Below are 64207 nucleotides of genomic sequence, written 5' to 3'. Positions count from 1 at the left end.
GAACAGCGGACGGGAGACAGCTGACCATCGAGTTGCGACTCCAGCCAGCCTATCTACCTTCGCTCGAGCGGTGGAGACCGGCTCCAGGACGAAGCTACTTAGCTTCGTCCTGGAGCCTATTACTATTACTCTTGAAAGATAGCTGTCCGCTAGCTCCAGCTAGCCGCTTGTGTAGGGCCGCTACTTAGCCGTCCCCCTCGTGGTGTCTGGAATAGCTTCGGCTTACGCTAGCTACTAGTTAGCTTAGCTTCAGAGCGGACCCCGCTAGCCACTACTTGGCTAGCTATTCTAAGCGGGGCCATGTTGGCTTGCTAGTCCTCGGCATACTACCTCGCCCCGCTCTTGGCTGTTACACTGGGCTGGGCTGCTTAGCATCCCGCCTTGGCTTGTATTGCCGAGTTGGATTACTCCGCTAGCTCCTGCTAGCTTACCGTCTTAGGAGCTCCGGATGGTAACCGACTACGGTCTGTGGATGGTGGAGTGCGTGGCTCAGGACGCCCAGGCCTTCTCCGTTGTCACCCATCCCCACCTGTGGCTTAACTTGATGCAGCTGACTTAGTCAGAAAAGAAGGGACTGCTGAATGCACCAGTCTCCCCTTCTGGCATCTTCGGACCATCTGTGGAGAACATGGCCCACCGGTTCGAGAGGCAGTGAGTGGCCCACCGCCCGGCGCCCGCTCCAGAACGGGCTTGGAGCCACACACACCCCCGTCCACCCCCCCCCCCCCCCCACACACACTTTGGCTAGCTCCTCTCGCTCTCCGTGAGGAGGCGGGGCCAACGCCTCTTAGGCCATGCAGCGTGCCAGCATCGCCTCACATCTTTTGCCCCCCATCCCCTTCCCCCCCCCCCCCCCCCCCACACACACACACACACACACACACTGAGCGATGCCCCGGTAAACTTTGCCCACTCATGCACCACTGCCCTCAGGGGCCTGCTCTGTCACGCAAACGCAGCCGGTGCATCCCGATAGTAAGGTGCATCGCATGTAGTAGAACAATAGCTCCCGCTACTTAGCTTAGCACAATGAATGGTAGTCAATGGTACTGGCTAGAGTAGACTACCCACATTGCCATGTGCTCCAAGAAATATTGCGGTAGCCTGCTACAGTGAAGATCTAAGCTAAAACAGGGTGTAAATGATGTCTTCTCAAGTCAACTTGGCATCTCAGGACTTGTGGAGACTTTGATTACGCCAGCTGAGCAGGGTGTCCACCCGCTATGCCAACCACCCGCAATGCCGACCTTAGGTTTAGGCGTGGGGGTGGGAGAGGTTAGGTTTTGGGTTAGGGTCTGGGGGAGGTTAGGTTTAGGCATGGGGGGAGGTTAGGTTTGGCGTGGGGGCTGGGAGAGGTTAGCTCCACCGACACGCTGCACGCCGCCTCGCTCAGCTGGTTCTGCTTGTGGGCTATCGGCATTGCGACCTGTCGGCACTGCGGCCTGTCGGCACATAGACGCGGCACCCTGAGCAGTATGGAAGCATTTTCTGTTTTTACGGTTTGCTGTGTGTTAACGGGGGTAGGCTAGCCAGTAGCCTACCATGGACTACCATTCATTGTGCTAAGCTAACTAGCTATTTTTCTACTTTTGTCACCTTACTATCGGGAATATGGCAAATAGGTGAATCTCCTAAAATGTTGCCGTGTTCCTTTAAGCCTTCTTTCTGATCTAACCTTGAGTTTTGCCTCCTGACACACTTGAACACTCAGAACACCAGGGATCATTTCTTCAAGCTTTGTCTTCTACAGTTTGCCTCACTCCAAAGCATGTGGCTGCAGAGTCTCAAGAGTGATCCTTACTGCATCCTTAGTCTACTTCTACACTAGATGCATTATGCATATTCACTACTGATATCGCTGTGCAACAAATGTATAGAAAGGACAGTTTTGTTGATCTTACGAGGGTAAGATCAACATCATTCACTCTACTTTATATTCTTCTATCAGTGTTATTATTCACTGATGAGCATAATAGCTTGATCCTTTGTCACTTTGTCCTGATCTTGTAGCCTGCTAAAACCATCCGGATCACATGACCTCACATTCTGTCTCATTCTGCCCATCACTCTGGCCACCAGCCATTTCCAGAAATTACAATTGTATGGACCAATCAGGGACCTGCCCTGTAGTTGACAATGTAACCGGCCAATCAGAGACGCTGCTTGCAAAACAGTATGGCCAGCTCCCGAAGCAACGTGCGGTACGTTTTTTTTTTATATATATGTTTTTATTGGAGATCGGAGTTGTACAAAATCAACTACAAGATATACAAGTATCAGTGTCATTTCCTCTCTTAATTTGTGGAGTGTTCGAACAGAGAACTACCACTACCACCCACCTACCACAACCCCCCCCCCCCAAAAAAACAACAACAACAACAAATAAATAAAATAAAATATGTGATGTAATGTAATGTTAATGTAAGCACAGCCAAAAGTGCAAATTTATTGCAGAAATAGACTCAATAACTAGCCTGGTATCCAGCCCCATATGAATGGTGGTTGTCAGCACTCTGCATATGGGTCTGGATGCAAGACGCCCATTGGCAGTTATTTCAGACAGATGCTGTTCAAGATGCCTGATTGGTTGGTCGATGTAGGTGATCTACCGATGACGCATTACAGAGCACAGCAACAACACACCTGTATGTTAAATAGCTAGCTAGCTGTTAGCTATGTTTGCTAAGCCCACTATCTACTCCTGTAACCACTTCACCGGGCTCAAAATGCGAATGACCAAAGTTTTCACTTGTTAACCAGTTGCTCTTTCCAGTAAGTCCATCAGCTTTGAAATCTGTTGGATGGTTGTTGAGCTGCTTGCGGCTTGCAGCGAAGCTTTTATGGTGGTTGCCGGGCTGTAGTTTAACAACAGCGCTCCTGCCATGATGTTGTTATCAATATCAATAGTTCTTTGGCGCAGAATCATCGAAGTCGTCCTGCTTTGCTGCTGTGATGATGATTGACAACAGACAGCAACCAATCAGTTGGGGCTGAAAAATATGTCACCAAATCAGTGGCGGAAGGATTCATTCCAATTCTGTGAACAATTGTCTACAATAAACTGAAATACTTCAATGATCTCTTTGTATAAGTAGAACTACAAATCCCCAAAAAGCAGAAAAGGAAGAAACCACACAGCCACCACGCTATGACTTGAATTTTACTTCACAAACCTTCTCTTAATCACTGTATCACATTTATTACAACCATTTTTTATGATGATTTTGTGATCACATTTTCTGTATCATACATTTTTTAAGCAATTTTTCAATTGTATTTAATGGAGTGCAAGGCAGGGCCCTGCCTGTTAAGTGCTGTACTGCTTTCATTATCATGTGTTGTTTTTTTGTTTTTCAAATTAAACTCTCTCAGAACTGACGTGCATTTTGGTTTTGGTGAAGTTATTTATTGAATCCTTCAAGAGACACAGCCAGATTAGTGAGGTGAAAGAGAGAGAACGAGGGAGAACTTCCAATATAACTTGCAACTACTGTTTTGGTTCACGAGATTTCAGTTCATGGCTGTACAGTTACTATGTGAGAAAACAAAGTACTGCCTTTAATAGGGGCGGTTGTGGCGCCACCGCAGGAGGTAGAGCTGGTTGTCCACTAATCGCTTTGGATAAAAGAGGTCGGCGGTTCCATCCCTGCCTGCAACTAACGATTATTTTAATTGTTGATTAATCTGTTTGTTATTTTCTTGATTAGTTAATTAGTTGTTTGGTTGGATTTGGCTTTCGGCCTGTTTGGTCTATAAAATGTCAGAAAATGGTGAAAAGTCAGGTTTGGTCAGTCAGTGTTTCACAAAGCCCAAGATGACGTTCTCAAATGTCTTGTTTTGGTCACAACCCAAATCAGTCTACTGTCATAGAGGAGCACAGTAAAGAAACCAATCAGTCTACTGTCATAGAGGAGCACAGTAAAGAAACCAATCAGATAATTTTGTAAAAAAAAAAAAAAAAAAAAATCAATCCGATTAATCGATTATCAAAATAGTTGCCGATTAATTTAATAGTTGACAACTACCGGTAATCGATTGCTTGATGCAGCTCTATTACTACTAACTTATGCAAGGTTTGACCAGAAATGGGAAAAGTACATTCTTTACTTAAGTAGTACTACAGTACTTGTGGGGAAAAAAGACTGGTAAAAGTAGAAGTACTGATTCAACTTGTTTACTCAAGTAAAAGTAAAAAAAAAAGAAAAGTACAGTCTCTGAAATGTACTCAAGTATAAAAGTAAAAGGTATTTCTACCGCCTGTTTCTGTGCAAAACTAGCTGAAATATAAATTTAATTCAAATAGTATTAAACTTAAAAGATCCTGTCCAGAACATGTCTTAACACATTCACTGCCAACAGTTTTTTTTTTTTACTGTAGGTAGCTTCTGCCAAGGTTTTTTTTTGAGGATTCTGGCTCATCTTTCAAGAGCCGAGGATTATTTTCTGTTAGGATTTTGTGAACACAAAATATCTCAAAAGAACTACTGGTAATAGAATGTGTGCTTTCTCTGTCTAAAAGAGTTAGTTTGTAGAGTTAGTAGTTATGTAGGCATTAGCAGTTGAATACAGCATGGTTTCAGCATCTGAAAATTTAAGCTGAGATAAATGGCTTTTTGTGAAATTCGATAGAACAGTCACTTTAACCATTTATTTTTGGCATCAGTAAAGGTCCTTGCACACAGAGTCCGAATTGTTCGCTACGTTTTTTTAATCCGTCATCCGGGAAAAAAACGTCACGCACAGATACCTTGCCCACTGAGTCCGATGCGTTAATTATCCAATATTCGTTGCGAAGATTCGCAACGAAAAGAAAACTACCGCGATCCTATTGATCCACAACTGGCAGTGTGTCTGTGTGGCTCTCTGTCTCTCTCCTCCCCCCCCCCTTCCCCATACACACACACACACACCGCGTCCTGCATTCCAAGCTGGTCTGCAATCACCCGGCACATTCTGTCTTTTAATTCCGAATCTCTGTATTCCTGCTTTGCCATAAAATGCTTTGTGCTGGGAGACGAACTGAATTAACTTCTCAGACGCCATTTTTCATTGTGAATAGCAACACTACGGCGGCTCTGGGTGGTCAAACACCTGTCAAAACGATTTCATGGATGCGGAAAAACGCAGAAAATCGAACCTCGTCCGAAAACTTAAATGACGGACGTAATTGTCGGACTCGGTGTGTCAATGATGATTGACACAAATGAGGTCGTATTTTTATTTTTTTCGTGCGTCAATTTCGGACGAAAAAACGGACTCTATGTGCAAGGACCTTAAGATGTCAGACATCTAAACAATAGTTTTGAACAGTAATTTCCTCCATAACAGCAGGAAACCCCCCTCTCCTTCAAACTCCTCCCTCCGTGTGTGTTCTCCTCCTCCCTCCTTGGCTCTGCAGCGGGTGTGTCACAAGCGAGTTTCTGCTGCCTGTCTGCTGCCTGGCTGCCCCTCGTCGGGCGAGTCTGGATGGGCTCACTCGTTTCTTGGGGTTTCGGTTGAGAGATTTGATGAAGCTTTTGCGATTCTGGGCTTATTTATGCTGCGTGTTTCAAAGTGTGTTGGACCCAGTCTATTTTTGGAACCCCCCACCGTTGTGCGCCACCGTTGTGCGCCAGCGCGAAAGCGTTTTCGCCAAACCATTCTACAGTATGAGAATGGTTTCCTCGCGCTTTCCCCTGCAGTTTTGGCTCGGCTTTTTCTAGTCTGGAGAGCACTGTCGCCACTTAGTGGGTCGGTGGAATGGGTTGTACACGTTCGGTGGCTCCCATATTTTTATAGGAGATGTAAAAGGGTTAGATCCACGTCCCACCAAAAAAAATTTTTTTGACGAGATATCTCGTCCACGGCAGTCAACCGCTGGTTTCTGCTTGACGAGATATCTCGTCCACGGCAGTGAACGTGTTAAGATGCTAGTATAAAAAAAAGTACATTATAGTCTAAAGACGATACTTGGATTAATAATTTGTGTGATATGGTTTTTCCACAAAAAAGGTGCACATAATGCGTGAAAGCTGGGAGAGCGCGAGGCGAGAGAGACAGACAAACAATGTGGGTTTGAGTCCGTTTTGAACAGTGACAGCCAGAGGAAACAGTGAAAAGCCTGAGAAAAACCTGTCGTAAGAAGAGTGACCCAGTGGCTCAGAGAGTTTGATAGCTGCCCCAGTTTGGAGCTCGTTGGTTCGAGCCTCAGTCAGTTTGGAGCTCGTTGGTTCGAGCCTCAGTGAAAGCTCGGATTTTGAAGACTGAAAAGCTCTGACAGAAACGACGTGACCTTGTAAGACTCATGGCTTACAGGGTTTGACATGGAACTTTCCACTCGAGGTTGTGGGTCCCAGTCACTCATAAGAGTTTTGAAGGTCGACACCAGACGAAAAACAGAGAAAACCTCTCTTAAGTTTGACGTGGTGGCTCAGCGAGTTGGTTTACTGGAGATTTAGGTTTAGGCGTCGGGGGTGGGAGAGGTTAGGGTTAGGGGTAAGGTCTCCAGGGGTAACATATTATTGAATATACAATTCAATAATAATAAATGTATGAAAAAAAGCATCTATTTTGAATACGTGTATGAAAGGACAGTATGTACAGTATATATGAATGGAAATATACATAAATAAACTAGCTACGTATAAATAAGCTGTATACATGTATAAACAATCTGGTATCAGGTATTGCAGTTATTTACCCTTCAATGTGAACGAGGCTTTGTCAGATATTGCTCATATTACTCGGTGAAACGTATTTCAAATTGTGTGTGTGTGTGTGTGTATAACGTTATATACACAGGGGTAGGTGCTGCTACAGGTTATTGCACATTGGGTGTTCAAGTTCGCAAGGTGTTCAAAGTGATCAGTGTGAAGTGATTCAGTGTTTGCAAAAGTGTTCAAGTGAAGGATTTTACGTGTTGATCAGAGTGATGGCCTGTGGGTAGAAACTGTGTTTATGTCAGTTAGTTTTGGCGTACAGAGCTTGAGTCTGTAGCACGTACCAGAGGGGAGGAGTCTGTAGCACCTAACAGTCTGTAGCACCTACCAGAGGGGAGGAGTCTGTAGCACCTAACAGAGGGGAGGAGTCTGTAGCACCTACCAGAGGGGAGGAGTTGGAACAGATCATGTCACTGAGGAGAGTGAGGCGCGGCCCAGCACGTAACTGCAGGACCTATATACCCAGCGCTGCCTCAAGAGGGCCCGGAAAAGAATCAAAGACCCAACCCACCCACTCAACAACCTGTTCTCTTTGCTACCATCAGGGAGGAGATACAGAACCCCCAAAACTCAGACAAGCAGGCTGAGAAACAGTTTCATCCCCCAGGCCACCAGACTCCTAAATAATAAATAAAACACACGCAGTAATGACTCCAACCCCTGGGCAATATGCAATATAATATATATATGGGCAACAGCAATACTATGTACGACAACAGATTTGTTGTAATATCGATGAGGATGTTCTGATGTTGATGTACCAATAAGACTCATAACAAGAATGACTGGCTCTTACTGATGCTGACATAGATGATGATGATGAGGCGATGATGTTTGGGAATGGGGATGATGTTGCAGATTTGAAGCAGGAGGGGACAGTCCGGATGGAGAGGGACTAGATGAAAATGTCGGTGAATACCCCCACCAGCTGGTGGGCGCAGACCCTTCACAAATGTGAATAACTTTGATGACTTGAAGTGTTTTATAAAAATTGCGTTTAAAAGAACGCATTTACGTTCCAAAAGTCAAAAGTTATTCAGGTTTGTGAAGATTAACCTGCTGAACCCAAATTCGCGTTCTCATAAACTTTTGTTAACCACAGACCTGTGGGCGCTGTGGTTGTGTTCCCCCCCATATCTTCAGTGCCTACTGCCCAGGTGGGGTATCTCGTCGTAAGGGCCTTTCTCTCTGTGTGGAGTTTGCATGTTCTCCCCGTGCTCCCCCAGGGGGTTCCTCCGTATATAACCCCCCCACTAAAAACATGCAAAAGATCAGATCGTCATCGTCATCCGACCAGTGACGACAACATCCAAAGTTGGTCCCCGGGCGCTGTACGAGAAAGCGACCACTGCTCCTGGCCTGCCCCCCAGAGGGAAGGACATGCCTGGATGGGTTAAATGCAGAGGACACTTTTCACCGGCCACCGTCAGCATGAGTGTGTTGTGGCCGCATGCATGTGTTGTGGTGTTCGTGTGACAATAAAAAGACGGGGCTTGTCCCGTTACGAGTTTTTTTACGAGAGAGACCTTATTTTATGCATTGAAGTGAAACCCCCATGTTAAATCCCATAGACTTTTCCTCTCACGAACCCGGAAGTATACTTCCGGACTCATTCCTGTGGCTCTCTATTAGCAGAAGGAATTATATAAATTTTAAGGTAGCAAACTGGGCACTGTTTGTTTCAATTTTTGTCACAATGATGATGCCATAATGTCTATGACATCATCAGTGATTTCATCAGTGCCATCATTATTGACCAAAATCATCTTATGACATGACTGATGAGTCACTCATAGGCATTATGACATCATCAGTGATGTCAGTCGAGCAATTGTGATTTTTGCTTACACTCAAGCAATTGTCACATCACTGATGATGTCATAGACATTGTGACCATCATTGTGATGTCATCAGTTAGTGATGTCATCATGATGCAAAGTTGCGCAATTGTGCGCTACGCATGCCAATAGGGTAGGCGAGGCCATGCCATGCTATGCAATAGGGCGGGCGAGCGAGCCTGCACCGTGTGTGAGCCTAGGAATCGATGCCTAGTATATTGAAAATAGCAATTGATTTTTGTGTAAATTAATTACCGATAATCAACCCACTTTCTATCATTAATAATATTGGTAATATAAGCACATGGGCAGTCAGTGTTTACCTCTCTGTTTGGCTCACAAAGATCTCCCATTTTACAACCTGGCTGCGGAAGTTCTGCTCGAGAGGCAGAATCTGCTCCATTATTGTTTATTTTTTAAGGATGCTGACATCGCATCAGAGCTTAATGACTTGCAGCTGGTGGGGGCGGAGTTTCGGTAGGAGGATTTTTCTCCATGAGGTAAACAGAGAGAGAAGGTAAACACTGCCCATGTGCTTATATTACCAAGATTATGATACAAAGAAACTCATCCTTTAATTAATTAAATGTACCTCGATCAACTCACTGTCCTTGTTTGTTTTAGCTTGTATGCATAACGTATTCCCCCCCGTCCTGTGTAAATACATTGAGAGCGATGTAAACCGGAGTCAATTTCCAGGTATGTCTATGTACTTGGCCAATAGAGCTGATTCTGATTTCACTCAGCCCTCCCTGCTGTCTGTAAGACAGATGCAATGTGTCCCTATAGTCCGTGAAGGCCGGATCACCCAACCCTCTCTGCTGTCTATAACGATGTGTCCCATAGGCCATGAAGGCAGCATGAGCCTGGGGGCGCTCAGGCATCCCTGCTGTCTTCATCAATGTTTCCCCGAGGCCTTGAAGGCAGCATCACTCAGCCCTCCCTGCTGCCTGTACGATGTTTCCCATAGGCAATGAAGGCAGCATCACTCAGCCCTCCCTGCTGCCAGCCTGTACGATGTTTCCCATAGGCCATGAAGGCAGCATCACTCAGCCCTCCCTTCTGTCTGTATCGATGAAGTTGTTTCAAAGATGGCGGACTTCCTGCCGTCCCGCTCGTTGTTATCTGTCTGTTTTCCAAACTGTGTGCTCAGCAACGGCGAGGTGGAGCAGCAGCGTAAGTCTAAAGAGATAGACAAGTGTCTGCACCGGGACAAGACGTACGTCAAGCGGCTGGTGAAGATCCTGCTGCTGGGAGCAGGCGAGAGCGGCAAGTCCACTTTCCTCAAGCAGATGCGCATCATCCACGGAGAAGCCTTCGATCAAAGGGCCAAGGAAGAGTTCAGAGGCACGATCTTTAGTAATGTCATCAAAGGTAAGACTACACACAACAATCTGTCTTTATATGTGCTGTTGGTGGCTTTCCACCACAGTGGTTCACTTATGCTGGTGTGTGGAGGAGTGAGTGGGAAGCTGGACACAGGCGACTGGACGGCCACTTTCTCTGTCTCACTAAGCTAGCTTGGCTAGCTAGCTAAGCTACCAAGAAACGCCCATGTTATTTGTGTTTGTCCACACACACACACGGACACACAAACCATTCAATTCAACTTTTATTCCAGACCAGGTCCATATAGTAAAAAAAAAGAGGATAAAATACAAAACGAGGACAAAGACAGCACATAGATACATACAAGAGCATGGCAGTTCATGAGCCGCATACATTAAAGACATGTATAGACATTTGTTCCAGTGTTTCCAAAAACAAGATGAGTTCACTCTGGTCACTTTGTATAGTCACAGTTAAAGCCATTATAATTAATTTTTTTGAATCAGTTAGCTGACATACATTTATTATGGGTGGGGGGGAAATCGATACAGCAGTCATATCCTATTGAATGCCAAGTATGATATTTTATTATACAAAATGTCAAGTGCATCATGCAACATTTACGGCAGGTTTTTATGACAGTGTTGGTCAGTCTGTCTGCTTGACAATCCCATTTTGCTGCAATAAAAATGATTAAAGTGAGATGAACAGACTGGAAACTTTATTTCACTAGGCATCTCGCACACTACGCACGCTTAATGCCTAGGGTCGCCTGGAGCTCACTTGCTCTTATGACATCACTGATTACCACTGCATGTGCTCTATGACATCATAATTAGGGCAATCACCTAATTAAGAAGCCATCGTCTCCGTCTGGTTCGTCCCGATTCTACCTGCTTATACTGCCATCACTTATATAGCCTCACACTGATGACATCACTGATGACATCATCACTGATGGGGCGGCATTAGCTCAGGAGGTAGAGCTGTCGCTTGGGTATCAGAAGGCTCCCGGTTCGAGGCTGGCTCCTCCCGGCAGTGTGCCGAAGTGTCCTTGAGCAAGACACTGAACCCCTAACTGCTCCCGACGAGCAGTTAGCGCCCTGCATGGCTGCAGACGCTGTCTGTGAGTGAATGGGTGAATGTGAGGTATTCATGTAAAAGCGCTTTGGGTAGTCGATAGACTATATAAAATGCGCTCTATAAATACAGTCCATTTACTGATGACCTCATCACTGAACTCACATTATGATATCACTGATGACTAGGGATGGGTATCGTTTCATATTTTTCGATACCGGTGCTAAAATGATACTTCTAAAACGGTACTGGTGCCTGAAACGGTACTTTAAAAAAAAGTTGAAGCATATTTAAACATATTTTTTATTTAAAGAGGCTGTAAAGAGGATTTCAAACTAGGGATGCACTGATCCACATTTTTTCAGTTCTGATCCGATCCCATATCTGAATTTGGATCTCTGCCGATATCGATATTATTCCGATATCATCGCTATTTTAAAGAAAAATACAACTTCCAAAAACTAAATGATGAAAAATATACAAGGCAAATGAGGATACTTATAAATCAAATCAGCACTATTTAGGCATTGCTGCTTTAAATAAGGGTCCTCTGCCTGTAGCTGCCTCCTACTAAGAGACATTACTTATTATTAGTGTTTTGTAATCAATTCTTTCAGAACATTAGCTGTTAGGTACCTGGTTCATAATATCCCACAATAACAATTGGGTCATTAAATGTTTCCAAAACAATTTGAATTGATTTGTGAAAAGTAATAAATAAATACTATATACTTTATTTGCCAAGATAATATGTCTTGTGTCTTTATTTTTATTGAAATGTTCTGTGCAAATGAGTACAACCACGACTGTGTCGATATGTATGGCAGGCTACCATTAACGTTACAATACTGCTATGATCTGATGCTGACATCAGAGAGGGCGAGAGAGAGAGAGAGAGAGAGAGAGAGAGAGCAAACGCAAACAGCCACAACACAGACAACTTCACAGTAATCCCTTTAGCCTTCATGTTGTCTGCTGGAAGTTTGTTCTACTTCTGCTTCTGGAATGTTTCTCCAAACACCAAAAAGCAAGACAGCAACATATGTTTGCAAAGCTGCTGTTCTGAGGGGTGGAGCTCCGTTGCGTTGTCTGAAAGACAGCAGCCAAAGAGACAGACAACACAAGCCGTAAGGAGACACTCGAGGAGTGACTCCAAGATGCAGAGTAAACTTCCAGCAGTCAACACGAAGGCTAAATGGATTAGTGAGAAGTTGTCCGTGTATCTACTAGGGGTGTCAAAAATAATCGATTATAAGATGGATCGCGATGCGGACGTGCACGATTCTGCATCGATTCACAAATGTCAAAAATCGATTATTAATATTTATATATATATTATATTAAAATATAATGGAAGTACATGCAGTTGTTTATTTTAATTATGGATCATAATACAATGCAATTCCAAATGCACTTTTATTTTAGAAGTAGCCACACAGTGAGAAAAAAGAAAGTGAGAAAAAATAAATAATGTATTGCGGAAAAAAGCGATGCATCGATTTGAGATGCATCGATAATCGTAATCGAATCGTAGCCCTCTGAATCGTAATCGAATCGTGAGGCCAGTGAAGATTCACAGCCCTAGTATCTACTATTTCATATCTCCACGCCACGGATTACTTTAGCCGAGTCTGCTCAGCTGAGCTCTGTACAGCCAGCCACAGTGCTGCGGCCGGCCTGGCTGCTACTAGCTACAGGCTAGCGATCTGCAAACTGTGGAATGGAATTTCTGGAGACTGGAACGGAGTCGTGCCTCGTGTTACTTGGGCTCATTCAGCGCGAGCGCGAGCCATGTAAAAACTGGATCGGCAGCACGTGGATCGGCAAAATCCGATCCATAAATTACGTCAGTATCGGCACCCGATATTGGATCGGATCGGTCCCATCCCTAATCATTTGATGTGTTATGCCCTAGAATGTTAGTGAAGGTTTGTGCAGCGCCCCTTTCGGAGCACCGGAGGGCAGATATTTCACTCAGCAGCTCGGGCATCATGGCACCTAAATGAGGCACCTAAATCTGGGTTGCAATTCGGTACCGGTAGTATTGGTTGTAAAAGTACCGGTACCATATTGGTACCTTGTTTCGGTACCCAACACTACTGATGACATCATCTGTGTGTGTGTGTGTGTGTGTGTGTGCCCTTATGACATCACTTTTGACATCCTCACTGATGACATCACTGATGACATCACATCATTAGCTAATTAGCCTAATAAAAAAATCTGTCTGTCAGGTCACACGCACTGGTGCCCTTTACACCCCATGAAAGTTTCAGCCCGATCGCACTTGAAACGGCGTAGCTGTGGCCGGACATAGAATTGAAACATACAAACAAACATAATCGCCCACATACTCAATTTGCAGTTGAAAATATTGCAATATCGGAATACTCAATATATCGCAATACTAGCATATCGCAATACTATCGTATCTTGACTTAAGTATTGTGATATCATGGGGCATCTGGTGATTCCCATTAGGGCTTCCTCTGCCAAAAACCATCTAGGGCAGGGGCACTCAATTAAAATTCAAAGAGGTCCAGTTCGAGAAAATTTCCTTAAGCAAAGGTCCGGAACATTGTAACGTAGCTTGCATTATGATTCAGTGCCATTGAACTCAATGACTGAAGTAGCCTAATGGTACTGTATGCAACTGACTGTTAAATCAAGCCAACAAACCTCCAGCTCCACCTTTTCTCTTTAGAGAAGTGAGCTATCTATCTATCTATCTATCTATCTATCTATCTATCTATCTATCTATCTATCTATCTATCCATCCATCCATCCATCCATCCATCCATCCATATATCAATCTATCCGTCTGCCCCCTCTGTCTGTGTCTGTCTGTCGAGCGTTCCCAATGCAAACTTCTCCGTCGGGCAAGTGAATGTGTGTGCGCTGGTGTGTGTGTGTGCTTGCTCATGTGTGGCGCTTCCATAGACAGGTCAGGATCGGATCGCACTTCAACCGAGACATACTGGTTTTGAACTGCCCGTAAGAACAATGAATGGACATGTAAGAGTCATTTGTTTTTACCACGCCATGTGAAATTACTTGTATCATCGCCTCCGTCCATGTGTCACTCTCACAGCAGCACTAGGAAACGACAGGGAGAAACGATTCGCTTATTTGATTGGCCAAGTAGCATCACGTGCGATGATTTACAGCGCATTCATTGGTCTGTGAGCTTCCTGGCAGATGAACCATTATTACCGTAAAGGTTAGAAAAGCATGTGCCGGTTAAAATAGAAACGCTCCGTGAAAATGTAAGTTATCAATGATTTGTAGGTTATAGGGCTCGGTCCGGATAGGACGGCGTCTCGGTCCGGATGCGGACCGGAGTCCGGACTTTGAGGATCGCCGATCTAGGGAAATGTAGCTTCTGATCCTCATTGGTTTTCGCAATCATGACTACACTGTTTTTATCATGACTACACTGTTTTTATCATGACTACACTGTTTTTAGAGTTAAATTTGATGTCATACTGCACAGCATATTATGAGCATTCTGTGAGCAGTTCCTGTAAGCCAGCACTACTGTATACGGAGACAGGACCACTAAATGATCAGCATAAGATGGTTAATAAGACTATTCATCCAGTCTTACACTCTGTTGGCTTCTTAAGCCACCTACACACTGAGATTTTAGCAATCTTACAAGTTTATTGGTGGCCACACTGTGACGTTGGATCTAACAAACTTGGGTACGACGTCAGGTTTAATGTGTGCAGACGGTCCGATTACGACGCACGTCTCTCTCCGTCAATACCTGCAAGAATCAAACGTCAGCAGCGCCGCAGCTACGCGTCAATCATGAATGCATTGACCTCAAACTAGCCCTCCTTAAGGTCCTTGCACATAGAGTCCGTTTTTTCGTCCGAAATTGACGCACGAAAAAAATAAAAATACGACCTCATTTGTGTCAATCATCATTGACACACCGAGTCCGACAATTACGTCCGTCATTTAAGTTTTCGGACGAGGTTCGATTTTCTGCGTTTTTCCGCATCCATGAAATCGTTTTGACAGGTGTTTGACCACTCAGAGCTGCCGTAGTGTTGCTATTCACAATGAAAAATGGCGTCTGAGAAGTTAATTCAGTTCGTCTCCCAGCACAAAGCATTTTATGACAAAGCAGGAATACAGAGATTCGGAATTAAAAGACAGAATGTGCCGGGTGATTGCAGACCAGCTTGGAACGCGGTGTGTGTGTGTGTGTGTGTGTGTGTGTGTGTGTGTGTGTGTGTGTATGGGGAAGGGGGGGGGGGGGGGGGGGGGGGAGAGAGAGAGAGCCACACAGACACACTGCCAGATGTGGATCAATAGGATCGCGGTAGTTTTCTTTTCGTTGCGAATCTTCGCAACGAATATTGGATAATTAACGCATCGGACTCAGTGTGCAAGGTATCTGTGCGTGACGTGTTTTTTTCGGATGACGGATTAAAAAAACGCAGCGAACAATTCGGACTCTGTGTGCAAGAACCTTTAGTGTCACCATACCAAAATTATGAGTTCGATACCGATACCTGCCTAAGTATCTCGATACCGATACTGAAACGATACCATGGCAAAAACCTAAAACATCAGGAAGAATAGTGGAATGTAATATACTGTCATATAATAATAATAATAATTGTAGAAAATGCTCCGTAATGGCCCACCATCAAGCCTGTTCTTGGGGCAATTGACGCCCACGAACCGAGGCGCCAACAACGTAATGATGATGACACCGCCGTGACATCATCGATGGTGATGTCAGAGTTCACCTTGTGAGGTCATCGGTGATGTCAGAGTTTCCCCTGTGAGGTCACCAGCGATGTCAGACGGTCTAGGCTGACTGTGATGGCAGACGTGACTTTATGAGGTCACCGATGATGTCATACCTCCCCGGACGTTGTGACATCACCAACTATGTCATACATCGAATGTGGGGGGGTTATGATATGTATGGTCTTGGTCCTATTTCCCCTTTCTGCAATCTGTAAGCTCTGTACGCGGCTTCTGCCTTGCTCCTATCTGCCTGATATTTCATTAAAGCTTGAAAGACATCTCTGTGGTTCTAACCGATCACTGCCCGTGAGCCCTTACCTAAGATCCGGCAACTTCACACAAGGCAAGCACCCAAACTTCCTTACAATAATATTAATAATAATAATATATTTAATCTTTCAGTTTGATATCGTTGTCATTTTTAAATCTAATTGACTCCATTTTAAATGTGACTAAATAGAAAAGCAGAAATGTGCTCAGTAGAGTGCAGAACTCTGCCAAGGTGTATTGATTCATTTCATTTAGTGTTCAGTCTACTTTAGTGCACATCAACTATACTATTATAATATGATGGTTTCTTGTGAGTATGGTAAAAATAAGGTCAGGATAAGTGTTTTTGCTGGTGCAATTACTCAGGAAGACCGATTTCATTTCTTTTTGTTTATGAGAAGAGATGATACAGTTAATATTTAATTGACATGAATATTGAGTGAGCCTTGACTCACTTGTTTTTTTGTTTGTTTTTATTGATGTTTGTTGTGTTGTTTTTACTCCAATGCTTTTGGATTTTTATGTTTGTATTTTACGTGTTTGGACCCCAGGAAGAGTAGTCTCACCTTTCACCTTTCCCATGAAGGAGCCAAAACTCAATCTGGGTGGAGGGCCGAGGGCCAAAAATAAACGTTGTGGAATTACATTAAAATGTATTGTGTTTTATAGAAAATTAACATTCTAAATCTAAAATAACATTTCAATATAATAATCTACTTTTTTATCTGTTTGGTAATTGTAATAATTTGCAATTGGTTATATATATTTAAAAAAACATCTGCATTTGTGGGGAGCTTAAACATTTAATCAGTAAACACCCAGTTCAAAACAGTTGTATTTTCCACCTTTGTAATCAAGAGAGAAATTTGACTTAATTCACAACTTGAAAAATCCTCAAGGTACTTTGAAAATCAGCTTTATTGTCCATCTTTTGTAAACAATTTGCCGTGACAATTTGCAGGGATGCAAGGGATGCACGATAATTATCGGACGGACCGATAAATTATCGGACGGACCGATAAATTATCGGCCGATATGGCCATTTTGCGTTATTATTTATTATTCCGATAATGGCCTTTTTCCGATGAATTATCCGATAATAATCCTGCTTTATTTTTTGCCTCGGAAGCGGAGCTTTTGTTGTCGCACATTCGTGACATCACAGTTGCGACGCAAACATGGCTGCTGCCAGTGTGTTGCTGTTTTTCAGTTTCAGAATTATCAGAAAGCTACTGTAATTTGCAATCCATGTCCCACACAGGTTCCGAGAGGAGGGGAAACCTCTAAGCTGGCATTACGTTAAACCAAAGCTGGCGATGATGCAGCGGATATCTTTGTTGTTTTTGTTAGCGAGTTTTGTTAGCATTAGGTCGTCGTGCGGCCTACCCTGCAGGCTCGTCCGCTTGGCAGACAAACTGCTTGTGACATTTACAGTCTGTGGCTTGTGATCACACAGCCCCGCAAAAGCACTTAATACACAGAGCTGGCGTAAACTTATAGAAACTAATGGAAACCCCTTTACCCGAAATGAAACATCCAGGGATTGTGTATTTAACTCCAAAAAACCACTCGCTAACGTTAAGCTAACCGCGCTAGTTAGCGTTAGCTGCTGGACCATAGTGCTGGACAGAGACTCACAGAGCCAATAATGAAAACAAAGGCGTAGTCGTGCACATTAGGCTACATAAAAAGCATCAGTCAGTCAACATCACATAGTGTCTTTTCTTTAATCTGGTGGCAGCATTCTTCAGTAAAAAGTGAAACGACACAGATGGTTTATAGTGCCTGCCCCATTCATTGGGCCCAGGCTACAATTCACTGAGAACTGGAACCCATGCAAAATGTGAACAGATCAGTAACATGACAATAAGAGTCTAAATTACTATGCCTTTTGTCATTGTGTTTTATCTGCAGACTAAGCAGCTTGGCTTTCCGTTCTATAAAAGCTTGGCCCGCGGGCCCCAAATTGGTCACCACTGGTGTAGACTAATGGGGGGATACACAATAAACAATTAAACAATTAAACTGTAGTGTGCTCACTCAGTGCTGTATGTGTAGTGTGCTCAGTGCTGTATGTGTAGTGTGCTCAGTGCTGTATGTGTAGTGTGCTCAGTGCTGTATGTGTAGTGTGCTCAGTGCTGTATGTGTAGTGTGCTCAGTGCTGTATGTGTAGTGTACTCAGTGCTGTATGTGTAGTGTGCTCAGTGCTGTATGTGTAGTGTACTCAGTGCTGTATGTGTAGTGTACTCAGTGCTGTATGTGTAGTGTACTCAGTGCTGTATGTGTAGTGTGCTCAGTGCTGTATGTGTAGTGTACTCAGTGCTGTATGTGTAGTGTACTCAGTGCTGTATGTGTAGTGTACTCAGTGCTGTATGTGTAGTGTGCTCAGTGCTGTATGTGTAGTGTACTCAGTGCTGTATGTGTAGTGTGCTCAGTGCTGTATGTGTGTAGTGTGCTCAGTGCTGTATGTGTAGTGTGCTCAGTGCTGTATGTGTAGTGTGCTCAGTGCTGTATGTGTAGTGTACTCAGTGCTGTATGTGTAGTGTGTATGTGCTCAGTGCTGTATGTGTATGTGTGTATGTGCTCAGTGCTGTATGTGTAGTGTGCTCAGTGCTGTATGTGTATGTGCTCAGTGCTGTATGTGTATGTGCTCAGTGCTGTATGTGTAGTGTGCTCAGTGCTGTATGTGTAGTGTGTATGTGCTCAGTGCTGTATGTGTATGTGTGTATGTGCTCAGTGCTGTATGTGTAGTGTGCTCAGTGCTGTATGTGTAGTGTGTATGTGCTCAGTGCTGTATGTGTGTATGTGCTCAGTGCTGTATGTGTAGTGTGCTCAGTGCTGTATGTGTAGTGTGCTCAGTGCTGTATGTGCTCAGTGCTGTATGTGTAGTGTGCTCAGTGCTGTATGCGTAGTGTGCTCAGTGCTGTATGTGTGGTGTGCTCAGTGCTGTATGTGTAGTGTGCTCAGTGCTGTATGTGTAGTGTACTCAGTGCTGTATGTGTGTATGTGCTCAGTGCTGTATGTGTGTATGTGGGCTAATAATCCTGCTTGAGCTTCATCAACATTAAGTGCCAGATTTACAGTTCATGTCATTTAGTTGATTATTTGCACGATAAATAGGCTATTGAAATATAGGTGGTTTATTATGTGGTGTAATTCCCCCCCCCCCAATGTACATGTAGGTGTGTTTTTGACCATGAATTACTATAACATGAATAATTGGATTCTTGTAAATATTAGTATTGGTGCATACCATGTAAGAGCTTTAATGACACTCTATGGCCTTGATGTAATTATTTAGTACATAACTTATTCAAGGCTGTAGTGTTATTAAAGCGTTTACATGTAGGGATGCAACGATTATTTTTTTTGATCCACGATTATAGTCTGAGAAAAAACCACGATTATCACGGTTTCACGATTATTGTTATGGACGTATAAAAATCACATGAGCATTCTCTAAATAGAGGTTTTATTGTATTTCCCCCACAATCTTAACAGTTGCTGCCTTCCGGAATACTAATGCACGATATGGATTTTTACAGCCGATAGTATAGGCCTACGCTAACCGATAAATATTCTTCTGGCCAATAACCGATACGTTAAACATACTATTGTTACTTTTTTCACATTTTTGTATTTAAAAAAATAAGTTCTTAACCTGTATTTTATGCACACCTGGGATTAAAAAAAGAAGAAAGGGCAGATGTAGTGAGCAAAGATGGATGATTTAATATTCCATGGCTCTGACCTAATCAAATCTAACTGACATCACTATTGTGAACATAAAACAAACAACATTTCTGATATAATATATATAATATATATATATATATAATACAAAAAATATTTTATTATTATTTTATAGAAGCGAAAGCCTATAGCTGCTTAGTCTGCAGAAAAAAACACAAAAGGCATAGTAACTTAGACTCTTATTGGCATGTTACTGGCAACTAAATGTGCCGTCTGAAATGAATTTTGCATTGGGGTCAGTTCTATTGAAGTGATGATGGGGCAGGCATGGAAAGCCTCACTATAAGCCATCATGTGTCGTTTCACTTTTTACTGGAAAATGCTCCCTCTGGATTAAAGAAAGGACACTCTGTGGTGTTGACTGGTGTTTGTTATGTAAATGTGCGCATTTGTTTTCCTTGTCTCAGTCAGATCATGACTGCCAAGCAGCTAGCTACGTTAGCTTCACGTTATTAGGCCTACATGTAACGTTAGCGGGTTGCTTTTGGAGTTGACACAAACCCTTGATGTTTCTTTTCGTGTAAAGCATGAGGTTCTCTATGGTTTAGGCCAGCGCTGGGAGCATGAAGTGCTTTAAATGCGGGGATGTTTGGTCACAACGAGCTTGAGGAACTATGTACGCTAGGCTATGGCCAGCTAGCTAACATTAGCCACAACAGCTAACGTTAACGTCAATGACTGTATGTTAACGCTAAACAAATCCGCTGCCTCCTCTCCACGTTTGGTTTAACGTAACACCAGCTCAGACTTTCCCCTCATCTCAGAAACCTTGCGGGACATGTATTGCAACATTTATTTTGGTGCTGGCGTCCATGGCTAGGCTACAGACTGGCTACTACTGGGAGACATGGCAGCTGCCTGTGTTTGGTGCCTCCGCTAAATAGTCCGTGCGGAAACGAAGCGAGAGAGACAGGTTCCTCTCCTTCCAGCGCCGTCTGCGCCGCATGGGAGTTTAAACTGACGGACTGTTGTGAAACAAAACACTCGGTGTAGCGGAGCCTCTGCGGTTATATAACCGTGACGTTTTAAATCGCGGTTAATAGTCAAACCGGTTAACCCCTGCATCCCTATTTACATGCTAATCTGATGTCCCCTCTACTTGAGTCTGTGCTCATACTAGGCAGCAGAAACTCTACTTGAGTCTGTGCTCATACTAGGCAGTATAAACTCTACTTGAGTCTGTGCTCATACTAGGCAGCAGAAACTCTACTTGAGTCTGTGCTCATACTAGGCAGTATAAACTCTACTTGAGTCTGTGCTCATACTAGGCAGCAGAAACTCTACCTGAGTCTGTGCTCATACTAGGCAGCAGAAACTCTACCTGAGTCTGTGCTCATACTAGGCAGCAGAAACTCTACTTGAGTCTGTGCTCATACTAGGCAGCAGAAACTCTACTTGAGTCTGTGCTCATACTAGGCAGTAGAAACTCTACTTGAGTCTGTGCTCATACTAGGCAGCAGAAACTCTACTTGAGTCTGTGCTCATACTAGGCAGCAGAAACTCTACTTGAGTCTGTGCTCATACTAGGCAGCAGAAACTCTACTTGAGTCTGTGCTCATACTAGGCAGTAGAAACTCTACTTGAGTCTGTGCTCATACTAGGCAGTAGAAACTCTACTTGAGTCTGTGCTCATACTAGGCAGTATAAACTCTACTTGAGTCTGTGCTCATACTAGGCAGCAGAAACTCTACTTGAGTCTGTGCTCATACTAGGCAGTAGAAACTCTACTTGAGTCTGTGCTCATACTAGGCAGTAGAAACTCTACTTGAGTCTGTGCTCATACTAGGCAGCAGAAACTCTACTTGAGTCTGTGCTCATACTAGGCAGTAGAAACTCTACTTGAGTCTGTGCTCATACTAGGCAGCAGAAACTCTACTTGAGTCTGTGCTCATACTAGGCAGCAGAAACTCTACTTGAGTCTGTGCTCATACTAGGCAGTAGAAACTCTACTTGAGTCTGTGCTCATACTAGGCAGTAGAAACTCTACTTGAGTCTGTGCTCATACTAGGCAGTATAAACTCTACTTGAGTCTGTGCTCATACTAGGCAGCAGAAACTCTACTTGAGTCTGTGCTCATACTAGGCAGTAGAAACTCTACTTGAGTCTGTGCTCATACTAGGCAGTATAAACTCTACTTGAGTCTGTGCTCATACTAGGCAGCAGAAACTCTACCTGAGTCTGTGCTCATACTAGGCAGCAGAAACTCTACTTGAGTCTGTGCTCATACTAGGCAGCAGAAACTCTACCTGAGTCTGTGCTCATACTAGGCAGCAGAAACTCTACTTGAGTCTGTGCTCATACTAGGCAGCAGAAACTCTACCTGAGTCTGTGCTCATACTAGGCAGCAGAAACTCTACTTGAGTCTGTGCTCATACTAGGCAGCAGAAACTCTACTTGAGTCTGTGCTCATACTAGGCAGCAGAAACTCTACCTGAGTCTGTGCTCATACTAGGCAGCAGAAACTCTACCTGAGTCTGTGCTCATACTAGGCAGCAGAAACTCTACCTGAGTCTGTGCTCATACTAGGCAGCAGAAACTCTACCTGAGTCTGTGCTCATACTAGGCAGCAGAAACTCTGATGGTGAAACAATAAATCACACTCGTTTGACTTATGAGGGCATGAGGGCATGTACTGTATGTTATCCTTCACATTCACTAACCTGTCTCTCATCACTCTCTTTGGTGGATGTCTCTCTCACCTCTCCTCCACCCTCTCTCTCTCATCACTCTCTTTGGTGGATGTCTCTCTCACCTCTCCTCCACCCTCTCTCTCTCTCATCACTCTCTTTGGTGGATGTCTCTCTCACCTCTCCTCCACCCTCTCTCTTGTCACTCTCTTTGGTGGATGTCTCTCTCACCTCTCCTCCACCCTCTCTCTCTCGTCACTCTCTTTGGTGGATGTCTCTCTCACCTCTCCTCCACCCTCTCTCTCTCATCACTCTCTTTGGTGGATGTCTCACACCTCTCCTCCACCCTCTCTCTCTCATCACTCTCTTTGGTGGATGTCTCTCTCCCCTCTCCTCCACCCTCTCTCTCATCACTCTCTTTGGTGGATGTCTCTCTCCCCTCTCCTCCACCCTCTCTCTTGTCACTCTCTTTGGTGGATGTCTCTCACCTCTCCTCCACCCTCTCTCTCTCATCACTCTCTTTGGTGGATGTCTCTCTCCCCTCTCCTCCACCCTCTCTCTCTCTCTTGTCACTCTCTTTGGTGGATGTCTCTCACCTCTCCTCCACCCTCTCTCTCTCATCACTCTCTTTGGTGGATGTCTCTCTCACCTCTCCTCCACCCTCTCTCTCTCATCACTCTCTTTGGTGGATGTCTCTCTCACCTCTCCTCCACCCTCTCTCTCTCGTCACTCTCTTTGGTGGATGTCTCTCTCCCCTCTCCTCCACCCTCTCTCTCTCTCGTCACTCTCTTTGGTTGATGTCTCTCTCACCTCTCCTCCACCCTCTCTCTCATCACTCTCTTTGGTGGATGTCTCTCTCACCTCTCCTCCACCCTCTCTCTCTCATCACTCTCTTTGGTGGATGTCTCTCTCACCCGTCTCCTCCACCCTCTCTCTCTCATCACTCTCTTTGGTGGATGTCTCTCTCACCTCTCCTCCACCCTCTCTCTCTCATCACTCTCTTTGGTGGATGTCTCACACCTCTCCTCCACCCTCTCTCTCTCATCACTCTCTTTGGTGGATGTCTCTCTCCCCTCTCCTCCACCCTCTCTCTCTCATCACTCTCTTTGGTGGATGTCTCTCTCCCCTCTCCTCCACCCTCTCTCTCTCTCTTGTCACTCTCTTTGGTGGATGTCTCTCTCACCTCTCCTCCACCCTCTCTCTCTCATCACTCTCTTTGGTGGATGTCTCACACCTCTCCTCCACCCTCTCTCTCTCATCACTCTCTTTGGTGGATGTCTCTCTCCCCTCTCCTCCACCCTCTCTCTCTCATCACTCTCTTTGGTGGATGTCTCTCTCCCCTCTCCTCCACCCTCTCTCTCATCACTCTCTTTGGTGGATGTCTCTCTCCCCTCTCCTCCACCCTCTCTCTCATCACTCTCTTTGGTGGATGTCTCTCTCACCTCTCCTCCACCCTCTCTCTCTCTCGTCACTCTCTTTGGTGGATGTCTCTCACCCCTCTCCTCCACCCTCTCTCTCTCTCGTCACTCTCTTTGGTGGATGTCTCTCACCCGTCTCCTCCACCCTCTCTCTCTCTCGTCACTCTCTTTGGTGGATGTCTCTCTCACCTCTCCTCCACCCTCTCTCTCTCATCACTCTCTTTGGTGGATGTCTCACCCCTCTCCTCCACCCTCTCTCTCTCTCGTCACTCTCTTTGGTGGATGTCTCTCACCCGTCTCCTCCACCCTCTCTCTCTCTCGTCACTCTCTTTGGTGGATGTCTCTCTCACCTCTCCTCCACCCTCTCTCTCATCACTCTCTTTGGTGGATGTCTCTCTCACCTCTCCTCCACCCTCTCTCTCTCATCACTCTCTTTGGTGGATGTCTCTCTCACCTCTCCTCCACCCTCTCTCTCTCATCACTCTCTTTGGTGGATGTCTCTCTCCCCTCTCCTCCACCCTCTCTCTCTCATCACTCTCTTTGGTGGATGTCTCTCTCCCCTCTCCTCCACCCTCTCTCTCTCATCACTCTCTTTGGTGGATGTCTCTCTCACCTCTCCTCCACCCTCTCTCTCTCTCATCACTCTCTTTGGTGGATGTCTCTCTCACCTCTCCTCCACCCTCTCTCTTGTCACTCTCTTTGGTGGATGTCTCTCTCACCTCTCCTCCACCCTCTCTCTTGTCACTCTCTTTGGTGGATGTCTCTCTCACCTCTCCTCCACCCTCTCTCTCTCATCACTCTCTTTGGTGGATGTCTCTCACCTCTCCTCCACCCTCTCTCTCTCGTCACTCTCTTTGGTGGATGTCTCTCTCACCTCTCCTCCACCCTCTCTCTCTCATCACTCTCTTTGGTGGATGTCTCACACCTCTCCTCCACCCTCTCTCTCTCATCACTCTCTTTGGTGGATGTCTCTCTCCCCTCTCCTCCACCCTCTCTCTCATCACTCTCTTTGGTGGATGTCTCTCTCCCCTCTCCTCCACCCTCTCTCTTGTCACTCTCTTTGGTGGATGTCTCTCACCTCTCCTCCACCCTCTCTCTCTCATCACTCTCTTTGGTGGATGTCTCTCTCCCCTCTCCTCCACCCTCTCTCTCTCTCTTGTCACTCTCTTTGGTGGATGTCTCTCACCTCTCCTCCACCCTCTCTCTCTCATCACTCTCTTTGGTGGATGTCTCTCTCACCTCTCCTCCACCCTCTCTCTCTCATCACTCTCTTTGGTGGATGTCTCTCTCACCTCTCCTCCACCCTCTCTCTCTCGTCACTCTCTTTGGTGGATGTCTCTCTCCCCTCTCCTCCACCCTCTCTCTCTCTCGTCACTCTCTTTGGTGGATGTCTCTCTCACCTCTCCTCCACCCTCTCTCTCTCTCGTCACTCTCTTTGGTTGATGTCTCTCTCCCCTCTCCTCCACCCTCTCTCTCTCTTGTCACTCTCTTTGGTGGATGTCTCTCACCTCTCCTCCACCCTCTCTCTCTCATCACTCTCTTTGGTGGATGTCTCTCTCACCTCTCCTCCACCCTCTCTCTCTCATCACTCTCTTTGGTGGATGTCTCTCTCACCTCTCCTCCACCCTCTCTCTCTCATCACTCTCTTTGGTGGATGTCTCTCTCCCCTCTCCTCCACCCTCTCTCTCTCATCACTCTCTTTGGTGGATGTCTCTCTCACCTCTCCTCCACCCTCTCTCTCTCATCACTCTCTTTGGTGGATGTCTCTCTCACCTCTCCTCCACCCTCTCTCTCTCATCACTCTCTTTGGTGGATGTCTCTCTCACCTCTCCTCCACCCTCTCTCTCTCTCATCACTCTCTTTGGTGGATGTCTCTCTCACCTCTCCTCCACCCTCTCTCTTGTCACTCTCTTTGGTGGATGTCTCTCTCACCTCTCCTCCACCCTCTCTCTCTCGTCACTCTCTTTGGTGGATGTCTCTCTCACCTCTCCTCCACCCTCTCTCTCTCATCACTCTCTTTGGTGGATGTCTCACACCTCTCCTCCACCCTCTCTCTCTCATCACTCTCTTTGGTGGATGTCTCTCTCCCCTCTCCTCCACCCTCTCTCTCATCACTCTCTTTGGTGGATGTCTCTCTCCCCTCTCCTCCACCCTCTCTCTTGTCACTCTCTTTGGTGGATGTCTCTCACCTCTCCTCCACCCTCTCTCTCTCATCACTCTCTTTGGTGGATGTCTCTCTCCCCTCTCCTCCACCCTCTCTCTCTCTCTTGTCACTCTCTTTGGTGGATGTCTCTCACCTCTCCTCCACCCTCTCTCTCTCATCACTCTCTTTGGTGGATGTCTCTCTCACCTCTCCTCCACCCTCTCTCTCTCATCACTCTCTTTGGTGGATGTCTCTCTCACCTCTCCTCCACCCTCTCTCTCTCGTCACTCTCTTTGGTGGATGTCTCTCTCCCCTCTCCTCCACCCTCTCTCTCTCTCGTCACTCTCTTTGGTTGATGTCTCTCTCACCTCTCCTCCACCCTCTCTCTCATCACTCTCTTTGGTGGATGTCTCTCTCACCTCTCCTCCACCCTCTCTCTCTCATCACTCTCTTTGGTGGATGTCTCTCTCACCCGTCTCCTCCACCCTCTCTCTCTCATCACTCTCTTTGGTGGATGTCTCTCTCACCTCTCCTCCACCCTCTCTCTCTCATCACTCTCTTTGGTGGATGTCTCACACCTCTCCTCCACCCTCTCTCTCTCATCACTCTCTTTGGTGGATGTCTCTCTCCCCTCTCCTCCACCCTCTCTCTCTCATCACTCTCTTTGGTGGATGTCTCTCTCCCCTCTCCTCCACCCTCTCTCTCTCTCTTGTCACTCTCTTTGGTGGATGTCTCTCTCACCTCTCCTCCACCCTCTCTCTCTCATCACTCTCTTTGGTGGATGTCTCACACCTCTCCTCCACCCTCTCTCTCTCATCACTCTCTTTGGTGGATGTCTCTCTCCCCTCTCCTCCACCCTCTCTCTCTCATCACTCTCTTTGGTGGATGTCTCTCTCCCCTCTCCTCCACCCTCTCTCTCATCACTCTCTTTGGTGGATGTCTCTCTCCCCTCTCCTCCACCCTCTCTCTCATCACTCTCTTTGGTGGATGTCTCTCTCACCTCTCCTCCACCCTCTCTCTCTCTCGTCACTCTCTTTGGTGGATGTCTCTCACCCCTCTCCTCCACCCTCTCTCTCTCTCGTCACTCTCTTTGGTGGATGTCTCTCACCCGTCTCCTCCACCCTCTCTCTCTCTCGTCACTCTCTTTGGTGGATGTCTCTCTCACCTCTCCTCCACCCTCTCTCTCTCATCACTCTCTTTGGTGGATGTCTCACCCCTCTCCTCCACCCTCTCTCTCTCTCGTCACTCTCTTTGGTGGATGTCTCTCACCCGTCTCCTCCACCCTCTCTCTCTCTCGTCACTCTCTTTGGTGGATGTCTCTCTCACCTCTCCTCCACCCTCTCTCTCATCACTCTCTTTGGTGGATGTCTCTCTCACCTCTCCTCCACCCTCTCTCTCTCATCACTCTCTTTGGTGGATGTCTCTCTCACCTCTCCTCCACCCTCTCTCTCTCATCACTCTCTTTGGTGGATGTCTCTCTCCCCTCTCCTCCACCCTCTCTCTCTCATCACTCTCTTTGGTGGATGTCTCTCTCCCCTCTCCTCCACCCTCTCTCTCTCATCACTCTCTTTGGTGGATGTCTCTCTCCCCTCTCCTCCACCCTCTCTCTCTCATCACTCTCTTTGGTGGATGTCTCTCTCACCTCTCCTCCACCCTCTCTCTCTCATCACTCTCTTTGGTGGATGTCTCTCTCACCTCTCCTCCACCCTCTCTCTCTCATCACTCTCTTTGGTGGATGTCTCACACCTCTCCTCCACCCTCTCTCTTTCATCACTCTCTTTGGTGGATGTCTCACACCTCTCCTCCACCCTCTCTCTCTCATCACTCTCTTTGGTGGATGTCTCTCTCCCCTCTCCTCCACCCTCTCTCTCTCATCACTCTCTTTGGTGGATGTCTCTCACCTCTCCTCCACCCTCTCTCTCCAGGTATTCGAGTATTGGTGGATGCCCGGGAGAAGCTGAAGATCCCGTGGGGAAACCAGTCCAACCACCGTCATGGAAAGGAGATGATGGACTTTGACACGCGGGCCGCCATGTCCAAAGGCCACGGCATGGTGGAGACCAAGGAGTTCCTGAAGTACCTGCCCTCCATCCGGGCCCTGTGGGCCGACCAGGCCATCCAGAATGCATACGACCGCCGACGAGAGTTCCAGCTGGTGTGTGTGTGTGTATGCGTGTGTTTGTTTGTGTGTGTGTGTGTGTGTGTGTGTGTGCGTGCGTGCATGCGTGTGCGTGTGTGTTTATGTGTGTGTGTGTCTATGTGTGTGTTTATGTATGCGTGTGTGTTTATGTGTGTGTGTGTCTATGTGTGTGTTTATGTGTGTGTGTCTATGTGTGTGTTTATGTGTGTGTGTGTTTATGTGTGTGTGTGTGTGTGTGTGTGTGTGTGTGTGTGTGTGACAATTTCAGCGAGAGAGAAAAATAAAATAGTCAATCCTTTTGGGACGGTACCATAACGTAGCCTGACATCTTTTGGGACGGTACCATAATGTAGCCTGACATCTTTTGGGACGGTACCATAACGTAGCCTGACATCTTTTGGGACGGTACCATAACGTAGCCTGACATCTTTTGGGACGGTACCATAACGTAGCCTGACATCGCCACCAGGCCACTTCACAAATGCAAAGGAGTCTGGAATCGCTCAGTACAATTTTCATTTCTGGGGGCATTACCAACGGGCGCAGTCCAAAATGGCCCAACCAATCAGAGCAATGAAATGTGTGACTGATCAGCTGGTTTGCCCACCGCCATGAGATCAGCTGTTACAGCGAGCCGCTCCTGACAGGTTGATGCCCGACGTGAAGCAACCGTTAAATTTACCGGACTTCTTTCTGTGGATGATATGACAGGACAGGACAGACATAGAACGCTGTGATTGACCAATCAGATGAGTAGTAAACAAAGCTGTGTAATAAAGGGGCTGTGATTGACCAATCAGATGAGTAGTAAACAAAGCCGTGTAATAAAGGGGCTGTGATTGGCTCGGCCGTTTTCAGGCCGGGTGGAAAATAATGTGCCTGAACGGGAGAGGGGCCATACGCATCTGCCAGAGCAAATAAAAAATGAGCTGGTTCCCAGGCTAAGTTAAAGTTAAGTTAAGTTATCCTTTATTTATCCCCTTGGGGAAATTCATGCTCTGCATTTGATCCATCCTCTACTAGGAACCTTCCTAGAACTAGGAGCAGTGGGCAGCCACAGAGCAGCACCCGGGGACCAACTCCAGTTCTTTTTGCCAGTACCTTGGTCAGGGGCACTGACAGGAGTATTAACCCTAACATACATGTCTTTTGGTGGTGGGAGGAAACCAGAGCACCCGGAGAAAACCCACACAAACACGGGGAGAACACGCAAACTCCACTCCTGGGACAGCATTTGTAAAGGTGACATCATAGATTTCACCCTGGGACAGGGTTTGGAAAGGTGACATCATAGATTTCAGCCTGGGACAGCGTTTGGAAAGGTGACATCATAGATTTCAGCCTGGGACAGGGTTTGGAAAGGTGACATCATAGATTTCAGCCTGGGACAGTGTTTGGAAAGGTGACATCATAGATTTCAGCCTGGGACAGTGTTTGGAAAGGTGACATCATAGATTTCAGCCTGGGACAGTTTGGAAAGGTGACATCATAGATTTCAGCCTGGGACAGTTTGGAAAGGTGACATCATAGATTTCAGCCTGGGACAGCGTTTGGAAAGGTGACATCATAGATTTCAGCCTGGGACAGTGTTTGGAAAGGTGACATCATAGATTTCAGCCTGGGACAGCGTTTGGAAAGGTGACATCATAGATTTCAGCCTGGGACAGTGTTTGGAAAGGTGACATCATAGATTTCAGCCTGGGACAGTGTTTGGAAAGGTGACATCATAGATTTCAGCCTGGGACAGCGTTTGGAAAGGTGACATCATAGATTTCAGCCTGGGACAGCGTTTGGAAAGGTGACATCATAGATTTCAGCCTGGGACAGTGTTTGGAAAAGTGACATCATAGATTTCAGCCTGGGACAGCGTTTGGAAAGGTGACATCATAGATTTCAGCCTGGGACAGGGTTTGGAAAGGTGACATCATAGATTTCAGCCTGGGACAGGGTTTGGAAAGGTGACATCATAGATTTCAGCCTGGGACAGGGTTTGGAAAAGTGACATCATAGATTTCAGCCTGGGACAGCGTTTGGAAAGGTGACATCATAGATTTCAGCCTGGGACAGCGTTTGGAAAGGTGACATCATAGATTTCAGCCTGGGACAGCGTTTGGAAAGGTGACATCATAGATTTCAGCCTGGGACAGCGTTTGGAAAGGTGACATCATAGATTTCAGCCTGGGACAGCGTTTGGAAAGGTGACATCATAGATTTCAGCCTGGGACAGCGTTTGGAAAGGTGACATCATAGATTTCAGCCTGGGACAGCGTTTGGAAAGGTGACATCATAGATTTCAGCCTGGGACAGCGTTTGGAAAGGTGACATCATAGATTTCAGCCTGGGACAGCGTTTGTAAAGGTGACATCATAGATTTCAGCCTGGGACAGCGTTTGTAAACGTGACATCATAGATTTCAGCCTGGGACAGCGTTTGTAAAGGTGACATCATAGATTTCAGCCTGGGACAGCGTTTGTAAAGGTGACATCATAGATTTCAGCCTGGGACAGCGTTTGGAAAGGTGACATCATAGATTTCAGCCTGGGACAGCGTTTGGAAAGGTGACATCATAGATTTCAGCCTGGGACAGCGTTTGGAAAGGTGACATCATAGATTTCAGCCTGGGACAGCGTTTGGAAAGGTGACATCATAGATTTCAGCCTGGGACAGCGTTTGGAAAGGTGACATCATAGATTTCAGCCTGGGACAGCGTTTGGAAAGGTGACATCATAGATTTCAGCCTGGGACAGCGTTTGGAAAGGTGACATCATAGATTTCAGCCTGGGACAGCGTTTGGAAAGGTGACATCATAGATTTCAGCCTGGGACAGCGTTTGGAAAGGTGACATCATAGATTTCAGCCTGGGACAGCGTTTGGAAAGGTGACATCATAGATTTCAGCCTGGGACAGCGTTTGGAAAGGTGACATCATAGATTTCAGCCTGGAAAGGGTTTGGAAAGGTGACATCATAGATTTCAGCCTGGAAAGGGTTTGGAAAGGTGACATCATAGATTTCAGCCTGGGACAGCGTTTGTAAAGGTGACATCATAGATTTCAGCCTGGGACAGCGTTTGGAAAGGTGACATCATAGATTTCAGCCTGGGACAGCGTTTGGAAAGGTGACATCATAGATTTCAGCCTGGGACAGCGTTTGGAAAGGTGACATCATAGATTTCAGCCTGGGACAGCGTTTGGAAAGGTGACATCATAGATTTCAGCCTGGGACAGCGTTTGTAAACGTGACATCATAGATTTCAGCCTGGGACAGCGTTTGTAAACGTGACATCATAGATTTCAGCCTGGGACAGCGTTTGTAAACGTGACATCATAGATTTCAGCCTGGGACAGCGTTTGGAAAGGTGACATCATAGATTTCAGCCTGGGACAGCGTTTGTAAAGGTGACATCATAGATTTCAGCCTGGGACAGCGTTTGTAAAGGTGACATCATAGATTTCAGCCTGGGACAGCGTTTGTAAACGTGACATCATAGATTTCAGCCTGGGACAGCGTTTGTAAACGTGACATCATAGATTTCAGCCTGGGACAGCGTTTGTAAACGTGACATCATAGATTTCAGCCTGGGACAGCGTTTGTAAACGTGACATCATAGATTTCAGCCTGGGACACCGTTTGGAAAGGTGACATCATAGATTTCAGCCTGGGACAGCGTTTGTAAAGGTGACATCATAGATCTCAGCCTGGGACAGCGTTTGTAAAGGTGACATCATAGAACGCAAAAGATATCATTGGTCCAGTGTACCGTAAAACTTCAAATAGTAGCCCGGGTGTTCATTTACCAAAATGTGTAGCCAGACCCAGCGTCTATTTGGGACCGCATTTAATTCTTTTTGCACAGAATTCTTGCTCAGCAAAGACTGGAAATAGTATCAAATTGTTTATTTAGACCAGTGATTAATACCTGTGATTAACACATTCACTGCCAGCCGTTTTTTCAATACTGTAGGTAGGTTCTGCCAAGGTTTTTTTTTGAGGATTCTGGCTCATCTTTCAAGATCCGAGGATTCTTTTCTGCTAAGATTTTGTGAACACAAATTATCTCAAAAGAACTAATAGAATGTGTGCTTTCTCTGTCTAAAAGAGTTAGTTTGTAGAGTTAGTAGTTATGTAGGCATTAGCAGTAGAATACAGCATGGTTTCAGCGTCTGAAAATTTATGCTGAGATAAATGGCTTTTTGTGAAATTCGATAGAACAGTCACTTTAACCATTTATTTTTGGCGTAAGACGTCAGACATCTAAACAATAGTTTTGAACAGTAATTTCCTCCATAGCAGCAGGAAACCCCCCTCTCCTTCAAACTCTTCCCTCCGTGTGTGTTCTCCTCTCTCCGTGGCTGCAGCGGTACAAGCGAGGCTCTGCCTGTCTGTGCTGCCTGGCTGCTGGCGGCTGCTCTTTGGGCGAGTCTGCATGAGTCGTTTCGGTTGTGAGCTCAGCTGCAATGAAGCTGCGTGCGATTGTGGGCTTTCTGCCGGTGTTTCAAAGTGTGTTGCACGCATAATCTATTATGCAAATTTGCAATCCCCCACCGCCAGCTCCCAGCGCGATAATGCGCAAAAGCGAAAGCGTTTTCGCCAATCCATTTTACAGTATGAGAATGGTTTCCTCGCGCGTTCCCCTGCAGTTTTGGCTCGGCTTTTTCTAGTCTGGAGAGCACTGTCGCCACTTAGTGGGTCGGTGGAATGGGTTGTACACGTTCGGTGGCTCCCATATTTTTATAGGAGACGTGGGGGGCGTTGATCCACGTCCCACCGTCAATTTTTTTTTTCTTTTTTTTTGACGACTTGACTCGTCAATGGCAGTCAACCGTTGGATTTTTTTTGACGAGTCAACTCGCCAATGGCAGTGAACGTGTTAATAATCACACAGGCTAGAAGAAACACAGTCGTTCACTTTGAACCAAACCAAACTGCCACCGTTTCACACAGGAGACGAATAACAGTCTTTCTGGCTGAGACCTGTAACTTTAGCATTTAGCAGCAGCTAACGTTAGCTCAGTAATAAAAAAATACCCGGCGTCTAATTGAGACTGGCGTTTATTTACCAAAACATCTAGACCCGGCGTTTATTTTGGACCGGAGTCTATTTGGGACTGGGCTTTTATTTCAAGTTTTACGGTATATCTTCACAGATGCAATGTGAAGGGCAAATAAATGTCAAAGTGGCTGCGAATTTTGTTCTTGCCGCACAAAATGTCCTGCCCTGGTGTGCAAGCTTCCATTATTACCAAGTATGTATACAGTAGCTGCAGCCAACATCTCTGAATAATCCGCACGGAAATTCACACTTGGTGTGAAACGGCTGTAAGTCATATCAGACATGCCTTTTCACTTGGAGCAAAAACAACAAATAAAAATCAGGGGGGGGGGTGGGATTTTTTATTTTTTTCTCCCAGTTTTTATGCCTCCGCCAGCGATAGCCAGGCCGGAGGCATATTAGAGAGGCAAAGTGAACGTCACTTCCTGCTTCAGCACTAGGGATGGGTATCGTTAAGGAATTAACGATACTACTACTCTTATCGATACTGCTTATCGATCCGGTACTTTAACGGTACTCTTATCGGTACTTTTTGTTATTTTTAAGAGAAAAAAACAGAAAAAAATGGTGCTGGTTGTTGTCGGTTCTTTTCATTATTTTTAAGGGGAGAAAGAAAAAATAGTTGCAAAATCTTAATGGGTGCGTTTTTATTATTAATTTAAATATCCAGCATTATATAAGAATTATCTCCTACCACTGCCAATACCAACATTCAGCTAGGGAAAGCATCAATAAAGCACGACAGTATCTGTCTGCTGCACTTGCCCCCAAATCAAATAAATATCCCCCCCTGCTCTGGAAATAACATTTCTTTAGGACAACTGAGAGATGATGCTCTGTTGATTTATTTCAGACTGGGTTTTTGATTATTAACACACCCAAACAGCTGGATAAGGTTTACTACAGTAGCTACTCTCGACTTAATCATCCATGTTCACATCCTACCTGATGACGAGGTGGGTCCGTGTATCATGGGTAACTACAACCGGGTCATTATTGACAGATGATGAAGTCGTGTGAGCTAGCTTGTCGAAAACTGTGCATTTCTCTGTTTGTACCTATTTGATGCACTTTAGTGTTTAGACAAATTGCTCGTGTTTCCACCGCTGCTACTTGCTAGTGAATGATTTATCGCACTTATGACAACGTGAATTGTCAGCATCAACTCGAGTGAAGTACAACCAGACTTTTGATCTCTCCTGTTGATATCAAAGAGAAATATGCTCTCAATTGTATAGCATGGTACTTTACGATGTTACCTGAATGCAACACAGGTGATGACAGCCAATGACATGCACGGAAAACTAATGTGTGTATGTGTGTGTGTGTCTCTGACCCTGTGTCATTGTCAAGAATAGACAGCTCAGTGTGAGAAAGAAGCACAGAGAGAGAGAAAGAGAAACTGCTCGTTTACATTTATTTCCTCCGTCTTGCTGCTACTCTGGGAGTGCACGCGAGAACTGCTGCATTAACCCACTCTAACATCTCCGTTCTTTCTTAACGTGTTGCTGTCTCTGTTCTCGGCTCAGCTGCCTTCCCTTCAGTGTGTGCATGTGTGTGTGCTGCCAGCCCCGCCCCTCCTCAGTCAGTGTGTCGGCTCCTCGCTGGCAGCTGCCTGTCTCTCGTCTGATGAGAGACAGAGAAAGCAACGCAGAAAAGAGGATCTGGATCTCATTTCTCGTTCGGAAATCGCAAAAATCACATCACAGGCATGTCTTACGGAGTTGGTGCGAAAAAACAACGTTTATGTAGCAAGTAAATAGGAAATCTATTTTCTTAATTTCTCCAGTACCGATAAGAGAACCGTTAACGTGAAAGCTTATTGATCCTCCGGTATCTCGAAATCCGGCCCCGGGGCCCGTTTGGTACCGGGTCTCGGTACCCATCCCTATTCAGCACTGTACCAGAGATTTTTATTTCGTAAAATGCTTACAGTACATCTGCACTGACGATAGTCCAACTAGGACTGAAACGTTTGCTGCCAATTTGTGCCGATCCTACAATAAAATGGATCTGATTTTTTAAGACTTTGTCTTGTCTATAGTTCTGTGTGCGAGTCCTCCACTGCTTGTTACTGTAAAATGCTTATAAAAATAGTTTTACTTGGTCTTTATAGTATAAGATATCTTATATTTTTTTCCATATTAAAGTAAAAAAAAAAATCAGCACTTTAAATTTGAGCTAGGTGATTGTCGGGACTATCCATGCATGTGTATTTGTTTCTTTTTATTCTCTTTTTCTAACCTATTCACCTTATGTAGCCCCGCCCACTTGACCCAGTTGTGTTATGACTTCCTGTTCAAAACACCGTCTGTTTTACCTGCTCACTAGTACTGTACTGTCACAGGAAGTGTCAACACAATAGGAAGTAAGTGTTGGAACATAAGGTGAATATTGTCCTGGCTATATGTGGTCGGTGTGGTTTATTTGTTCTTTAAGCTCTTGCACCCCAATTCCAATGTGGTCTCTACCCCAAATGGTCAATAGACTGACTCTGACTCTCTCTCTCTCTCTCTCTCTCTCTCTCAGGGTGAGTCAGTCAAGTATTTCCTGGACAATTTGGAAAAGCTGGGACAGTCGGTAAGTCCCGCCCACACCACCGAGGTTCCGCCAATCACACACCCTGCCTCAGCCAGGACGGACTGATTGAGTGGATCAGTGTGACTGACAGGCTCCACATGAGTTTCTTTGAAAGAGAAGTGAAACTGTTGACTTCCTGTCCTCACACCCCACCCTACCCCCACCTCATCTGAACCTCCTCCCCTCTATCTCTACACAGCCGTGTTCCCATGCACAATCGCCATTCTTCCATTTAGCTTTTCTAGCCATCTCACACTCCTGACTCGATCAAAACAGAAACGTGGATTCTGTCAGTAGAACGGTGTTTTCAAATCATTTTTTAATGATCCTCCAGAGGGCGCAATGATATCACCATAGCCCTTTTCAGACACGTCACGCAGGTGCAGGGAACTCTCAACTCCCTGATGTTCATGAGTTCTTCTCTGGTGAAAGAGCAGCAAAACACTATATTTACAAACAAAACAAGAAGGACCGCTGCAGAGCAAAACACAGAGGCGCACGTAGAGAGCGCCATCTTAGAGCTGGATCTAACGCCATCGGCAACAACTGCCTGTGTTCTCCCAGATTTGAAAACCAGCTGACGGAGAGATCATCTAAGCCAGTAGAGGATTGTTTGTTTAATATAGTCTGATGGCGCACAGTATCAAATGCCTTTGAGAGGTTGATGAAAAGAGCTGCACAATGCAGACGATGATCCTCCAGATCATTCCATATATTGTTTATGACAAACGTAGCTGTTACAGTACTATGATCTGGTCTGTTACAGTACTATGATCTGGTCTGTTACAGTACTATGATCTGGTCTGTTACAGTACTATGATCTGGTCTGTTACAGTACTATGATCTGGTCTGTTACAGTACTATGATCTGGTCTGTTACAGTACTATGATCTGGTCTGTTACAGCACTATGATCTGGTCTGTAATGGCCCAATTCCACAGCAGCTAGTAGCGCGGTCCCGCTCCGCTCGACTCGACTTTTGGTCTCATCCCACCGTCAAAAACCGGCCCAGCTCGGTTTGATTTGAGGCCGAGTCGTGCTACTTTTGGTCCCTGCCTCGTCGGGGTACTTCGGGCTGGCGAGTAGGTCCCAAATGGTGACGTAAAACTCTGATGGCTACTGATTGGTCAGAGAGAATCGTGTTTACTCTGTCTACTGACTGTCAATGCAATGCTGGCGGCTGCATACCAGTTTAGTGGTCTTACCTTATCTTCTGTTATGTATATTTCCATCAGTATTTTGTGTCGCTGCCTGCACCTCCGGTGAAATAAAATCGTGGCCGGTGTTCAATTGTCTGAGAAAAAAGTCCGCTGCTCGCTCAGGAGCTCTGTAGCTGAGTGGAGGCTGCAGCGCTCCGCTAGGCCGCAGCGGGTGTTTGGAAGCCCCGGTCTTGCCTGGTGAGAGGCTGCGGGGTAGAGGCTTCACTCTGTTGCGCCTCTCCCGTCCCCGCACAGCGCAAGGCATGCCTGTGATATCATTCTCTTGGCCGATTGTCACATTTGCCCATGTACACTGTAGGTCATTTAGAGGCACCAGTATTTCATAAACAGTTTAAAAGTTATGTGGATGGATTTAATTGTAACATTATGTTATAGCCGAAGGACAGATATGCGGTCGCTATTTTTAGACGACCAGCTGTGGGCGGGGGTGGGTGGGGGCAGATCGAGCGCCGGTCGAAGCAAAACATCCATCGAGTAGAGACGAGTGGAGCCGAGTGGGGACGAGCTGTGCAGGGCTGTTAAGTGTGGTGGGATTGAGCCATTACAGTACTATGATCTGGTCTGTTACAGTACTATGATCTGGTCTGTTACAGTAATATGATCTGGTCTGTTACAGTACTATGATCTGGTCTGTTACTGCACTATGATCTGGTCTGTTACAGTACTATGATCTGGTCTTAAGACGGATTGCTGAGGTTGGAGAATATTGTATGCCTCCATGAAGGCACGCAACTGAGAACTGTCTAGGGCTTCAAGAATCTTATCTAAACAGCACAATTTGGATATTGGACGGTACTTATTGAAGTGACTTGGATCAGCACCTTTACGCAGTGGAACAACTACCAGAGCTGAAAGTCAGATGAAATATGTGAGCGATGATCTCTGCACTAAGATCAGGATCAAGATCATCCTCACCCCTTCACTTCTTACTGCGTAGTTGTGTAAGTGCGTTCAAAACTTCAATATGGCTTACCTGTCTAAACTTACCTGTCTAAACTTACCTGTCTAAACTTACCTGTCTAAACGAACATCTTTCACCAAAAAGGGGAGAATTGAGTGAATTCTCAGATACTGCGTCACAAACATGACCTGAAGGAGCCATAGATGAGCCGACGATATGAAATGACGTTAAAAGCATTAGACATATCAGATGTATTTAAAATGACACTCTTTTCACTGCTAATCTGCAGTGGGAGAGAGGAGGCAGGCCTGGCTTTTAGTGAATTCACAGTTTTCCAAAAGCTAGCTGCATTTCCTCGTGTCTTAGCAAGAGAAGACAAGTAATAGTTAGATTTCGCTTTCCTAATTATGCCGATGCATTTATTCAGCAGTTTCCTAAAGTGTAACCAGTCTACTGGTTCACTAGTACGTCTGTAACCAGTCTACTGGTTCACTATTACGTCTGTAACCAGTCTACTGGTTCACTAGTATGTCTGTAACCAGTCCACTGGTTCACTATTACGTCTGTAACCAGTCTACTGGTTCACTAGTATGTCTGTAACCAGTCTACTGGTTCACTAGTATGTCTGTAACCAGTCCACTGGTTCACTATTACGTCTGTAACCAGTCTACTGGTTCATTAGTATGTCTGTAACCAGTCTACTGGTTCACTAGTATGTCTGTAACCAGTCTACTGGTTCACTAGTATGTCTGTAACCAGTCTACTGGTTCACTATTACGTCTGTAACCAGTCTACTGGTTCACTAGTATGTCTGTAACCAGTCTACTAGTTCACTAGTATGTCTGTAACCAGTCCACTGGTTCACTAGTACGTCTGTAACCAGTCTACTGGTTCACTAGTATGTCTGTAACCAGTCCACTGGTTCACTAGTACGTCTGTAACCAGTCTACTGGTTCACTAGTATGTCTGTAACCAGTCTACTGGTTCACTAGTATGTCTGTAACCAGTCTACTGGTTCACTAGTACGTCTGTAACCAGTCCACTGGTTCACTAGTACGTCTGTAACCAGTCTACTGGTTCACTAGTATGTCTGTAACCAGTCTACTGGTTCACTAGTATGTCTGTAACCAGTCTACTGGTTCACTAGTACGTCTGTAACCAGTCTACTGGTTCACTAGTATGTCTGTAACCAGTCCACTGGTTCACTAGTACGTCTGTAACCAGTCTACTGGTTCACTAGTACGTCTGTAACCAGTCTACTGGTTCACTAATACGTCTGTAACCAGTCTACTGGTTCACTAGTACGTCTGTAACCAGTCTACTGGTTCACTAGTATGTCTGTAACCAGTCTACTGGTTCACTAGTATGTCTGTAACCAGTCTACTGGTTCACTAGTACGTCTGTAACCAGTCTACTGGTTCACTAGTACGTCTGTAACCAGTCTACTGGTTCACTAGTACGTCTGTAACCAGTCTACTGGTTCACTAGTATGTCTGTAACCAGTCTACTGGTTCACTAGTACGTCTGTAACCTGTCTACTGGTTCACTAGTACGTCAAGCCTTTGACCAGGCCACATCTCCAAGTCAAAGGACAGATCTTACAGAAGTAAGATCCGCTGAGAACCAGGGACTAGAGTGATTTTGACTCTAAAGTTCTTGTAAGGGCATGTTCCTCAGTAATGCAGTTAAAAATATGAGAAAATTGATTAAACGCTAAGTCAGGGTCTGGAATTAAATGGATCCTCTCCAAATCAGAATAAAATCAATCATGTCGTATGTATGTTCTCAATGTACAACATCTGCAAAATCCAACCATTTCTTACGATGGAAGCGACACAACTCATGTTCCCGGCACTTGTCATGTTATTTATTTAATTAGTAAGTAAGTAAGTAAATAATTTATTTCGGTCCATTTGTCAGTTTCACATAAATGCATTACAGTAATAATGTGCGTTTACATATAGGAGACCGAAAAGGTGTAGCTTATGAATGCCTACCCTTTTTTACATTTCATTATATCAAAAACAAAAAATAAGATAGTTGCAAGAATCAGTTAACAACGAGAAGGAAAGTTTGCAATAGATCGTAGAAGCCCTAATGATAGCTTTTAAGTACTTGGTCATACTAGGGTTTTGTATTTGTTAAGTGCTCTTAGTTTAAACATTGTTTTGAATTTACAGATGGAATTGCACAATTTTAACTCATCACAGAGACTATTCCACAGTTGTAGACCTTTGACAATTCTTTCTATTTGTAAATTCTTTACTAGAAATATGTATTTGCTATGTACATTTTCTGTATATTTTGTAACTATTTTGATGTCCTTATCTGTGTGTACACACTTATATCTGGTAACTGATTGGATTATTGAATGTAGTTCCGGTTTGATTGTATTTATACACCATTTCCGCCTGACTCTCAGCACAACGCTGATGAAGGCTACCTGCTGAAAGGCGTACGTTGTTGCTGTGCTGTACCTTACCTTATTAAACGCTTAATGCCAGGATCAGACTACACGATATTTTTTGTCGTTCACGATGTCACCATGTCAGACGAGGCCATCATACTGCCATAAATTCGTGACATGTCTTGGTCGGGAGACTGGCCACACTACAAGTGTATTCTCGCTTAACACCGACAGAGCATCGTATGCCACCGTCATCACGTCGTCTGCTGTCGTCAGCGAGTTCACAGGTCGTCGGGGAGGCGGACCTGTGAACGAAATCTCCCAGCATGCATTGAGGCCACTACATTGACAAGAAATAGCAACCAAATCAGCCTAAATAGGCTAAAGTGGTAGATAGAAATAATGTTTATGTTAGCACAACATGCAATTGTAAAACATTTCAATATTGGGCAAAATAAAACATTGAAATCCAAACACAACCCTATGTGAAACATGTATGTAATCCAGGTGCTATATACTGTATATCCCTTGCAGAATTAACGTTATTTGGATGAGTGACAGGCTCTACTGTGATGCACTGTGATGTCCGCTCCAGCCTCCAACTTACTTCATGTGCACGCCCACTATTTTCTTGCCAGCTGCTGCGAGACGAGAAGGAAGAGAAACGAACATGCAGGCGACTCTGCTGAGCTCATGTTATTTGTAGTGAGCAATGCCCATTGCCCAGGCGTTTAAACGCAAATTAAAACACCCTGGCCTTTTTATCTATTTTATTCTTTTGAGCGGAGCGGAGCGGTGAGTGCGAGCGGGTGAAATCTGTATCGAGCGGGGAGCGGTCTCCCCAGGACCTGATACCTGTCTTCCGGGGTGTCACACTAGGCGAAACCATGTCCAAAAGACTGACATGCCAGTCTTTTCGTCAGGGCGTCGTGAGGCGTCCTAGACGTCCTGACGCTGGTCTTTGATTATGTCACACTACAAGAGGTGAAGACGGCCGATCGTCGTCCCCGACGGTCATATTCGGGCCCGACGCTGAAAATCTGTCGCGCACGACCAAATCGGTCTAATATCGGGCTCAATTTGTGTAGTCTGAACCAGGCATAAGGGACATTCTGGAGTTCTGGAGTGATTTCTACCTTGGCCATGCACCTTGATTGACTCGCTACTGCTGTTTTTTGACGTTACTTGTCATCTCCCGCCTGGACCACTGCAACATTCTCCTGTCTGGGCTACCTACCTCTGCCATCAAACCTTAAAGGGAGGACGGAGGTACGGTGGTGCAGTGGTAAGCACTATCGCCTCACAGCTCGAAGGTCGTGGGTTCGATTCCCACCTGGGGACGAGGTGAACGCTGAAGGAATGCGTGCCCGTCCGCATGTCCTCGAGTGCCCACCGCCCGGGTGGGGTCGGCAAAAGGGCCTTTCTGTGTGGAGTTTGCATGTTCTCCCCGTGCCTCCCGGGGGTTTCCTTCATATAGGAACCCTCTTCACCAAAACATGCAATATCCTGGTTGCTGATGTGGTTCCTCCTCTGGTCGTTAAGGGCGCCTGTTCAGAGGGAGGGGAACTGGTTGGAATAGCGTGAACCTCCCACGTGCTATGTCCTACCGGTGAAGCTTCCTCTGTCAGGTGAAAAGAAGCGGCTGGCTAACTGCCCATGTCTCGGAGGAAGCATGGAGCCAGTCTCGGCTCTCCCCAGATCGGCAGAGGGTGGAGCAGCAACCAGGATTGAAAAATCAAATGAGCACTAATTGGGGATAAAATTGGATAAAAAAATCGGGGGGGGACCTTAAAGGGATAGTTCACATTTGTTGCTACTTTTATTTTGTGCGTTGCTACTTAGCAATGATGATGTTGATCCATCCTGTTCCTCATGTTCGCTCTGGGAAGTTGGGAAAAACGAATGCGAGGTCAATGGGGTCATGCTCCTGTATGTACAAGCTGACTGAGGCTCTCTAGAAAGAAATCTACCAATCAACATCATCGTTGGTAAGTAGCAAATAGGGCTAGACTTAAAAAATGTGAACTATCCCGTTAGCAGTTCATCCAGAACGTTGCTGCCCTCTGGTGTTCTCTCATGTCACTCCCCTCTTCCGGTCCCTTCTCTGGCTTCCCATCTTGGCAGGCATCAAATTCAAAGACTCTGGTACTCGCCTACAGGGCAGTACACCAGACTGCCCCCTACAGGGCAGTACACCAGACTGCCCCCTACAGGACAGTATGCCAGACTGCCCCTCCCTACAGGGCAGTACACCAGACTGCCCCCTACAGGACAGTATGCCAGACTGCCCCTCCCTACAGGGCAGTACACCAGACTGCCCCCTACAGGACAGTATGCCAGACTGCCCCTCCCTACAGGGCAGTACACCAGACTGCCCCCTACAGGACAGTATGCCAGACTGCCCCTCCCTACAGGGCAGTACACCAGACTGCCCCCTACAGGACAGTATGCCAGACTGCCCCTCCCTACAGGGCAGTACACCAGACTGCCCCCTACAGGACAGTATGCCAGACTGCCCCTCCCTACAGGGCAGTACACCAGACTGCCCCCTACAGGACAGTATGCCAGACTGCCCCCTACAGGGCAGTACACCAGACTGCCCCTCCCTACAGGACAGTATGCCAGACTGCCCCTCCCTACAGGGCAGTACACCAGACTGCCCCTCCCTACCGGGCAGTATGCCAGACTGCCCCTCCCTACAGGGCAGTACACCAGATTACTCCTCCCTATCTGCAATCTATGGTCGGGTTCCAAATCTCTCCTCGCTCCCTCTGCTCCTCCAGCCTTGCAGATCGCCTCGCCCTCCATCGCTACGTGGGCTCAAAAGTGGCTCATCCTGGTCTGTTCTCGTACCTGAACGAGCTCCTTCTGTCAGGACGGACCAATCACTGAGCGGAGACTAAAACACCTTTTCAGGCTACACCTGGACCCTTCTTGAACTAACTTCTGTTCTAAAAAAGGAATAAATTAATAAACTAATGCTACTTATTCCTTCAAGTTTTGACAAATGCTACTTATTCTTAAAAAAAAATCTTAGCTGCAGTAGACTGTGTTGCACAGTTGATTTCACTACTGTTGACACAAATCGCTTTGGATAAAAGCATCTGCTAAAATGATGTAATGTTAATGTAATGTATGTGTTGAATTACTGTTGTTTTAACCATGATGTTCCTGACTTCCAGGACTATCTACCCAGTCAACAGGACATCCTCCTGGCCAGAAAGCCCACCAAGGGCATTCACGAGTACAACTTTGAGATCAAGAACGTGCCCTTCAAGATGGTGGACGTGGGCGGGCAGCGCTCAGAGAGGCGGCGCTGGTTTGAATGCTTCGACTCGGTCACCTCCATCCTCTTCCTCGTCTCCTCCTCCGAATACGACCAGGTAAGCTGGGATGGAAACCCTAAGCCCACGCCCCACGGCACCACCCGCCTGCTCTACTCCTCCCCTCCCCCCACACCCTCCACCTGCCCACTCTACTCCTCCCCTCCCCCCCACGGCACCACCTGCCCACCCCACTCCTCCCCTCCCCCCCACACGCTCCACCCGCCCACCCCACTCCTCCCCTCCCCCCCACATGCTCCACCCGCCCACCCCACTCCTCCCCTCCCCCCACACACTCCACCTGCCCACTCTACTCCTCCCCTCCTCCCCAACCGCCCACTCTACTCCTCCCCTCCCCCCACGTGCTCCACCCCCCACTCTACTCCTCCCCTCCCCCCACGTGCTCCACCCCCCACTCTACTCCTCCCCTCCTCCCCAACCGCCCACTCCACTCCTCCCCTCCCCCCACGTGCTCCACCCGCCCACTCTACTCCTCCCCTCCCCCCACACGCTCCACCCGCCCACTCTACTCCTCCCCTCCCCCCCACGCGCTCCACCCGCCCACTCTACTCGCCATCGGCAGAAAAAAACTGACCATTTCCCAATGTTTCTAAAACAAAGATCCCTCATGTCTAGAACAGTGGTTCTCTTCTGAACCTTAGCCCCTCTCCATGCTAACACCCCCTCTCCATGCTAACACCCCCCCTCCATGCTAACACCCCCTCTCCATGCTAACACCCCCTCTCCATGCTAACACCCCCCCTCCATGCTAACACCCCCTCTCCATGCTAACACCCCCCTCTCCATGCTAACACCCCCTCTCCATGCTAACACCCCCCCTCCATGCTAACACCCCCTCTCCATGCTAACACCCCCCTCTCCATGCTAACACCCCCTCTCCATGTGAACACCCCCTCCCCCTCTCCATGCTAACACCCCCTCTCCATGCTAACACCCCCCCTCCATGCTAACACCCCCTCTCCATGCTAACACCCCCCTCTCCATGCTAACACCCCCTCTCCATGCTAACACCCCCTCCCCTCTCCATGCTAACACCCCCTCTCCATGCTAACACCCCCTCTCCATGCTAACACCCCCTCTCCATGCTAACACCCCCCTCTCCATGCTAACACCCCCTCTCCATGCTAACACCCCCCTCTCCATGCTAACACCCCCTCCCCCTCTCCATGCTAACACCCCCTCCCCCTCTCCATGCTAGCACCCCCTCTCCATGCTAACACCCCCTCCCCCTCTCCATGCTAACACCCCCTCCCCCTCTCCATGCTAGCACCCCCTCTCCATGCTAACACCCCCTCTCCATGCTAGCACCCCCTCTCCATGCTAACACCCCATCTCCATGCTAACACCCCCCTCTCCATGCTAACACCCCCTCTCCATGCTAACACCCCCTCTCCATGCTAACACCCCCTCCTCCTCTCCATGCTAACACCCCATCTCCATGCTAACACCCCCCTCTCCATGCTAACACCCCCTCTCCATGCTAACACCCCCTCCTCCTCTCAATGCTAACACCCCCTCCTCCTCTCAATGCTAACACCCCCTCCTCCTCTCCATGCTAACACCCCCTCCTCCTCTCAATGCTAACACCCCCTCCTCCTCTCCATGCTAACACCCCCTCTTCCTCCTCTCAATGCTAACACCCCCTCCTCCTCTCCATGCTAACACCCCCTCTTCCTCCTCTCAATGCTAACACCCTCCTCCTCCTCCCCGCCAGGTTCTGATGGAGGACCGACAGACCAACCGTCTGAGCGAGTCTCTGAACATCTTCGAGACCATCGTCAACAACCGCGTCTTCAGCAACGTGTCCATCATCCTCTTCCTCAACAAGAGTGACCTGCTGGAGCAAAAGGTGCGTCAGGTGTCGCTCAGGGACTATTTCCCCGAGTTCAGCGGCGACCCGGGCAGCCTGGCCGACGTGCAGCGCTTCCTGGTCCAGTGCTTCCGCAACACGCGGCGCGAGCAGCAGCACAAGCCGCTGTACCACCACTTCACCACCGCCATCAACACCGACAATATCAGGCTGGTGTTCCGCGACGTCAAGGACACCATCCTGCACGACAACCTCAAGCAGCTCATGCTGCAGTGAGAGTGGGGTGCAACGGACCATCCGGGAGGGAGGGGTGCAATGGCCCACCCGGGGGGAGGGGGGGTGGGGAGGGGGGTCAAGGAGTATGGACGGACGGACGGACGGGTGGGAGGGAGGGGTGATGGAGAAGGGGGATAGAATAGAATGCCAAAGTCATGCCCTCTTCCGGGTAGGCATACGAACCAAGGGATTTCATCCGCCATTTATTTTTCCATAGACATTTAACCTTTATTAAACAAAAACCTTTATTAAACAAAAACCTTTATTAAACAAAAACCTTTATTAAACAACACAACGTTTCAGTCAAGCGACCTTCATCTGGCATTATGCCAGATGAAGGTCCACTAATCCCAAGTGGGCTTGACTTTGGCTCTCTATGATTTTGGGGGTGTTGTACATCACCCTTCCTCCACTCCCTCCATCATCTCCACTTTGGAACTTTTTAAAGCCATCACTACTACTACGCCATACACCCCCGCACACACACCCCCGCCCGGGCCAACACACCCCCACACACACACCCCCGCCCGGGCCAACCCACCCCCACACACACCCCCGCCCGGGCCAACCCACCCCCACATACACCCCCCCCCCGGGCCAACCCACCCCCACACACACCCCCGCCCGGGCCAACCCACCCCCACATACACCCCCCCCCGGGCCAACCCACCCCCACACACACCCCCGCCCGGGCCAACCCACCCCCACATACACACCCCCACACACACACCCCCGCCCGGGCCAACCCACCCCCACACACACCCCCCTGCCCGGGCCCAAATCCACCCCCACACCCCCCCCCCCCACACACACACCCTCTCTGCCTTAACTAGTTTGTTCACTGTGACTTACAGCAGCCGACTTTGGCTCAGAGCCTTTCCCACTGACCCTTAAAAAACCACTGTAAATGAACTGTAATCCCCCCCCCCCCCAAGTGGACTATCTATTGTTCTAATTCACATTCACACACTGTCTTTGTTTTGATTTGGTTTATTCTATGCTGCTCTGATCACTGTTGTAGGGGAGGGAGGGAGGGAGGGAGGGAGGGAGGGAGGGGGGTCGCTCACTGCATTGCCTTTTCATTTCATAAGAACGCTTGTTGTTGTATTTTACAGAACACAGCCCAACACACACAGATAGGAAGACTACGTCCCCTCTCCCTCTCGCTGATTCCTGCCAGGCGTAATTCTACTTTTCTAACTCTCTTTTTGTCCTATTAATAGATCTATAAATATATGTACCTATGCATTTTTCTTTAACTTATATTTCATAGGGGTTTACACTTTGTGGATTTGTGACTGCTGATGGACACTGTTACAGTCAAACGAAACGGAGGGGGTTGGGGTGCACACACGCAAAAACAAAACACCTGTAGGCCACTCGTTCAAAAAGCAGGTGAAGCAGGCTGTGCGGGTAGCAGGCTGTGCGGGTAGCATGCTGTGCGGGTAGCAGGCTGTGCGGGTAGCATGCTGTGCGGGTAGCATGCTGTGCGGGTAGCAGGCTGTGCGGGTAGCATGCTGTGCGGGTAGCATGCTGTGCGGGTAGCAGGCTGTGCGGGTAGCATGCTGTGCGGGTAGCATGCTGTGCGGGTAGCAGGCTGTGCGGGTAGCATGCTGTGCGGGTAGCATGCTGTGCGGGTAGCAGGCTGTGCGGGTAGCAGGCTGTGCGGGTAGCATGCTGTGCGGGTAGCATGCTGTGCGGGTAGCAGGCTGTGCGGGTAGCATGCTGTGCGGGTAGCATGCTGTGCGGGTAGCATGCTGTGCGGGTAGCATGCTGTGCGGGTAGCAGGCTGTGCGGGTAGCAGGCTGTGCGGGTAGCAGGCTGTGCGGGTAGCATGCTGTGCGGGTAGCAGGCTGTGCGGGTAGCATGCTGTGCGGGTAGCATGCTGTGCGGGTAGCATGCTGTGCGGGTAGCATGCTGTGCGGGTAGCAGGCTGTGCGGGTAGCATGCTGTGCGGGTAGCTAGCGCAGGGTGAAGAGTGACACAATGTATTTAGCTAATTCTCAGGGCACATTGTGAACCACTTCTGTGTGATTCAGCGCCAACGATGTTGTGGTGCAGACGCCCTTCACGCCAAACAGAGGTCTCCACACTTCTGCCTTCCTTCCATGTTGTCTTCCCCCTCTCCTCTGAAGCCTTATCCTTTCAAAGGGGAACTCCATACCTGCCAACACTCCACATTTTCGTGGGAGTCTCCCTATTTTGAAGCCTCATAAATCAGGGAAAGGGATCAAAACAGTCAAAACAGTGTGAGAACCACTGACCTAAGGCATCCATTGGTACCAACCATGTCATCCGAGCTCGGGAAGTAAATATATATAAATATATAATATATAAATATCGCTTCAAACTTAGACTAAATTTTAGGCCAGTGGAAAACTATTTTCAAACGGGTCCCTTGACCACTCACCTCAAGATATCTGAACGATAATTGGTTCTGTGAGTCTCCCCCTTAAAGACGAGCTGAACCCAAAAATGACTTATTTTATTTTAGTTCACATACCTGGGTATTCAGTGCACCAATTTAAAAATGTATTGCAAAGAAATGAACAAAAATCTAATTTCTTTAGTTTTTCACACTTTTTCACATCAAAAGTTCATTTTTCAAGATTTCATTCATAACAGTAATCTACAGTTTGCTGACGTCACATAGTACCGTAAATTCCGGACTATAAGCCGCACCTGCAAAGTTGACTATTTTTTTCTTATATAAGCCGCACCGGACTATAAGCCGCGGGTGTTTTAATGGTATTTTTTTTTTTTTTTTTTTTTTTTTTTTTTTTGTGTTTTAATGTTTACCGTAATTACCATATGTAAGGGTTCATGCACAGAGGGGATTGTTGGGAAAGAGATGGCTGTTTGAGGAAGCTCCCATTTATTAAAATTTCAACAAAACAAAACAACATAACACAACACCACCTGTGTTGTTTTTTACAGTGCACACAGTGTCATACAGTGTCATACAGTGTGGTGAAAAGAGGGCAAGAGAGGAAATTAAAACTTATTATTAGAGATGCTGCGATCGAGATTTTTCAATTCCGATCCGATTTCGATATTTTAGCTCAAAACCGATCCGATTCCGATCAAATTTCGATACCCGATTCGATACCGATTTCGATCCGATACCGATACAGCACATAAGTCTCTCTATGCTGTCTGATAGCTAGCAGGCAACAAACATTTTTAGGGTTAGGTATGTATGCGTGTGCTTTGGTAATATAGTATGTAAACGATTTAGTTCATCTAATTTGATGTAAAACTAAAACATAACAATCAAATTAGGGCTGGGCGAGATGGATGATTTAATATTCCATAGCTCTGACCTAAGCAAATCTGACATCACTATTGTGATATAATATTTTTTTTAGTAAAGTGTATCACTCAATAGTCAATACAAAAAATAATGGCTTTTATAGAACCGAAAGCCTAGCTGCTTAGTCTGCAGATAAAACATAAACAATTACATTTAGACTCTTATTGGCATGACGGCAACATATAAGCGGTCTGAATTTTGCATGGGGCCAGTTCTATAGTGAGGCATGGAAAGCCTCACTATACGCCATCATATCTGTGTCGTTTCACTTTTGACTGAAAAATGATGCCTGTAGTCTAGATTAAAGAAAATACATGTATGTGATGTTGACAATTATGTAGGCTATGTGCGCATTCGTTTTCCTTATAGATCATGAGTGCTCCGCAGCTAGCTACGTTAGCTTGCATGTAACGTTTAGCGTTAGTTGATTTTGGAGACACAAACCCTGGACGTTTCATTTTGAGTAGGCTAATGCATGAGGTTCTCTATGGTTTACGCCAGCTCTGGGAGTATGAAATGCTTTAAATGCGGGGGTTTTGGTCACAACAAGCTTGTGGAGCGCTGCTCTGCAACTAGATAGCCTAACCAGCTAGCTAACGTTAGCCATCATCACAACAGATAACGTTAACGCCAAAACAAATCCGCTGCCTCATCCCCACGTTTGGTTTAGCGTAACGCCAGCTCAGACTTTCCCCTAATCTCAGAAACCTTGCGGGACATGTATTGCAAATTGCAATAGTGGTTGTTTTGTTATAATTTGAAACTGTCAAACTGGTGCGGACGCGTGATTTCGAATCGCACATAGGTTAAGGACGGGTGTGTCTGACGTTTTGGCCCTGGCCATCCTAGGCTCAACGCGGCCTCTGTGCTGCTGCTGCTGCTGCTGCTGCTGCTGCTGCATGCTGGATAGAAATCCTGGAGCGGAGTCATGGAATGGAGTGCTTATATCGGAGCCTTGGATCGGTCATTTTCGCTGGAATCCGATCCGATCCAATCCATGTTTTTTGGCTGATATCGCGCCGATATCCGATCACATGATCGGATCGCAGCATCTCTACTTATTATAGTTATATAGGATTTATGGTTAGAAAGAGTGCTAAAAAAGAGAGTTTTTTTTTTTTTTTTTTTTTTTTTTTGAAAAAATCCATAGATAAGCCGCACCGTTATATAAGCCGCAGGGGCCAAAAAACGGGAAAAAGGTGCGGCTTATAGTCCGGAATTTACGGTACTATCAAATTTCTACCCCATTTCAGCCAATCATATCACGACATGGCAGCTGTCAATAGGCTCTTTCATACACAGATCGCGCAAAAGTTGCCGTTTAGGAGTCCCGTAAAGGCAGCCGCCTCGCCACAGAAATTGCTTTCACACGAGCCAAGCAGCACGGCCACATTACCGTGCTGCTCTGTACTTTCAGGTGAAATCCCCTGCTCCCGGATTGAAAGGCGAGCGGAGGGATTTCCTGCTCCTCCTAGCCCAAATGAATATTTTCATAGGTTAGTGTATGATGAACGAATTCATTCAACAAGACTTCCCTCCTAGTCCGCTGAGCAGGGAGGATAGGTGCACTCGCATGGTGGGCGGGCAGATCGATATGGTGTCCTACTAAAATTGGAACGATACACGACCGCCCGCATATCAAACAGCTGCAGTCTGCATAATGTTCGTCGGGGGAATAGTATAGGCTATAAATGCACATGACTACTTAACGTTAACTAATGTCAACATCGTTTGAGCATAAAGCCTAACCGCACGGAGCATTCCTCCTGGCGTCCCTGCAGTCATGATTAGGCTACTTTTTTTTACTTTCACTACTGCACTTTCTTGATCACATGAGGTGATTTCCCCTGTCATTTTTTTATGAATGAGCAGACCATTCACATCTTTTCCGGCTCGCTGCGACGACCTTTCAAGTGGAGGCGGGTTGCCAGGTAACCCGGCGCTGTTACTACCTCCCGTCGCGGGACAAAAGGCGTAAAACAATTGTCCACCAAAGCGCATTCACGACTTTCACATCGGAGGCGCTAATCCTATTTTCCGTGCATTTTTCGGCTTTCATGGCCAGTGTGAAAGAGCCTATTCAATCTTCATTTCAGGAGAATACTCTCCTTGAAATGAAGGAGAAAATGGTCGCCTAGTGCCTGTAACCTGGCAGAATTTTTAGCCCATAAACTAATAACTTGGCCAATTGTATGTAACATACAAAATAAAGCAAACGGTGTCTAAGAATGCAAAGACGTGCTCGTTAAACTCGCATTCCAGGATAACAGTAATGTAGGTGGGTCTTACCCGGCCACTTCCAGGATAACAGTGATGTAGGTGGGTCTTACCCGGCCACTTCCAGGATAACAGTGATGTAGGTGGGTCTTACCCAGCCCCTCGGAGATTCCAGGCTGGCAGGCTGCACTCATGCCTCAGAGTCTCCGCTCCGATCCACATGAAGGCAGCTGGCTGCCTGGTACTCGGTGCCACAACACGCTGAATCCCACTCGATTTGGGGGCGGAACACGGCAGGATTGGCCAACACCAAATCCAGACCCCAGAATTGTCAAATCAAATCATCGACACACAATATGGCCCGCCTCTCAACCCTAGTCATCTCAGACAAGATTTGTTTTCAGTCTGAAACATCTCCAACCCTCGCGCCACTTGGGTTCCGTTGGGTTCAGCTCGTCTTTAAAGATAGGGTAGCACGAGCACACAGAACATCACTGACAGGGTTTAGACAGACCTGACCTGACAGACCTTTTTTCACAGCCTAATGTTGGCAGGTATGGAACTCCAGACATTCTCAACCCGGACTCTATAGTTTCCCATCATAGCAATCTGTTCTGACCAACATCTTGTTGTGTTCCTTTACCATAGAGCTACTGGCGTCTTGCTTGCTCTCCAATGGAAATGGAATTCTCTAAAGTCACTCCTTCCTCCTCGTGTTGATGCTCCCTGGCTGTTGCTTTAGCACTTTGTTAGCTGTTTGCCGGCCGGCTTCGGGTGCTTTGACATGTGAAGTAGTGCCGCTGGTCCGGTTATGGATCAACAGAAAATGAAATGTACATGTATGCATTGGCACGTCAGGACTGTATTGGAGAGCTGCACCCAGGCAAGTGAGACGCAAGTAGGTCTATAGTGAAGCAACTGATGGGTGTTTGGTTTGATGGTGCAGGCTTCAAGAATCCCACAGCTCAGCCTCTAGGTGTCATCTCTCCACCAGGGACAAGGAAGAGTAGAAACTGTTGTCTCTGTCCTTATTTATGAAGCTTTTCTCCCCCGCTCTGCCAAGCCCTGAATATGGCTCCCCCTGTCCCATGTTTGGTGAACTACAAGTGACTTGTGTTAAGAAAGAAGCATTCCCTTGCTGTCTCAGATCATGCGTTTCTGAAAGGTACCTGTTAATCCCGCCGTCTAGCCGCCTCCCCCCTCCCGCCGTCTAGCCGCCTCCTCCCTCCGCGCGTCCTCGCTCAAAAAGAAATCAAAAGGGATAGAGCTAGCTTGTGTAGCGCTAGCTTGTGTAGCGCTAGCGAAGCTGACCGGCAAGTCTGTCGGCCGTGTCGGTTGTTTATAGATTTTTGTACAGTCCCATGTTGCTCTCCTGATGCCATTTCTAATGTACTGTAATATGAATTATGTATCTCTCACTCCAACCTCACTCTCTTTTCTAACAGCTAATGTAACCCTTCACACATGTATTTGTATGTCCTGTATGACCAGGGGTGACTGTTTTTTTTTGTTTTTTTTATAATCAATTTTTCACAGTGGTTATCTCCAATGAAAGCAGGCATCTCATGCCCCCTGTTTGAGACATAAGCCAAGTTTTTGGTGGATTTGTCCCATCGGTGTAGTAGCCTCCATGCTAACACTTTAGCATACACTATGTTGAGTGATAGTAGCCTCCATGCTAACACTTTAGCATGCACTATGTTGAGTGATAGTAGGCTCCATGCTAACACTTTAGCATGCACTATGTTGAGTGATAGTAGGCTCCATGCTAACACTTTAGCATACACTATGTTGAGTGATAGTAGCCTCCATGCTAACACTTTAGCATGCACTATGTTTTTTCCTCCCATATTTTATTTTGCAATTTTCAGACCATGGAAAACAAAAACAGGCTCAGACACAAAACAAAGAAACAAAAAACATACATACATCATCAACATTTCAATGTTACAGCGTGAGCGCTACCAGCCGTATCAAGTGCTATGTGCTTGTAAGAGATGTGTGTGGGATCCACGCAAGGGCTCCATGAAAAGTCAGCTGAGCGAGTTACTTGTCGCTCTTAACCTCGTCTAAGTAGGCTAGAAATGGGTCCCAGATAGTTGTGAATTTCTTAAGTGAATTGGTCCTCAGGAACCGGAGTCTCTCCATATGTATAACCAAGACCATGTCTGTGGTGGAGAGGGGGACTTCCACTCCTTCAGAATGAGTCTCTTTGCGACCGTCGTCCCCTCCGTCAGACTGTTGCACAGCCGTAGGGAGGAGCAGAGAGGATTCCGAGCAGCCGAAGATGGCGAGTTCCGCCTCCGGCTGAAGGGTTATTTTATAAGCCTTAGAGTACCAATCAAATATTTTGGCCCAGAATCCAGATAGTGAAGGGCAAAACCAAAAACCATGGGATAGTGTACCCTCTAACATCTGACACCTATCACATAGTGGGGAGATGGAAGGGTAGATCTTGTGTAACCTGGACTTGGTAATAATGAAGACGATGAGTGACTTTAAATTGTATCAGGCTGCAGCTGGTGTCTGCTGTTAATTGAGCAGAGTTGGACCACAGACAGACTCCTGTCATGTAGTTTCAGACAAGTCAACACCATGTTCCTCCTGCCACACCTCCCTAATCCTCAGCGGGGGCCCTGATGCAGTCATCAAACAGACACACAAATCTAGAGATAAGATGCCTGGATTGATGGAGGGTTAACAACACATAAAAAAGCATGTTCATTTGGGAGAACTTCAAACTCACAAATCTTGGATCGAACATAGTCTCTGACTTGTCTCTATCTGAGCCAGTGAGTTTTGGGCAACTCAAATTTCCTCAGAATATCAAAGGATGTGAGATGACCATTATAGGTCTCTGATGGAAACCAGCCCCTTCTCACTCCAGGCATGGTCGTTTTTGTCTGACCATGGAGGCAGAAAATAATGATTAAAACAAATTGGTGTGAGGACAGAAACATCTGGGAGACTCAAAGCACTCCTAACTTGGTTTAGAATTCTGACCGAGTTTTTCCACAACAAAACTTAAATTGGCTCTAGCTTAGCATAGCTGGCAGAGAGGAGTTGGTGATAGAGCTGGCCTCCATTTAGTATACACTATGTTGAGTGATAGTAGGCTACATGCTAACGCTTTAGCATACTCTATGTTGAGTACAGCTTTAATTCTAAATGCTAGGTGTGGCAGTTTTGTGTATGAGATTTGTAAACTTGAGAGAAATACAATAACAATCATTTTGAAATAGGGGTGATTTTCCTTATTCGCATTGGAAGGAATGTGGCCTTGAACATCACCTGAAATAAACCTGGCTACATCAGCTAACTTATATATAGTTATAGTTGTATATAATATAGCTACATCAGCTAACTTATATTTAGTTATATATAATGTAGCTACATCAGCTAAGTTCTATTTAGTTATAGTTATATATAATATAGCTACATCAGCTAAGTTCTATTTAGTTATTGAGTTATAATATAGCTACATCAGCTAAGTTCTATTTAGTTGATATTTAATTTCAAAATGTATAAAACTACAGGCCATACAATAAGAACTAACACATTTTTATTACTAAAATGCTTGTCTTCTTACGTTGGATAATGCTAGTAGCCTACTATCACTCAACATAGTGCATGCTAAAGTGTTAGCATGGCGCACTGGATAGTTCTATGTTCACTCATCTCATCATTTAACGCCCTTAACTGCACCAATGGGACCATCTACTGCAAACGCTGTGTTCCTTTAACTCTCCCATCCCAGCACTCCTCTCCCTCCTCCACTAGCCCGTCTCTACATCTGAGCATTGGCGTCTCCCGTTGGGATGAAATGGACTGTGTTAGCATCACGCTAAATCAGTTTTAGCATGACACACTGTCCCTTTTTTGCTGTTTGGATAGCGTCAAGCTAATCCCCAGTAGAGACCTCTTTGTCTGGACTGAGACCATGTTGCGTCACATAACCGTTTGAAGAAAGGCTGCCATTGCACACTGCTTTGTGGCCTTTGTCAATGCCAGACAAATACGTGTTTGAGAATGACACACACACACACACACACACACACACACACACACACACACATATACATACACAGTGACGGTAGGAGTGTAAGCAGGAGTGTAAGCAGACTTCTGAGTGATGTCTTACATGTCAGGCAAGCCTTCTGGTGCACTGTCATAGCTTTTTAATGATGAAGCCATAATTAACATCAGGCTTCCTAGGGAGCCTTGTGGATCTTCAGAGTCCTTGTTGTTGTCGTCCTTGTTGCCGTAGCAACGGGAGCCACATCCATGCAAGGAGGCCAGGCTCCCATTACTTCCTCTTTAAAGTCAAGGAGCCTAAAAAAGAAGGATAAGACATCGCTCACATCACCGTGTTAATTTGGCATTGGGCCAGACTTTGGTGCCAGTGCTATTGAAGTGAATGGGGCAGGCAGGGCAAGTCCCAATATAAACCATCATATCTGTCCTTTCACCTTTGATTGAAAAATGCTTCTGCCAGATAAAAGAAAACACGTGATGTTGACTGATGCCCCATTCAGTCAACATCATGATGTACTTATCTAATCTAGCTCTATTTTGAATCAAACAGAGGTTTGAGTTGAGCTGTATGCAGCTGCTGCACAGAGACATGATCTGTTTGAGTTGAGCTGTATGGAGCTGCTGCACAGAGACATGATCTGTTTGAGTTGAGCTGTATGCAGCTGCTGCACAGAGACATGATCTGAGAGACCAATAATAAGGAAAACAAACATGCACATTTACATACAACACATCAGTCAACATCACATAATGTCTTCAATCAAAGGTGAAAGGGCACATATGGTTTCTAGTGGGATTGACCATGTCCACCTCATTCACTTCCTCATTCACTTCAATAGAACCAATGCAAAACTGGCCCGCTGTGACGTGGAGAGACACCAGAGAGACACCAGAGCACATTCTGAGAGGACGGCTCCTTTTCAACCGCTGCCTTTTTTTATTCGCTGCCACGGTGTCCGTTTCCACGGAACGCAGAGAAGTCAGTTACTCTGTTCGCTTCCACGTTAACCAAGTTTCAAAAGCACTAGTCTCTCAACGCGCCAAGACTCTGCCTTAGGAAATCTTTTCTACTGTTTGTTTTTTTTACACCAAATCCCTGTGAGAGAAACCAGTGTCGGGTTTATAGTGCGAAGCTATGTATCAACACTGCTCCATGCAAAGGACAATTAATAAATGTCTATGTTAAGAAATGATTAGCGATTCTCTTCCAACACCAATGTCTTATAGCCTGGTTAAAAGCATCCTGAACGTGACCTCACATCCTGTTTGGCTCTACGTATCAGTCTGGATTCCAAGCCGTCCAGTCATTTCAGTGGGCGGGAGTACTTGCCTTGACACACAACTCCTTCAGCCAATCAGCATTGCCAAATCCAGTCCTTCAGCCAATCTGCATTGGATCCAGTCAAATCCACTCGGCGAGTACGGCATAAACGTCTTTTCTGCCGAGAAACTCCACTGTTGCAGCATACTCCTGTTCTTATTTAATTACATACTCCTGTTCTTATTTAATTGTTATTGAGTCTATTTCTGCCAGAACTGCACTTATGGCTGTTATAGCCCTGTGTCGACCTAGGGTCTTTTCCTCAGGTCCAGCGTCATTTTTCAGTTGTTTCCAATGGGGGGAGAGCGTATGCAGGCGCACACGGATGTCTAGAGAAAGTGCGCAGCGCCCAGCGTCAATTTTCAGAGCGCTCCGGCGTTTTTGTCTGCCTGACTCCCAGCGCTTCCAGCTGAAAATATTTTAACTTTTCAGAAAGACGCTGGTGTCGGGTGCTCCTTTTCTGGCAACTAATCATGGAGAAACTATCGCAACAGAGACAGAAAGGCTCAATTGTGGGAGCAGATTGGCTAGACATTAATATTTCTGGTGAGTGTTGAGCTCAATCACTGTATGTGTGTTGTTTGCTAATGTTAGCTGTCAGCTATCAAGCTAACTACCGCACTGAGCTAACGTTAGTTTCAGACTGCTTCATTGTATATTGTGCGCTGAGATCAGCGCTTCCCAGTGTACTTCCAGCGTTTAACGGTTGGAAAAAGACGCTAGATGGACACACGGCCTTACTCTACTAACATTAACGTTACCGCGCTTTGCTTCGGGAGCAGCCATTACTGTTTTGCAAGCGGCGTCCCTGGTCGGCCGGTTTCAATGTCAACTATAAGGCAGGTTTCTGAATACGCCTGCCCTCTGCTGGAGGTCAGGCGTAACCGCAGAATGAAACGAAATGTGAGTTGACGTGATCTGGATGGATGCTACATGTCTTATTCCAGTCTGTCCCCTGACTGTCTTATTCCAGTCTGTCCCCTGACTGTCTTATTCCAGTCTGTCCCCTGACTGTCTTATTCCAGTCTGTCCCCTGACTGTCTTATTCCAGTCTGTCCCCTGACTGTCTTATTCCAGTCTGTCCCCTGACTGTCTTATTCCAGTCTGTCCCCTGACTGTCTTATTCCAGTCTGTCCCCTGACTGTCTTATTCCAGTCTGTCCCCTGACTGTCTTATTCCAGTCTGTCCCCTGACTGTGGAATCAAGTCCAAAAATATGCAAAAGATCTGCCAAATATGTCCAGTGCCTCCTGTTCCACACTCTGCCTCGGACTGTCCAGTCATTCTGTTTGGGAAATGTTTTTATACTGTACTAAATTATTATTTTTTGACACAGTTTTATTGTCCTCACATTAGTAATTCAGACAAATCTTTCTTCTCTCCCAGTTTGATATTTCTGGATAGACAAGCTTTCATTCATTGTACAGTCTAACTTATGCTGTCTTACCCATTTAGTCCTCTCAATAAAACAAACCGTACAGTCTAACTTATGCTGTTTTACCCATTTACTGCTCTCAATAAACAAACCATTTTTCTTTTAGTTTATAAGAGTTTTTCCTGTGTTTTACCTTGGAAATGTCTGTTAGTGTTTGCAGCTAGATCAGTTGGAGGGAATAAAGTAGGGATGCACCGGTAGGAAAATTTTGGCTGATACGATAACCGATATTAACATTGCTGTTATGGCAGAAACCAATATTTAACAATGTCGATATGATCTGTATAAAAACTTTTTTTTTTCATAATAATCACATTTTGTGTAAACACTGTGAATTTGGAAATGTAATGTCTTTATTTCCAAAACATTTGGAAAAGCCCATAAATAATATTTACCAAATTGTTTCCTCTTAATATGAACATTTTGGCCGATATCGATAACAGATATTAACATTGCTGTTATTTTGCTCATTGGACCGATAGAGACACTGCATGAAATAGGCCACGCCCATCACGGGGGAAAGTACTCCATTCACTCCCACACACCAGCGTCATTTTCCTTGAATTAAACCTAGCTAAAAGCTGTTGTGTGGTGGGGCTGCGCAGACAACAAATGTAAAAAATCTGCAATTAAAGTTTTTTTGTACTCCAGAGCAAAACAAGGAAGCCATTGAGAATTGGCGAGAAGAAAAATGTGGATCTAGCTGTCAAGGAAGTAAGTTGGAGTGTTCAACGTCCCTATATATGATCTTTGTGTGCGACCATGCACGCAACATAGGAGAACAGCAGGGTGTGGTTTCTGAATGATGACGCGCTCCGCAGTGTCTCTACGATATATAAAAAAATGACTTACATCAGCTGATATCGATATGGTTGCTGATATATCGTGCATGACTAGAATAAAGAGCTTCATCGTTTAGGCCAGTGAACCTTTCTCATATCAAGGACCCCTCCCTCATCTAATCCACATTCCAAACACAGACCCACATTTGATGAGATTTTGCTTCTCGGATCCAAATCTGATGAAAAAATGATGTCCAGAATTCCATGACTGGCTGTATTGTAGGGAGATAGATAACAGAAAAACAAAATACTAATAGGCATTCTTCTACATTCTCGAATTGGTCTTGTAAAGGAAATAATACTGAAGTTTAACTATTCAACAGTTTGCTGGGGATGCCATGGGACTCACATGGGAGAAGTTAGCCTGGATGGCTTTGTGCCAGAAAGGGATGACGTGGAACAGAGGAAATGCAATACAACTCTTCAAACATCTTTAATTGCATTTCTATTTTTGTTTTCAGGATGTTTGTTGTTATGGTTCTGGTTCGGCAAGAACAGCTTGGTTAAGCTTAGACTTTTCTTATTTAACCATGCCCAAACCCTAAGCTCATCCCCATCTAGATAGGTCATTGGATTCGTAAACGTGACTTTGCTTACATGATACATTGTGATATACATAGATATCGAAAATGACCCCTGTAATTATCATGATATTTATTTTCAACCGTATCACCCAGCCCCAGTATAGTTTGTTCTGCTCTCTCTCTCTTTTCTCCCCCTGCCCCCTCTCCCCTCTCCCTTCTCTCGCACAGGACATTGTGGGGCCGGGGCCCACAGGACAGACAGACGATCCCCGCCATAACGGATGGAAGGAAGGATGGAATGATACACAAAGTATCAAGTCAAAGCCATTATATATATATATATATGTATATATACACACACACACACACACATATATATATACATATAGATATACATATATGTATATATACATATAGTGTGTATTATTACAGTGTGTGTGTATTATTCCATTGTAGGCTTTTCTCTTTGTGGGGCTTGAGGGCAAAAGCTTCTGACAGCTAATTGAGGATAAATCCATCCCTCCAATCCTGTCTTCCAATCCCCAGACAGCTGGGAGGAGGAGGAGAGTGTTCCCAACCGCACACACAGCTAGGAGAGTGTTCCCAACCGCACACACAGCTAGGAGAGTGTTCCCAACCGCACACACAGCTAGGAGAGTGTTCCCAACCGCACACACAGCTAGGAGAGTGTTCCCAACCGCACACACAGCTAGGAGAGTGTTCCCAACCGCACACACAGCTAGGAGAGTGTTCCTGACACACACACAGCTAGGAGAGTGTTCCTGACACACACACAGCTAGGAGAGTGTTCCTGACACACACACAGCTAGGAGAGTGTTCCTGACACACACACACTTCCAGGTCAACAGCTACACATCATTTGGGATATTGAACAGCAGGAGTGATTTGATCGACCCGCTCTGCCAATATGACAATAAGAACGATCCGTCCGAACCGGGGGCAGCATTACCGTCCCCGCATGCACTGCCTCAAACAGGTGAGTGGGTCATGCACTGCCTCAAACAGGTGAGTGGATGTGAATATTGTTATTTATCAGAAAGATTCTGTCCTCCATTGACTTCCATTCAAAAGTGCTGTTTTGCTATTTTGGGACTTCCAGCCATTCATCAAAAAAGTCACGAATTCCCTGATGTTAGGCATCCATCCTGGAGTGAATAGTTTTTAGTGTGTTTGAGTATTTGTATTTCCCCCAATTTCGACCAGTTCTGAAACATGAAATGTATGGGAAATAAATGGATCTCTATGCCAAGCCTGGGGAAATGGGGGGTGGAATACTCAAAGACACTAACAGCTACCAATTTGAAGCCTTACCTACAGGATGAATTCATAATATCATATTTTATTTTTTAATGGCTATAGGAGTAAGAAGGAAAAAAGCTTTCACACACCTAGGCTCAACAGGTGTGTCGGAGAAGGGCAAAACACGACACAGTACAAGAATAAACTCCCGCACACTGTCTCCACATGCAATTAAAGGTTTAATAAGTCAAACCATAAGAATAACGTTTGGGTCATCAGATTCCTCTTGAGAGGAAGAGGAATCTGATGACCCAAACGTTATTCTTTTTCTTTGACTTATTCAACTTTTAATTGCATGTGGAGACAGTGTGCGGGAGTTTATTCTTGTACAATGGCTAGGAGTAAAAAATCTGCACTTTTTGATATTCACTGCACTTTTTGATATTCACTGCACTATTGGAGCGAAAAAGTGTCCTTTTTGCACTTACAGGGATACAAAAAAACAAAACACTATTTACCTGGTGTTAGGCATTCATCGTGGAGGTAAGGTTTCACATTTGTAGTTTTTAGTGTGTTTGAGTATATTTCCCCAGGTTTGGCATAGAGATCCATTTACAACATTTCATGTAAACTGCATGAAATCGATTGCAGTGCCATAACTGGTCAAAATGGGGGGAAATACTTAAACACGCTAAAAACTATACATTTGAAGCCTTCACTCCAGGATGGATGCCTAACATCCAGGAAGTCATGACTTTTTTGAAAAATGGCTGGAGGTAAAAAAAAAAAAAAAAAAAAAAAGTGTTTTTTTAATCATCAAATTTAATATTAAAACCAATGGGAAAACGATGACATTGACTTTGAGGCCATGTACTTTTCACAAATTTTCAAGCAACCCCATTTTTTTGTGTGTGTGACAATTCTAAAGTCTTTGGTTCAGGATGAGAGCATAAAAAAATAACCTGCATGACGTTTGTGAAAAATGGCAGGGAGTCAGAAGATAGCAAAACATAGCACTTTTGAATCGAAGTCAATGGAGGAAAGAATCTGTCCTTGAACAGACACCAGACACGTGTACCTGTTTTGACTACAGGGTGACAGGAAGTGCCCCTAGCGTGGTGAGTGTCACACTTTTGTAAAACATCCTCCAAAAAATTACATGAGCCGAATTTCGGACCCATTTGGTCACAGACCTCTAATCATTTCCAAAAAGGACGGAATCCGTCCCCAACCAGATACAAGGTTATGTTGTCACTGTTTTTTGCTACACCGCTGATGACCAGACCAGACTGACCAGAAATAGCCTAATGTGGACACATTTTAAACACACATGCAGTGATGGTGAAAGTAATGGGCTACCATATATGTAGCCTACTAAACTGCCATTTGCTTTTATTCCTGTGAGAAAAAGAAACGTGGGACATGAAAGTATATTAGAGATTAAACGATATGAAAATTTCATATGATGATTATAGTGACCAAAATGATCACGGTTATCAGTAGTATTGTTAAAATATGCTGAAAATGTTCAAAAAGTACTAATACACTCACGGAAATCATTTCACAAAATGTTATATTGAAAACTCTGACCCACTGAAATCACTTCATCAAGGCTGGACGCCTGCTTCTGGGAGACTGTTGCTAACTTTGGTTGCTGATGGACAGAATTTACTGTGTTTTTTTAAGTGCTTTATTCAGTAACACAGTTTTAATGATAATGTGAACCGGTATGGTATTGTAAGGATTTTCTTTAATTTATTTTAGTTTATCATTAAAACGGGGTTATCGTTTCATCCCTAAACTCTGTTCTATTATCTACCAAAACAGTGACAATGAGAACTACAGTTTCAAGAGCATCGTGTCCCCGCTCCCAATATACATTTTTAATTGTGCGTTATTCCTTCAGCATGTGATCTTTTCTTCAGCTTTATAGGTCATGTATTTATCTCCAGCAGAGCAGAGGCTTGTAAAACATCCTAATTCCACCTGAAAGCCAATTAGCCAATTAGGTTAGCTTCTCTGCTGCTGGGAGTCACTGCATTAGAAAGTCACAGTTTACAGTGTACAGCAGGATACTAGGGGGACGATACAATGATCATTCTTGCTGAGTAAACTAGAGTAAATGTACGAGCCTTCCGTTGGAATGCTTGTGTGTTTTTGTTGATTGTACTATTTGATGTTGTCTATGTCCTCTTTTTATAAGACCAGGGACCATGTTGGAAATAAGTGTCCACACAAGTTTAACATGTCTACAGTATCCCTTGGATTTTGTCTGCTATATCCATGAATAAAGTCAATCAATCAATGTATCGATCGATATCATATAGTATCGATGCAAAATGAAAATATCAATATATATTGTCATCTTCTCAATATTCGCCTTGTAAATCCAAGGTGATGAAGCACGGCTTATGTTCATAATTGAACTTTCATCAAGGGCTGATCAAAATCATTTGCACTTAAACATGAGAAATGTGGCACTTTATAGTGAACAACATCTATCTCTCTCTCCATGTGTATATACAGTATATATATATATAATATATACCGTAAATTCCGGACTATAAGCCGCACCGATGTATAAGCCGCACCTGCAAAGTTGACTATTTTTTACATATATAAGCCGCACCGGACTATAAGCCGCGGGTGTTTTAATGGTATTTTTTTTTTTTGTGTTTTAATGTTTAATTACCATATGTAAGGGTTCATGCACAGAGGGGATTGTCGGGAAAGAGATGGCTGTTTGAGGAAGCTCCCATTTATTAACATTTCAACAAAACAACATAACACAACACCACCTGTGTTGTTTTTTACAGTGCACACAGTGTCATACAGTGTCATACAGTGTGGTGAAAAGAGGGCAAGAGAGGAAATTAAAACAGAAGTGGATTTATAGTTAGAAAGAGTGCTAAAAAAGAGAGAGATTTTTTTTTTTTTTTTTAATATTAAATCCATAGATAAGCCGCACCGTTATATAAGCCGCAGGGGCCAAAAAAGCCCAAAAAACGGGAAAAAAGGTGCGGCTTATAGTCCGGAATTTACGGTATATAGTTAGCCTCATAGCATAATTCCCTAAGTCATATTGTGGCCAGCTCAGGCAATTATGCTATGAAGCTAACGATATATGCATGCTGTGGCAATAAAAGTGAATCTGAATCTTGACTTGGACTTGATTTGGCAGTCTACATTTAGACTTGGGAATTGACTTGAGACGTGTGCTTCAAGACTTGAGACTCGGGACTTGAGTAAAATTCATTTGGTCAGACCTCTGCTTCTTTCTCTCTTAAATGGACTGTATGGGCTACCAGAACAACCAGTATGACATCAAAACAAGAGCTGATTTGCAATAGCTGCCCCCCCCCCCCCCGCCCACACACGCACACACACACACACACACACACACACACACACACAGATGTCCACCCAGCTGAACAGACACAGGTTTCCACCTTACCTTCAGCAAAACAGTAGATGATTTTGGAAATGACGTCACATTCCTCTAGTAGAGGTCCTGTGGAATATGAAGCTGTCCTGGCGCCTCCTGGTGGCCGTGGCCCATACAGCCCTACACACACATGCTGGGGTTTCCTTTATTTTACAAGTTGCC

At 45.7% G+C, this 64207-nt stretch overlaps 2 protein-coding genes across 2 annotated transcripts in view; both read left to right on the top strand.

The window, feature by feature from the left end:
- Positions 1-9612: 9612 nt before the first annotated feature.
- Positions 9613-45654, top strand: LOC310788311 (guanine nucleotide-binding protein subunit alpha-13-like; the record flags this gene model as incomplete). Its single annotated transcript, XM_083649874.1, has 5 exons — positions 9613-9910; positions 27852-28081; positions 35647-35697; positions 43407-43607; positions 45283-45654. The coding sequence occupies exons 1-5, from the start codon at positions 9628-9630 to the stop codon at positions 45652-45654; spliced, it is 1137 nt and encodes a 378-aa protein (XP_083506000.1). The 5' UTR covers positions 9613-9627.
- Positions 45655-60268: 14614 nt separating this feature from the next.
- rgs9a (regulator of G protein signaling 9a) overlaps positions 60269-64207 on the top strand; it is a gene marked incomplete at both ends in the record, with an annotated part of 30033 nt that continues 26094 nt past the window's right edge. Inside the window, one exon of the mRNA XM_083649124.1 lies at positions 60269-60337. Coding sequence (XP_083505250.1) covers positions 60269-60337 — 69 coding nt within the window. The remainder of the gene's footprint in view (positions 60338-64207) is intronic.

Source organism: Poromitra crassiceps (genome assembly GCF_964638095.1).
Source record: "Poromitra crassiceps genome assembly, chromosome: 13".
NCBI classification, from domain to species: domain Eukaryota; kingdom Metazoa; phylum Chordata; class Actinopteri; order Beryciformes; family Melamphaidae; genus Poromitra; species Poromitra crassiceps.
The sequence above is the reverse complement of the archived record's forward strand: the minus strand, read 5'-3'. Positions and strand labels throughout refer to the sequence as shown.